This window comes from Pinus tabuliformis, chromosome 3_2 (assembly GCF_031772625.1).
Source record: "Pinus tabuliformis cultivar Carrire ecotype Pingquan chromosome 3_2, CPIR1, whole genome shotgun sequence".
NCBI classification, from domain to species: Eukaryota; Viridiplantae; Streptophyta; class Pinopsida; order Pinales; family Pinaceae; genus Pinus; species Pinus tabuliformis.
Window position 1 is genome coordinate 1,288,483,758 of NC_142302.1, and position 72,089 is coordinate 1,288,555,846.

The 72,089-nt window shown below is 38.0% G+C and overlaps 7 pseudogenes; all 7 read right to left on the reverse strand.

Annotated features, from left to right (window-relative positions):
* Positions 1 to 10,910: 10,910 nt before the first annotated feature.
* LOC149185451 (alpha-mannosidase At3g26720 pseudogene) lies at positions 10,911 to 12,133 on the reverse strand (annotated as a pseudogene).
* Positions 12,134 to 12,624: 491 nt separating this feature from the next.
* Positions 12,625 to 13,895, reverse strand: LOC149185452 (putative E3 ubiquitin-protein ligase ARI2 pseudogene; annotated as a pseudogene).
* A 3,362-nt stretch (positions 13,896 to 17,257) lies between these two features.
* LOC149185453 (alpha-mannosidase At3g26720 pseudogene) lies at positions 17,258 to 18,901 on the reverse strand (annotated as a pseudogene).
* Positions 18,902 to 18,957: 56 nt separating this feature from the next.
* Positions 18,958 to 19,995, reverse strand: LOC149185454 (putative E3 ubiquitin-protein ligase ARI1 pseudogene; annotated as a pseudogene).
* A 51-nt stretch (positions 19,996 to 20,046) lies between these two features.
* Positions 20,047 to 20,957, reverse strand: LOC149185455 (putative E3 ubiquitin-protein ligase ARI1 pseudogene; annotated as a pseudogene).
* Positions 20,958 to 24,017: 3,060 nt separating this feature from the next.
* Positions 24,018 to 42,348, reverse strand: LOC149185456 (alpha-mannosidase At3g26720 pseudogene; annotated as a pseudogene).
* A 460-nt stretch (positions 42,349 to 42,808) lies between these two features.
* On the reverse strand, positions 42,809 to 44,459 carry LOC149185457 (putative E3 ubiquitin-protein ligase ARI1 pseudogene; annotated as a pseudogene).
* Between the last annotated feature and the right edge of the window lie 27,630 nt (positions 44,460 to 72,089).

The window sequence follows — 72,089 nt, forward strand, 5'->3', positions numbered from 1 at the left end:
GTCGTCCTTTGGTTTAGATCTGTCGCAAGTGTCGATTTTGATCATAGGAGAAAGTTTATTTGTTGTTGATGGTCGATTATGCTTTTACTATTGCCTTTGGTTTGAATTTGTGACTTTCTAGTGTCAAAACGAGTATTTATTTCAAAATCATAAAGTGTCATAATCATCTCTACCTTTTGATTTCGAAAAGAAGCTTGTTTGTGTTTGTCGCTTGAAAGCAAATTCAGATTTGTACATCAACTTTCTTTTTAGCATCAATACTAAGAAAGTGAAAAACAAATACATGCATGTGCATTTGCATATAGACAGCCTGTTTGGCTTGATTTAGGAAAGTGCATTTACAGTGTGCTCTTTGCTCTTTGTGAAAAGATTGTGTCTTTCTTTTCCCCTAGTAGCTACGATTTTCATTGCCGAAAAGAGATAAAAGTTTGTTTATCATCTCTAGATTGCATTTTAGGAATTACATCTACATCTCGTGGTGAACCCAAAAGGCAAACTTCATAAGAAAGATCAACTTAAAATAAATTCAATGAATCTAACAACGCTTTGGAACTTAACGCACAACATTTAGAGGTCTAGGCTAGAGATGTATTCCGGCGTCGTAAAGCTTGGTAACTGTTGTCCTCACTGATGGTTGGGTGATTCCTCCACTTTGAGACGATAAGTGCCAGTACGGACTTGTGCTCCCACGTATCGTCGAGTATATTTTGGGAGACCCCTATAGGCTTGAATCCTTTATCCATAGGAAGCCGTGTCAGCCGCCCTACTGATCACAATGCACTGAACACAGCATTCGGGAAGATTGACTGCCGTACCGTAAAAAGTATTCTGCAGTTTTGCGATTGGTTTGGTACTCCCTCTACCTAGACCTCCAGAGCAGTCCCTTTCGTTCCTTTTCAGACTCTTTAATGGAAAAGGTCCATCTGAGCACTTGTCACTTCAGGCTCATTAAAAATCGAAGGAGACTAGAGTCATCTTTTGTTTTTTCTCGACTCTTAAAAACTGAAAAAACAAGTTGTGTCAAAGCGTATAAAAATTTATTTTAAACGAAATATTCATACCCCTTTCCTATGTTGATCTTGGGTTGAGAAAATGGAGTCTACCAACCAAGGAATTCCCCTTGGTGGAAATCCTAGTCCCTTCTCCTCTTGGGGAGATGTTGGTGCACCCCATATGGCCACATTGTCGCTTCCAGGGCTGACAATTGGTTTGCCAGTATGGCTCTTCTCAACCTCTGTCGTTCAGAACACCACTATTCCTGAACAATCGAATCAGCAATTAGACGAGTCCATAGTTGCCCACCAGCCTTCTACTTCCTCTAATTCTTCCTCTCCTCCTTCCTCTTCGCTTGATGGGGCTGGTAAAGCCAAAAGTCAAGTTCCTAAGGAGAAGAAGGAAAAGAAGAAGAAAGAGAAGAAGAAGAAGAAGAAGGAGCCTAAGGCGAATGGGGGAAAACGAGTGTCGTCTAACGAAAATCCACACACTGCACCGACCAGGCCTAAATCGCCATGTGTCATTTGCAAAGGAGACCACTTTCACAGAGATTGTCCTTGCATCCCTTGGATATTAAGGGACTGGTCTCCTCGTTTGCACAACCCGGTGTCGTCAACCTCTGATGATCATGTTGAAAGCACACCGTCAACTAGTGAAAGTGAAGCCCCAGGACAAAAAGGGAAATGTAGATTTCCTTGTAAACTGTGCGAAGGCAATCATGCCGTCCACCATTGTCCCTTCTTAGACGAAGATAAAAGAGTTTTGGATGATCGTCCGGTTTCACCGTTACGACTTCCTCCTGGATATAAAAAACTCTTGCCGAGTCCGTCATTAGTTGAAAATCTGGCTGGCCCGCTCAGGTGGTCGGTTGAAGCACCTATCATTGAAGATAAACCATCTGGATCCATACCAGATGAAAGTCAAAAGGTCGAGGCGGCTGTTGACCCGGTCTTGCCTTCAGAGGTTTCATCTTCAGATGATACAGTCACTGAAGAGAACAAGGATGACACCATCCAAATTCTCTTCATAAACACAGACTCCAACGAGCATGGGGGAAATTTACCCGTTCCTTTACCTCAGGAAGGAAGTTCGTCAGAGCCATACCCAGCCATCTATTCGGTCCCACCTCCAAGCAACCTAGTTGTCTCCTTCGATTGGAATCAACTAGGCAGACCCTGTTTACCAGCTAGCGTACCATTCCGAATTATCGTTCAAATATATAGAATGGTTATGGTTGGTACCATCATAGATGAGGGGGCTTTTGTGAGTATCCTTTCCTCAACTACTTGGAAAGCGCTTGGTTTGCCATCGCTTTTGCCTGAGATGAGAAATCTGACAGGCTTTGATAAAGGAACCAGTCGACCTTTAGGGATCCTTCCCGATGTGCCCATAACATTGAGAAGGAAGACAGTTCGCATGAACGTAATGGTAGTTCAAGGACCCCTAGATTACAATCTACTCCTTGGACGAGACTATATTTATTGCATGGGAGCAATTGTCTCCTCACTCTTTAGAGTAATGTGTTTTCCGCACGAAGGAAGAGTGGTCAAGCTCGTGGACCAGCTTTCATTTCCCGGATCATACAGAGCAAATAGTCATATACCATCCCTAAATGGTCTTTTCACGCAAGAAATGTCTCAATCTCTAGCCCTTCCTCCCGATGAGCGCGAGTAATTCGGAGGGATATGACTGAAACCCAGGGGGCATGCATCCTGGTCTGTTTCGGCAGGAAAACTTTGGGTATAGAGTAGGTTTCCACGGGAGAATATGACTAGTCTATACCCCCATCTGTGATTGGAAGAGGGGGTTATTCTGGAACAAGATTCTCTTGTCAAAGTTATATGAGTTGGCGGGCATCGTCGCTCACCTTTGTTTATCTCGATAGACATCGCCGAAGAAGTGTTTTGTTTGCGCTGTGAATACAACAATCTTTGCGTAACCTGTAAGAGGTAGGCCTCTCTCGGTAAAACAAATGTTTTGACGGAAAGAAGTAGAGGTAACCTTGAAACTCTGTTTTATACCTGGGGGCATGCAAACCTTTTGGAGTGCAAGCAAAGAGCGATTATTTATCTGTTTTTTAGATTAGTCGTTGCCTAACTTGCATAAAGAAAGGATGTGGGGTAAAACTCTAAAAATTGCCATTTTTATATGAGACATTCTTATCATATGACTGGATTAATCGAGCAGTGTTACCGCAAGGTTCAAGCTCGTTAAAAAATAAACCCGCACCGAGCAAATGTTTCCACCTGCATTTAAGCTCGTTAAAAAATGAACTATCCCCTGGTAAATAACCACCGTGAATGTAGTACTTCAGCCATTAAAGCCTTGGTCATGTTTGCACCGTCACCTCCACTTTTTCATTGGCCGATCATTCACCTCCATTTGATTGTTTACCCATTTTTAGGAACAGCTGCGAAGAGTGATTTCACTAGCCATCCTTGTGACACTGCCGTGATTGGAAAATTCCAAAGCTTACCTGGAATCAGCTGCACCCCATTTTATCACTCGTTCCTCAAAAGACGAGTCTTCTTTAAGCTCTTTTCAACTGACTCGTAAAATATGAAAAGATTGCTGAGTTCTTGGCCTTCCAGCTCGTTAAAGGGACAGGAAGTGCTATCCCTCCTCTAGATTTTAATCTTTTTGGACCTGAGGGATTATTGCACAAAAAGATCGAGCGCTTGTTTTGTTCGGCTCGTTAAAGCTATCAAAAATTCATCCCTTCTGTATTGTTTTATACTTTTTCAGACTTAAGGGATTAGATGACGAAAAAGGAATTTTGGAGTTACCTTTACGTACCTTTTTAGACTCTCTAAAAATGAAAATGACCGAGTTATCTTTGTCGTTAAACTCGTTAAAAAGATTAATAGCGACAAACTTGTCTTTAGATGAGAACGAGTTTGACTATCGCTAGGCTCGTTAAAACATAGCGATGGGTTTGCCCGAAGGGAAAATTATAGAACAAGCATATGTTATCCTCCTCAAGCTTGACAAAAATAAAGAGGTACTAGTCAGCAATGACCGGAGAAAAATTGGGAAGAAAACTCAAAGAATCTTTATTGGTAGCAAGTCGCTCTTGAACATGACACTTCCACTCCGTGCCCGAGTCGGGTTGGGTTGTTTCATTCACCGGTTGCATCACCATGGTCACACCATACCATCCACATTTGGGGTTAATGCTGCCAATCCATCACATCAGTGTCGCCGACATGTTCAAGAGAAGTCATCCAGAAAGGCCACCTGTGTCCCACCGCCTACCATACATTATACTCCATTCTTTCATGACCGCCACCCTGAACCATATATCATCAGATCGTTTTCACCTCCATCAAAATCATTTGCTCCGTTCCATGTCATTGATGTGGGATTCATTAAGGCCCTCCTATGATGGATCACTTCTTGTTGACATCAGCTCATTATCCAAGAAGTTGGTCTAGGAACACCCCATTCAGTACTTTGAAGCTTGCATGCCTCAATGGCAAGTTTCTCACTTCCGGTGATAGGTTTACATCAATGACCTTCAACCAAAAGATTTTGCGTGGTGTTCGACGCCAAGTCCTTTATTCACACCACGTGAATTGTACTGCAGTACCTTCAGGATCATTATCATTATCGGTGATTCCTCTCGCGCTTGTTAACAGCTTACATCATTGATTGGTAATCAAGCGATGTCTTTCCATGTTTGACTTCAAAACATTTCTCACATGGATCGACTTGTACTTCGAGTGAAGATCAGACGAGATTGAAGACCCTGGATCTAGTTTCATCCATCCGGGCTGCGATATATATTCAGACATTCAAATGTACAGCATTGCAGCACAGATAATCATCCTACCAAAAAGATGATGGCTCTATCAGAATCATCAGTCTACCATCAGACGATTGTCTGTCCTATGTACATGAAAATGAATTTATAAAGCTGAGCATGGGAATGCCCGCCTCAGCTAGATCATGAAAACAGTATGAAGATAATGGATTGTATTGTATCTTATTACAGGTCTCCTCCCAACATTGAAAGAACTTCGGATCCTCATAATAAAGCATTTCACCCGATAAACGGCCTCATACTTTAGGGGGCAACTATTATAGACATTTTTGTGCCTTACAGCTCCAAGCATGAAATGTCCATAAACCAAGGGATCCTTAGTCCCTAAAATTGTTGTTCTAACCCCTAAAGGAATAAGGTCAACAAATTACAGCTTCTCCCAGAAGTTCTCCACCAGAAACTGCTCAGAATAAGTCAAAACAGGATCATTTCAGCTGCTCCACTAGCTAAGTGCGTTGCATAGCACCTAAATCCACTGGCTAGGTGCATTGCAATGCACCTAAATGCACTATCAGGGTGCGTTGAGCGGGAAATGACAAATGGCAGTGTCATTCCGCGAGGTGGAGAGACAATGGAAGCTTCCAGAATCTTCTCCTATGACACTTGCCTCACTGAATTCGACCAAGGATGAGTAAGAGGCCTTCAGTCTCCAAGTGGAAGCAAGAACTGACAGAGAGAAGCCACTAATCAAATCACTAGCTGACTCATCCTCCTTACATACATCTATATATGGATCCCTCATCCCAGAGATCCAGAGGCTGGAATTTTGCACATTGTAAGGAATTGCTGTTGGTTTTGAGACACATATCAGAGAATTGGGTGATCTATGCTTTGTTGGAGGTGAAGAGGGGCTTCTTTGCTGGGAGGTTGATGCTGGGTCAGGAATCATCGGTTGTAACTCCTCCTGGATCTTCTTGTATATCAATAAAAACTATTTGAGTTTCTCCTCCATGCTTTTGTTTGTTACATTTGTATGGTTAACTTAAATCTGATCCTAAGTTATTTATGAATATAAATCCATGTCTTTGTATAGTTTTCTTCTTCTGTGATCTTACAGGTACTTGGTGAAGCTAGGAAAGTAAGAGAGCAGGTAGCTGGAAGCTGTCAAAGAGGAGAGGGATTGGATCAAGGGATTAGCGCAAGACACAGGTTGGTTCTTCCTATTCCTTTTTATTTATAGTTCATAAAGGAAATACAAAAGTAGTTTTCTCCGTTTGTTTCTAAGGCAGCTGTCACACCTTAGTGGGATAGAGCAGTTCTAAATAGACACTTTTCCCAGTAACAAAATGGCGACTCCGCTGGGGATGATTGTCTAATTAGTTTGTTTGTGTATCTCTTGTTGTTTGTTTCATAAACTTATAAGCAGCATTCGAACTGCATTTGCCATAACAAATGCAAAGTAGACATCTGCTGCTTCAATCCATTCACTGGGTCTGTTTATGATTTGAATAGTTGATTCATAGACTATCTAATTGCCCTTGTGATAGCTCTTAGACCCTCCTTAGATATGCCTCTGATTGTGCATTACTGATTGCTTTTACTCGGCCAAAAACCAAAGACTAAACTGCAAACTGTGACCCAGAACCCGGATAGAATTCTCGTTTCTGCCCCAGCGCAGGTACTGTGAAGAGATCCTGCATTTCAATGCACTTCTCGAAAGGACAACCTACGCTGCAATGCAGTTTCTCTGTGTAACAGGTGCGCTGATCAGCCTAGCCCTGTGCAGCTGAGGTTCTTGTGCTTCATTCTTTCCAGTTTTGTCTCTGAATTTTGCAGCCTATGATCAGTATATGACTGTTTCAAACCCCTTTTCCTTACTGATATTCCGCCTCATTTGTACAAAAGAACTGTAGATGTTTTTGTGTGTTTGTTGAGTCATTTATAGTTTTCCATTGCAAAAGTATAATAATCGTACTGTCGTCCTTTGGTTTAGATCTGTCGCAAGTGTCGATTTTGATCATAGGAGAAAGTTTATTTGCTGTTGATGGTCGATTATGCTTTTACTATTGCCTTTGGTTTGAATTTGTGACTTTCTAGTGTCATGCCACCTTAACTTACCCCCATCACTCCCGCCAACGTTCATGCTCCATTCTTCCACCAATCCTCAGCTACCACGTCTGAGACCATTGCAACCTCCATAGATTCCCTATCCGTTTTCCCACACCATTACAATAGTTAATGCCAGGTAAAATACTATAATCAAACAGTTAAGTCCAATTTGCAGCTGATAAATATGAAATTTTCCTCTATGATTACACCTTTTCTTCCTTTCTAATTCATATTTCTCCCACCCCTCTATGCTCGGATCTTACACTAGCATTTCAGTGGCTTGTCTCTAAGTGAATTCACACAGGTCTCCCACTATCACTTCTCACCAATTATTGAATACATTGCCCATTCCTTTTGTTTCACCCTTCCTCTGTTCAATATGCAACTATCATGACCCCTAAATTCACCCCAATAGTTAGTTTGATGCTCACTCTCCCTATTGACTTAGACCATACCCCACCCATAGAGAGAGATTACAAAATCGCCAAAACACAGTGTGAATTTGACCTTTTCGAATTATGATGTTGGTTTCGGGATAATTTCCTTGAACAATATGATGAGATAGACCTCTGGCAATCCAAACTTCCACTGTTTTTTGTTTCCCAATCCTATCATTTCCCATAATTCTTTCTAAAATTCCAAGCCTCTTACCTTGCAAGAGGGAAATTATCTCCCCAAATGGTGAAATTCTCTTCACCTTCACAAATGACAACATAAATAAAATGTTGTAGGTTCCCCACTGTGATTCCCTCTCCCCTTTCTCTGTTGAAGCTCTAAGAGAAATTTACCAGAATTTAACCTTCCCCCAGAGAGCTAACATTTTTTAAATCTTCCTCACTGAAGACTCTCAACTCCCTAAGAAAAATACCCCATATCTCTCTTCTATGTTCCCTTAAAAGACAAGACATATTATCTTTGTCTTGTCATCCATTCTTGGTTACTATTCAGATGAGTGAGTGGATGAGCCTATTCTAGGCTTTCTATCCACCCTTTCTTTAGAAGAAGGACCATCAGTCACCTTTGATTATGGTCACTTCTTATCAAATGTAATTCGTGAAAAATTCCTTCAGTTTTTAACTGAATGAATGTTCATATATTCATCAATTCTTATGTATATGTGTATATTTTTCCAAATAGACAAATTTCCATTCTCAATTCAGAAACTTGATCAACAAGGAGAGCATCATTCTATTGTTTTCTGGACTTCCTTAGTCATAAAACAATCACGGGAATATAGCTTCTCAGAGTTCATAGACCACTTTGTGTATCCATCCACTTGTTTGTTAAGTGGCGAGTCGGTTCTGAGGATTAGCGAACACATTCAGAAGGTTCTATAGCTCAGTGAAAAGGTCAAAATAGGGGATTGGTACCTTTACCAATCATTTACAGAGATTAGATTGTATGGTTCAGAGCTTCCACCATACAAAATTCCCGAATACTTGCCAATGAGGATATTTTCTTTGGAATACATTAGACAAATAATTCATTCTGATAACATCCATTTTGTGGCAGCTAAGAAGAAATCTCACTTCTGCATCAAAACATAGGTGGGACCCTTTATCTACAATAGTAGAGCAACAGGAGATGAAGTAGACCTCCTACTAAAACATATGAACTTCCCTCTCAATTTTACTTGTTCTTATGACCCCTTTGGGGTAATTTCCAAGTTGAGAGTGGAACAAAACGATACACCATATCTGCACACTCAAAGGCCTAAAATAAAAAAAATATATGAACCAGCACACTTGGGTGGAAAATAAATTGAAGGAGGCCGAGGACCAGGTACTTTCCAGGACAACTTTAGAGACTCCCATACCCAAAGAGAAAGCATATAAGAAAGCAAGAGAGGATTATTCTCCCTCATTCACTGAAGTCTCAGCCAAGGAATTCAAAATATATACTAAGCTTAAAGCAGACTTAGGTTCTAAAATAGAATTTCCATCACTAGAGGACACACAAGGCACTATTGCTCTCTCATGTTTGAAGACTTTCAAGTTAGACATCGGTACCACAGAGTCCCCATATTCCTCTGTTACTAAAGAGATTCCAGCTACTGTCCCTCAGACACTAGAAACATCTAGCACAGAGTCATCTAAGCATATGATACAGAGAAGGGAAGGATGCATGAGGCATACTTTCAGGCCCAGGTCCCTCAATCGAAGTAAGCTATAGATTTCAAGCAAACCAATTTTGAATTTGAGGCAAAGGATGTCCATCCTTAAGATCAAATAGGTGTGCACAAACAGGTAGGAGAGATGGATTATTCTACCTTCACATAGATTTCCATTATTGCCTCTAAGATATATTGTTATGAGTGTTTGACATCATCACATCTATTTGCACTTCATAGATTGTACTGGAAGTATACTGAGAGCCATTGTCATTATTGATGGTTTCTTTCAAACTTGTTAATGGTTCACATCATTGATTGGTAATCAAGTGATGTCTACCATGTTTGATTATGAAACATTTACTCACATGACTAGATTCGTACTACGAATCGAGAGATGGTGATCCAAGATGATCTTGTTAGTCCAGTGTATCCAAGGAGTTTAGGTCATCTCCAGCTTCATTAGCTCACCAGTATGGTCTTCAGTTTTATTCACGCTGGATGTGGTCCAAATTCTTGATATGTTTTTTTCTAATAATTGTCATAATGTGACGATTGTTAGCACTCAGAATGAACCTCAAGGCTAAGAAGAGGCAATTCTGAGGTAACCATAGATGAAGCTTTCGATTTGGCATCTAGACATGCCAGACTAGAGAGGGCTCTCTCTTTGCCAACAAGATGTGGCTATAATAAATGAAATTTTAGGCTAGCTATGAAGTGCGGTGATTTTGTTTGAAATTTTTTGGGTCAAAAACAGTGAGAGAGAGAGGACCATTTGGGCTATGGAGTCGATGTCAGTTTCTGCTAGCAGACATGGGGCAAACTAAGTGTAATATTTAGCTAGATAAAGATTGCGAATATGAGAAGAATAGGGGAGAAAGCCTGCTGCCCTGCAGGCATCAAACAAGGGATGGATCTGCATAAGCAACTTTAGATGAAAGAGAAGCATAGGGTTACTCAACGGAGCATCTATCAGGGGATGGATTCTAAAAGGATAACCACACATTTAACAACATAATAATTATGAAAGGAGCATCATGGCATTGATGGATTCTAAACATTTCACTTAGAGAATGATGCAACACAAAATAGTAGAAAAGACATAATGTATAAATGAATTTATGAGAAAAACATACTAGACATTTAAGCACCGTGATGGATCCCAGGCCTAAAGGGCAAAAACTTCTTTATTATGATATTCAATAAAACTTTACATAGTCCAAATGCCTCTTCCTATTGCAAAAATTGAACCTCTATCTTTTAAAAGTAATCCTATATATACTAAATTACAAATCTATTTTGATTTCCTCAACACAGGAAATGGGAAATAATAAAAAATAAAAAATAAAATAAACTTAATAATAAAATCCTATCATAAAACATTATTATAAACTAATTTGCAACTAAATCTCCAGACTATCTCGAGAACCATGAGAAATAGTTTTTTAAAACCCAAATTAAGTGAAGGTTTGCCAAGTGGATTAACATCACTATATCTACTCCTTTAAGGGTGGAACCATATTCCACAAAATCTTCCTCTTTAGTGCTATTTCACCCTTTGACTGCTGATATTAAGCCCTAAAGTCTGAGATTTTCCTCAACCACTGCTGGATTTTTGCCTGGCAACTTTGACACTTCAGTTTTCACCACTAATTTTCCTCTTTTACTCCATTTCCTCAAATCTGGGACTTAATTATTCGATGGTTTTATTCATAAAATATCTCCAGAACTTCACACCTTTCATTTCACTCTTGATAATCCTATTGATAGTGTTAGAAATGCCCCTCCTATGACCTTAGTTTTTGCCTCGTTATTTTTTACAGGTGGAGGAAAATCCTCTAATGGGGAAACTACATGTTTTGAAATCTCAAGAATTTTGAAACCATTAGCCCCTTCCTGTGAATTGTTATCTGTAGAATTTCCTAGAGGTACAAGCTATGACTCTATTATCTTTCCATTAGAATCTTTGACAACTAGTGATTCACTGTTTACTGCCACTCTTATAGTCTCTTTGCTCTTCCAACTGAGAGGATTGTATGCGACTACAGCCATGCTCTTCCCAAGTGGAAGGTCTACTTCTGTTGGTGGGAAAAAACTGATGTTTAGGTTACCACACTGTTCAAACTTTGTCGATGTATTCCGGCATCCATAAGATTTTGAACTCGTCAAGCAGGAAAGAGCTGAATTCACTACCTCTTCTGCCTGAGAAGCTCTGATTGCAAGGCGTTTAGCATAGTCACTAGCTGTATGGCTCTTCTCAGTGCCAGTAACAACATCATGATGCTGTGCAATAGCCAAAGCATCACCTAGAAGGTCTGTTGTTGGGGCCAGAATCTCTTCTCCCAACTAGGAACTCAAATTGTCGTGCAGCAACATAGTAACCACTCAGGAAGCGAACATATCCCTTCAGAGCTAGCCTACTTGTGAAATATCCTGTCCAATAAGAATGTTCACCGTCTACATACCTTATTCACATAGTGGGTTAAGTTGTCCATTTGGCTGAACCGAGAATCTGCATGTAGATATTCAAATTCATTTCCTATTGTCCACATAATATGATTTGTACGGGTAACATTAGCCTAAGTTATTGCTGCTTCGACAAAATCATCAACACGTTGTTTAACATTGTTGTCAAAAAGTAGAGCATCACCCTGAATTGGAGGAGAATTATCATCCCCATAAAAAATTTCATATCGAAAACGATCCGGAGGATTATAGTGAACAGGAAATGCATCAGTAAATATCTGAGTAGAGGGACCAAATGTCTTGGAACCCTACCATACAACCTCCAAGGTCTTCTGATTTATTTGGTTTTCTCTGTCCTGGTAGTCAATCCGTGTGAAAAGAGAGAGTCGAACCCAAGCTCTGCACCTAGCAAATACGCTTGAACTACGGAATGCCCAAAAGGATCAATCTGCCATCTAATACGCAGGGTTTTATTAAATTGCTGCTTGATAAAATAGTGTCCAAGTGTTGTCTGATCAATCATGTCTATATAATTGTGTTGCTGCTTCATCATGCATACACCAGCCACCATTTACGAATTCCAGCTGGCCTGAATCAACTAGTTTCTTGACTTGTCCCTGCTTCTCCTCTTGTGATAGTCTTAGACAAACACAAAGTAACCTGCAACAAGTAACAAACAATGCGACTGACATTTTACTCTCTACAGAAAAACAACATTTCACAACCATAGTTGTTTTCGAGTCCCTTTTTAGTACACAGGCTCTATGCGTAGTGCCATTTCTTCTTGCATTATAGCTCAACTTCATAATCCTTGTCCCGAATCATTTTTTTACCATATGAGTCATCATCCCTATATCTATCAAATTCCTTCTCTAACAGTCTAATTAAAAGTTTTCTTCATCTATCAAGAATCCCCACAAGGATACTTCATAACCCAAGGTTTGGCATGCACCAACAAGCAAGCATATTGAACGCACCGAGCTTTCAGCTTTTAGACTTGGCACTACGATCAGGATGGTAAAACTAACTATTTGTTTAATCATGCTTGGTATGAGTTGATGTCCTAAATGCTCATAGGATCTAGCACCTACATAATGGATAACTTGATAGCTAACAAGTCACTCCAAACTGTACCTCATGAATTTAAGCCTACAAATCATATGCTGACTCCAAAGCACCATCTTTATCCATCACTTCTAGCTGGCATATTTGAATCAAATGGAATGTCTCCTGAGTTCTCTTCCCTAGAATGCTTTCTTGTTGAGCATGAAATTTGAAAGGTCTCTCGTTTCATAACATGGTCTTTGTATAAAGTATCAAGCATAACTTCTGCACAATTTCCACTAGATCCTGAGTTACAAGGTTCAAGTGCCACATCAGCATCTACATTAGTCTTAGTACTTGACGAACTTCGATCAAACTCCCTAAGGTCTTTAAGCTCGGATGCCCTCCCAACGCCCTTGGAGTTATATGGAGCAATATTATGTGTTGTTAACTAAAGAGAACATAATAACTCATTTTCTATACAATCATACATTGTTCTACACAAGGTATCAATCAGGACACTAAGATTAATGACTTGCATTCAGATATCCATAACACGTCTTTCACTCTACTCAAGAGGTCCATCAATAAACTTTTAAAGGCTTTCTAATTTCCTTTTCACTAAGTGTCATTTCATCCTTGAATAAGTCATCTCCAAACATGTGAAATGCAAAAGGATAAGAGTAGAAAGGGGCATGCCTTGCTCTAAATAGTCTGCAGTCCATTTGTTAGCCAACTGTAATCCCTGACACTAGATTCCTTCCTTTCTAAATTTTAAATTGTTCCCTCTAATGCTTCCCTCTGCTTCGATTCAAGTTTCAAAGAATCCACATGTGCTTTCCAACGTGACTGATAATGTATGTATCTTTTCAAATCACATTTTTCCTTCTCAAAATCCTTATCTCTAACTTCTTTATATCGACCACAACTATGCCCTTCAATGCTTGTCCAGGTATGCTCACGGCTAGTAGCACTGCCACATAACCAACAGAAATCTTGGTCACAGATGCAGCTCACCAAATTGCAACCACCATTTTTTCTACTGGTTTATGACACTTGGGACAGGCCTTTGTATTAACTGTAAGCCAATTAACTGTCTCTGACTCATCCTTACACTTTTTTGTCCCAGAGTTCCCACATCAAGCAGGAACAAGGAGAGTGTGCTACAGCCAAACAATTGAAGCAAAATTGTTTTCCACAAGTGCATTCAATCTCATAGTATGCATCTCCATCAACCCGTATGGCATTTCCATAGTTTGGAACACTAGGACACCATTTCACTTTGTTGTTATCATCAATGTAAGATTCCAGTAGGAAACGCTCAAAATGCTCAGCTGCTTCAGGATCTTTTGTACTAACAAGCTTTCTAACAATGTCTTCATCACAGATGGCATTACATTTGTGGGCCATACATCTAATACGCTTGCTCTATACCTCATTTATCTTAACAATAAAGTATTATGTCCAACAATCATTTCAGTAATAGTGACCACAATCCATCATAGTCACATCCTCTCGCAATTTTTCTTTAATACAAATATTGCAAGTAACAACAGAAGGAAAGGATCTATTTCGTGAGTCAACTGCATCCAAAAGTGTAACACCCGCTTGTGAAAAAAGTCAATCCTTTTCTTTGTCTACAAGTACAGCAAGTAATCTTTCAACATCCCAGTGATGATGAATTAAGAGTGTCTGAGCACGTTGCTCCTCTAATCCAAACATTTCCATCACTTTATGCAAATCATCTCTCTATGCAACCAATAGTGATGCCTTTGTGATGACCTGCAAATGCCGAAGTTTGAGTAGCATACTCTGAAGCAGATAATGGTTCAACTGATAATTTTTCCAACAAGTGCAGCTAACCAAAAGGAACATATGCAGGTAAATTGGGCACTTTGTACCATTGTATATATTATTCTTTTCCTGATTCCTTGTTTTCATTTGATTTCTTCTAGACAACCTCAGAGGAAATTTTATCTACATCGGGAGATGGTCTAAAGGTTACTCCATCTGCCCCTTCATGGTTTTCAAGAGCTTGTAGCGATGATGTTTCTTTTAAAGTCAAATCAGAATCATCCTCTTTCAAAGAAGTATTTGCATCTTCCCTTCTTCATCTGAACCAATCAAGCTATTTCTGGATACCTAAGAGGGGCACCAATCTAGAGAGTCTGTGAAAAGAGTTTTGAATAGGACCTAGACCCAGCACCAATTGTCCACCTTCATTTGGCATTTCCTTTTTCAACCTTGATCATCTTCTTTGCACAGAAAGCCCTTCTATATACAGTTTCAAAAGCATTTCTAGGTGAGATATCATATCTGCAGACAAGTACTTTGTTTCTACCCAATTTAAAGAACAGCGGGTTGGGAATGTAGTCGTCCCATCAAACGAGCATCAATCTTCATTTGACCATATCTTCTGATCTGGGAGCCAGTTTTCGGAGTGTGATATACCATTGAAAAGCTCTTTCCGAGCTGCTTCTGATGGACACACTTGTGACATGTTTTGTGCTAAAGATCATGTGCAAAACATATAACCAAACCAAACCTAGTAAGAGGCCCATTTTGATCACTATAGGAAGGCCAAAGGACTGACTCTAACAGTGGCGCCATTGGGGATGGCAGCTCCTTGGAGGTGCCAAGAACCTTAGATCTATGGCAACCTATAGATTAGTGCCTCATCCATTGCAGAATAGGGTCAAACACTGCAATCCCAAAACAACTCATACCAATTCAAAATCATATACATATTGCAACCTATACATTTGGAAACTAAAAGCCAAAAACTGAAATGCTGCTTTAGGTAGCTTATTTATGCACAAACCTATCCCACACTACTTTGCAGCAAATCCAATAAATTAAGTATAATTCTGGACCAACCAATCAAGCAACTGTGACAATGATGTGGTTGTTTGATGGTGTTTGAAACAAAACATAATTTGAAATTCTACCAGCAATCTATACACATAGTACCTCTGGCTCTGTAAAAGGAAATCTGGTTTTTCATTCAAAATGAAAAAATTGTCCATGTACGTTGTAATAGGATCAAAGAAACTAGATTCTAACTGCTACCCCAACTCATTAACATATGCACTTAGCTGGAGATTGTCACAACCTTGTTGTAACTCATAACATCCTTCAATCAAACCATCCAAGGGCAGCCTTACCTCCTCTTCTTTGAGAGGAGGAAGAGTTTCCAAGAATTTTTTAGGATCTTGGAAATCATATGATTCAATTTGAACATCCAATAGTTCAATTTCATTTTCTAATCTTTCAACAACTAAGCTAAGAAAACAATATTTACTTTCAGGTGTGAGTCGGCTGGATTTCAAGCTAAGAGACAATGATGTTGAAAAACTCTGATCAACCTAAAATTTTGCTAACTTATGCCTTAAAATCAATAACATTTCACTAGATAATAGATTTTCCACATACCTTTTCATCCGTGATTACCATCAACGTTCTGAAATCTAAATTTTTGGTAGTGAAGTCGAAGCTCAGGATCTTAAACAATGGAGTCATCAAGTAGATGATTTCAGCCTTCATATATGTCTGATTATTTTCCACCATCAGCAATCAGATATGCAACTTGAACGATTTTTCCTGGAGAAGATCTGTCACCTCGTCCCCGGCAATGGCACCAATATGCTAGTACTCATAATGACCCTCAAGGCTTAGAAGAGGCAATTCCGAGATAACCGCAGACCAAGCTTTCGATCTAGCATCTAGCCCTGCCAAACCAGAGAAGGATCTCTCTTTGCCAACAAGATGTGGCTTCAATAAATGAAGTTTTAGGCTAGCTACGGAGTGCAAGGATTTTGTTTGAAAGTTTTTGGGTCGAAAACAGCAAGAGAAAGAACCATTCGGCCTATGGAGATGATGCTAGTTTCTTCTGACAAACTTAGGGCAAAGTGCAATGTTCAGCCAGATAAAGATTGTGAATGTGAGAAGAATAGTGGAGAAAGCCCGCTGCCCTTCAGGCATCAAACAAGGGATGGATCTGCAACAACTTTAGACGAAAGAGAAGCACAGGGTTACTCAACAGAGCATCTATTAGGGAATGGATTCTGAAAAGATAACCACACATTTAACAACATAATCATTATGAAAGGAGCATCATGGCATTGATGAATTGCAAACATTTCATTTAGAGAATGCTGCAACACAAAATAGCAGAAAAGACATAATCTATAAATGAATTTATGAGAAAAACATACTGGACATTTCAGCACCGCGATGGATCTTAGGCCTAAGGGGCAAAAACTGCTTTATTATGATATTCAATAAAACTTTACATAGTCCAAATGCCTCTTCCTGTTGCAAAAATCGAAGCTCTATCTTTTAAAAATAATGCTATATATACTAAATTACAAATCTATTTTGATTTCCTCAACATAGGAAATAGGAAATAATAAAAAAATAAAAAATAAAATAAACTTAATAATAAAATCCTATCATAAAACAATATTATAAACTAATTTGCAACTAAATCTCCAGACTATCTCGAGAACCATGAGAAATAGTTTTTTAAAACCCAAATTAAGTGAAGGTTTTCCAAGTGGATTAACATCACTGTATCTACTTCTTTAAGTGTGGAACCATATTCCACCAAATCTGCCTTTTTACTGCTATTTCACCCTTTGACTGCTAATATTAAGCCCTAAAATATGAGATTTTCCTCAACCACTACTAAATTTGTGCCTGGCAACTCTGACACTTCAATTTTCACCACTAATTTTCCTCTTTTACTCCATTGCCTCGAATTTGGGACTTAATTATTCGATGGTTTTATTCATAAAATATCTCCAAAACTTCACACCTTGCATTTCTCTCTCGATCATCCTATTGACAGCGTTAGAAATGCCCCCACCAACTCCTATGACCTTAATTTTTTCCTCATTATTTTTGACAGGTGGAGGAAAATCCTCTAATGGGGAAAGTACATGTTTTGCAATCTCAGGAATTTTGAAACCATTAGCCCCTTCCTGTGATTTGATATCTGTAGAATTTCCTAGAGGTACAAGCTGTGACTCTATTATCTTTCCATCAGAATCTTTGACAACTAGTGATTCACTGTTTACTGGCACTCTTATAGTCTCTTTGCGCTTCCAACCGAGAGGATTGTATGCGACTACAACCATGCTCTTCCCAAGTGGAAGGTTTGCTTCTATTGGTGGGAAAAAACTGATGTTTAGGTTACCACATTGTTCAAACTTTGTCGATGCATTCCGGCATCCATAAGATTTTGAACTCGTCAAGCAGGAAAGAGCTAAATTCACTACCTCTTCTGCCTGAGAAGCTCCAATTACAAGGCATTTAGCATAGTCACTAGCTGTATGGCTCTTCTCAGTGCCAGTAATAGCATCATGATGCTGTGCAATAGCCAAAGCATCACCTAGAAGGTCTATTGCTGGGGCCAGCATCTCTTCTCCCAACTAGGAACTCGAATTGTCATGCAGCAACATAGTAACCACTCAGGAAGCCAACATATCCCTTCCGAGCTGACCTACTTGTGAAATATCCTATCCAATAAGAATTTTCACCATCTTTATACCTTATTCACATAGTGGATTAACTTGTTGATATGGCTGAACCAAGAATACGCATATAGATATTCAAAGTCATTTCCCATTGTCCACATAATATGATTTGTACAGCTAACATTAGCCTGATTTATTGCTGCTTCGACAAAATAATCAACACATTGTTTAACATTATTTTCAAAAAGCAGAGCATCACCCTGAATCAGAGGAGAATTGTCATCCCCATAAAAAATTTCATATCGAAAACGATCCGGAGGATTATAGTGAACAGGGAATGCATCAATAAATAACTGAGAAGAGGGACCAAATGTCTTCGAACCCTGCCATACAACCTCGAAGGTCTTCTAATTTATTTGGTTTGCTCTATCCAGGTAGTCGATCCATGTGAAAAGAGAGAGTCGAACCCAAGCTCTGCACCTAGAAAATACGCTTGAACTACGGAATGCCCAAAAGGATCAATCTCCCATCCAATACGCAAGGTTTTATTAAATTATTCCTTGATAAAACTGTTTCCAAGTGTTGCCTGATTGATCACGTCTATATAATTTTGTTTTTGCTTCATCATGCATAACCAGCCACCATTTATGAATTCCAGCTTGCCTGAATCAACTAGTTTCTTGACTTGTCCCTGCTTCTCCTATTGCGATAGTCTTAGACAAACACAAAGTAACCTGCAACAAGTAACAAACAATGCGACTGACATTTTACTCTCTGCAGCAAAACAACATTTCACAACCATAGTTGTTTTTGAGTCCCTTTTCGGTACATAGGCTCTACGCGCAGTGCCAAAGGGCTACGCACAACGCCATTTCTTCTTGCATTGTAGCTCAACTTCATAATCCTTGTCCCGAATCATTTTTTTACCATATCAGTCATCATCCCTGTATCTGTCAAATTCCCTCTCTAACAGTCTGATTAAAAGTTTTCTTCATCTATCAAGAATCCCCACAAGGATACTTCATAACCCAAGGTTTGGCATGCACCAACAAGCAAGCATATTGAACGCACCGAGCTTTCAAATTTTAGACTTGGCACTACGATCAGGACGGTAAAACTAACTATTTGTTCAATCATGCTTGGTATGAGTTGATGTCCTAAATGCTCATAGGATCTAGCACCTACATAATGGATAACTTGACAGCTGACAAGTCACTCGAAACTGTACATCATGAATCTAAGCCTACAAATCATATGGTGACTCAAAAGCACCATATTTATCCATCACTTCCAGCTAGCATATTTAAATCAAATGGAATGCGTCCTAAGTTTTCTTCCCTAGAACGCTTTCTTGTTGAGCATGAAATTTGAAAGGTCTCTCGTTTCATAACTTGGTCTTTGTATAAAGTATCATGCATAACTTCTGAACAATTTCCACTAGATCCTGAGTTACATGGTTCAAGTGCCACATCAGCATCTACATTAGTCTTTGTACTTGACGAACTTGGATCAGGCACCCTAAGGTCTTTAAGCTCCAATGCCCTCTCAACGCCCTTGGAGTTATATGGAGCAATATGATGTGTTGTTAACTGAAGAGAATCTAATAACTCATTTTCTATACAATCATACATTTTTCTACACAAATTATTAGTCAGGACACTAAGATTAATGACTTGCATTGGGATATCCATAACACATCTTTCACATTGCTCAAGAGGTCCCTCAATAAACCTTGAAAGGCTTTCTACTTTCCTCTCTAATTGTTGTTGTTGATCTTCAATAAGGTGTTGTTTCATTTCCTTTTCACTAGGTGTCATTTCATCCTTGAATAAGTCATCTCCAAACATGTGAAATGCAAAAGGATAAGAGTAGAAAGGGGCACACCTTGCTCTAAATAGTCTTTGCAGTCCATTTTTTAGCCAACTGTAATCCATGACATTGGATTCCTTCCTTTCTAACTCTGAAATTGTTGCCACTAATGTTTCCCTCTGCTTCGATTCAAGTTTCAAAGAATCCATATGTGCTTTCCAACGTGACTGATAATGTATGTATCTTTTCAAATCATGTTTTTCCTTCTCAGAATCCTATCTATCTTCTTTATATCGACCGCAACTGTGCCCTTCAATGCTTGTCCAGGTATGCTCATGGCCAGTAGCACCACCACATAACGAACAGAAAGCTTGGCCACAGATGCAACTCACCAAATTTCAACCACCATTTTCTCTACTAGCTTAAGACACTTGGGACAGGTCTTTGTATTAACTGTAAGCCAATTAACTATCACCAAATTGCAACCACCATTTTTTCTACTAGCTTAAGACACTTGGGAGAGGCCTTTGTATTAACTGTAAGCCAATTAACTATCTCTGACTCATCCTTACACTTTTTTGTCCCAGAGTTCCCACATTAAGCGGGAACAAGGAGAGTGTGCTTGAGCCAAACAATTGAAGCAAAATTGTTTTCCACAAGTGCATTCAATCTCACAGTATGCATCTCCGTCAACTCGTATGGCATTTCCGTAGTTTGGAACACTAGGACACCATTTCACTTTGTTGTTATCATCAATGTAAGATTGCAGTAGGAAACGCTCAAAACGCTCAGCTGCTTTGGGATCTTTTGTACTAACAAGCTTTCTAACAATGTCTTCATCACAGATGGCATTAGATTTGTGGGCCATACATCTAATACGCTTCCTCTATCCCTCGTTTATCTTAACAATAAAGTATTATGTCCAGCTATCATTTCAGTAATAGTGACGACAATCCATCATAGTCACATCCTCCCGCAATTTTTCTTAAATACAAATATTGCGGGTAACAATAGGAGGAAAGGATGTAGGGCGTGAATCAACTGCATCCAAAAGTGTAACACCCGCTTGTGAAAATAGCGAATCCTTTCCTTTTTCTACAATTACAGCAAGTAATCTTTCAACATCCCAGCGATGATGAATTAAGAGTGTCCGAGCATGTTGCTCCTTTAATCGAAACATTTCCATCACTTTATGCAAATCCTCTCTCTATGCAACCAATAGTGATGCCTTTGTAATGACCTGCAAATGCCAAAGTTCGAGTTGCATACTCTAAAGGAGATAATGTTTCAACTGATAATTTTTCCAACAAGTGCAGCTGACCAAAAGGAACATATGCAGGTAAATTGGGCACTTTGTACCATTGTATATATTCTGCTTTTCTTGATTCCTTGTTTTCATTTGATTTCTTCTTGATAACCTCAGAGGAGATTTTATCTACATCGGGAGATGGTCTGAAGGTTACTCCATCTGCCCCTTCATGGATTTCAAGAGCTTGTAGCGATGATGTTTCTTTTAAAGTCAAATCAGAATCATCCTCTTTCAAAGAAGTATTTGCATCTTCCCTTCTTCATCTGAACCAATCAAGCTATTTCTAGATACCTTAGAGGGGCACCAATCTAGAGAGTCTCTGAAAAGAGTTTTGAACAGGACCTAGACCCAGTACCAATTGTTCACCTTCATTTCGCATTGCCTTTTGCAACCTTGATCATCTTCTTTGCATCGCAAGCCCTTCTATATACAGTTTCAAAAGCATTTCTAGGCGAGATGTTATCTCTACAGACAAGTACTTTGTTGCTGCCCAATTTAAACAACAGCTGGTTGGGAAAGTAGTCGTCCCATCAAACGAGCATCAATCTTCATTTGACCATATCTTCTGATCCGAGAGCTAGTTTTCGGAGTGTGATATACTGTTGAAAAGCTCTTTCCGATATGCTTCTGATGGACACACTTGTGACATGTTTCATGCTAAAGATCATGTGCAAAACATCTAACAAAACCAAACCTAGTAAGAGGCCCATTTTGATCACTATAGGAAGGCCAAAGGACTGACTCTAACAGTGGCGCCATCGGGGATGGTAGCTCCTTGGAGGTGCCAAGAACCTCAGATCTCTAGCAACTTGTAGATTAGTGCCTCATCCATTGGGAAATACGGTCAAACACTGCAAAACCAAACAACTCATACCAATCCAAAATCATATACATACTACAACCTATACATTTGGAAACTAAAAGAAATGTCGAAAACCGAAATGCTGCTTTAGGTAGCTTATTCACGCACAAAGCTATCCTACCCTACTTTGTAGCAAAATCAATAAATCAAGTAATGTTGTAATGCCAGACCAAGCAATCAAGCAACTGTGACAATGATGTGGTTGTTTGATGGTGTTTGAAACAAAACATAATTGGAAATTCTACCAACAATATATACACATAGTACCTCTGGCTCTGTAAAAGGAAATCTGGTTTGTCATTTGAAATGAAATTTTTTTCCATGTACATTGCAATAGGATCAAAGAAACTAGATTCTAATTGCTGCCCCAACTCATTAACATATTCACTTGGCTAGAGATTGTCACAACCTTGTTGTAAATCATAACGTTGTTCAATCCAACCATCCAAGTGCAGCCTTACCTTTTCTTCTTTGAGAGGAGGAAGAGTTTCCAAGAACTGTTTGGGATCCTGGAAATCATATGTTTCAAATTCAACATCCAATAGTTCAATTTCATTTTCTAAGCTTTCAACAACTATGCGAAGAAAACAATATTTACTTTCAGGTGTGAGTTGATTGGATTTCAAGCTAAGAAACAATGATGTTGAAAAACTCTGATCAATCTAAAATTTTGCTAACTCATGCCTTAAAATCAATAACATTTCACTGCATAATGGATTTGCCACATACCCTGTCATCGGTGATTACCATCAACGTTGTGAAATCTAGATTTTTGGTAGTGAAGTCGAAGCTCAGGATCTTGAACAATGGAGTCATCAGGTAGATGATTTCAGCCTTCATATATGTCTGACTGTTGTCCATTATCAACAATTAGATCTACAATTCGAACGATCTTTCCTGGAGAAGATTTGTCACCTCATCCCCGGCAACGGTGCCAATATGTTAGTACTCAAAATGAACCTCAAGGCTGAGAAGAGGAAATTCTGAGATAACCACAAAACAAGCTTTTGATCTGGAATTTAGCCCTGCCAAACCAGAAAGAGCTCTCTCTTTTCCAACAAGATGTGGCTGCAATAAATGAATTTTCAGGCTAGCTATGGAGTGCGAGGATTTTGTTTGAAATTTTTTGGGTCAAAAACAGGAAGAGAAAGGACCATTTGGGCTATGGAGACGATGCCAATTTCTGCCGGCAAACTTGGGGCAAAGTAAGTGCAATGTTCAACCAGATAAAGATTGCAAATGTGAGAAGAATAGGGGAGAAATCCCGCTGCCCTGCAGGCATCAAACAAGGGATGGATCTGCAACAACAACTTTAGACGAAAGAGAAGCACAGGGTTACTCAACAGAGCATCTATCAGGGGATGGATTCTGAAAAGATAACCACACATTTAACAACATAATCATTATGAAAGGAGCATCATGGCATTGATGGATTCCAAACATTTCACTTAGAGAATGCTGCAACACAAAATAGCAGAAAAGACATAATGTATAAATGAATTTATGAGAAAAACATACTGGACATTTAAGCACCATGATGGATCCCAGGCCTAAAGGGAAAAAACTGCTTTATTATGATATTCAATAAAACTTTACACAGTCCAAATGCCTCTTCCTGTTGCAAAAATCAAACCTCTATCTTTTAAAAATAATCCTATATATACTAAATTACAAATCTATTTTGATTTCCTCAACATAGGAAATAGGAAATAATAAAAAATAAAAAATAAAATAAACTTAATAATAAAATCCTATCATAAAACAATATTATAAATTAATTTGCAACTAAATCTCCAGACTATCTCGAGAACCATGAGAAATGGTTTTTTAAAACCCAACTTAAGTGAAGGTTTGCCAAGTGGATTAACATCACTGTATTTTCTCCTTTAAGTGTGGAACCATATTCCACAAAATCTGTCATTTTACTACAATGTCACCCTTTGACTACTAATATTAAGCCCTAAAATCTCATATTTTCCTCAACCACTGCTGGATTTGTGCCTAGCAAGTCTGACACTTCAGTTTTCACCACTAATTTTCCTCTTTTACTCCATTTCCTCGAATTTGGGACTTAATTATTCGATGGTTTTATTCATAAAATATCTCCAAAACTTCACACCTTTCATTTCACTCTCGATCATCCTATTGATAGCATTAGAAACGCCCGCACCAACTCCTATGACCTTAATTTTTGCCTCGTTATTTTTGACAGGTGGAGGAAAATCCTCTAAAGGGGAAAGTACATGTTTTCCAATCTCATGAATTTTGAAACCATTAGCCCCTTCCTGTGATTTGATATCTATAGAATTTCCTAGAGGTAGAAGTTGTGACTCTATTATCTTTCCATCAGAATCTTTGACAACTAGTGATTCACTGTTTGCTGGCACTCTTATAGCCTCTTTGCGCTTCCAACCAAGAGGATTGTATGCAACTACAACCACACTCTTCCCAAGTGGAAGGTATGCTTCTGTTGGTGGGAAAAAAATGATGTTTAGGTTACCACACTGTTCAAACTTTTTCGATTCATTCTAGCATCCATAAGATTTTGAACTCGTCAAGCAGGAAAGAGCTGAATTCACTACCCCTTCTACGTGAGAATCTCCAATTGCAAGGCATTAAGCATAGTCACTAGCTGTATGGCTCTTCTCAGTCCCAGTAACAACATCATGATGTTGTATAGTAGCCAAAGCATCACCTAGAAGGTCTGTTGTTCGGGCCAGAATCTCTTCTCCCAACTAGGAGCTCAAATTGTCATGCAGCAACATAGTAACCACTTAGGAAGCAAACATATCCCTTCAGAGCTAGCCTACTTGTGAAATATCCTATCCAATAAGAATGTTCACCATCTGCATACCTTATTCACATAGTGGATTAACTTGTCCATTTGGTTGAACCAAGAATCCGCATATAGATATTCAAAGTCATTTCCCATTGTCCACATAATATGATTTGTACGGCTAACATTAGCCTGAGTTATTGTTGCTTCGACAAAATAATCAACACGTTGTTTAACATTGTTGTCAAAAAGCAGAGCATCACCCTGAATTGGAGTAGAATTATCATCCTGTTGATGCCTCGAAAATCGTTGCAACAACATTGGGGGATAACCACCCAGTCCGGACCTTAGTACAGCTCCTTTTCCGTTTGGAATGGTGGCTCCGACTGGGGATAATGGGACCAGTTTCCCAGCAATGAATAAACGAGATGAATGGATAATTGATTGACTAATCTAATGATAGGCGAATAGCTAAATCTATCAGCAAAAATAAAAGAGTTATTACTTATCCCGGGAACTATTGTACTTTGAAGTGTAGCACTTGATGATCTGTGTCTATGGACAGGCATATAGATGACTCCATCTAACAGACATAGACATTAATGCATTCAAGGATTACTTTGCTTAAATAGTTAAGCAAAAGCGATTAAAGCAATATTACTACACTTGTCATTTATATCATCGACACATATATGATTAAAAGAAAAGCACGCCATAAACATCCAATAGTGGAAGGAATACAGAATTGTTGTTAACGCACATACATATATTCGATAATAGCGAAGATAATCAAATAACAATTCATACGAAAAGAATGAATTCAGACATAGATAAAAGTACCATATGAGCTGCTAGACACTCCCAATATCAATTGCTACTTGAGATTCTTCCTTCAACGCAGAAACACTTTCAAACAAAGACAATAGTGCACAATTGCATAAAAGCTTCCTTGTCAAATTTAGAATAACTGGTCCAGTTTCATAAAAGAATATGGCTGAAGCACAATAGTGCAACTTCAGTCTTTAAGTCAAGTACAAAACTTTACGACCCTTTCCAAAACAATGAAAGGGTCTATAAATACTTAATTAATCTAACTATCTATAAAACTGAAATCCTACTTAATTGGTATCAATTGATTTTGATCCTATTTTCTTCAGCAATCTGGCAGTCGGCGGCATGAATCATCAAGTAGGCTGTTTGCCTTTAAATCTGAGCTGACTTATCGCAAGCATCGGCTCCACTTCGGGTGGTCTGTTGAGGCGAGAGCTGAGCTAGGTGGCATAGGTGGCATCCTGAATATCGGGAATAATATACCCGATTGCATCCGTAAGGCACTTGAGGGCGGCTCTCTGTGTATGTGGTTTTACCAAGAAGAACCAATAGGTGTCCCAGGTTAAATTGGTAATCCCAGCAATTAATCTTCCCTTTTCCTCTAAATCTGGATAACATGATTGCTCCAATGTTTTCATTGTTGTCAATTTTCCTGGTGTGCATTGGGAAATCATGTTTGATAAGTAGAGAGTGTTATTGACTAATTCAACTAAATTGCTTGAAGTTGGTTTGCATCTTGAAACTGCCCTCTCTGCTTTCATTAGCTGGGACTGCCATTCTGTAAAGAGTATATCTTTATGTGACTCTAAGATCCTTGGTAAATTCGCCACTTGTCCTTGATCAGTATCTTGCCAGTCGAGAAATGCAGCTATCGTTTCTTCAGCTTGATCCAATTCAATCCTAGCCTTGTCTACTTTATTACTTATGGATGCCATTAATTCACATAGTGGCTCTGCCTGGGCGATTTGTTGACATAGAAGCTTAATTTGGGCTATCAATGCAGTATTTATTTGTAGTGCTTCTGCTCTGAATTCAGCTACTTGTGGAACGCCCTTTGTCTTTTCAATCTGTGCTGATAGTTGAGCAATTTGCTCATCTTTTGATTTCAGCATTTTCTCATTCACTACCTTCAATTGCGCCAAGGCCTCTGACAATTCTTTCTGCTTTTGGATTGCGTTGTGGTCAATCCTTTGTTTTTCTGCCTGCAATTGTTGAGTTAGTTGACTGTTTAATTGCTGTTGCGTCAACAATTGCTGCTCTGCCTGCTCCGCTTTCTGCTTTGCTTCAGTCAGCTATGCCTGTAACAAGAAAATTTCCTGATCCTTTGTTTTCAGTAAAAGACTCACCTCCGATGCCTTATCTATTGTTGCTGCCGAATAGGCTCCAGCATATTGTGACAGTTTTGTCAGGTCATCGGAGGGGTCAAATTCCTCCTTCCAAACCACATTGCCCGTGACCGTCTGTTCTGGGAAAAGGGAAGGTTGATCGGGCCTTCTTCTCTTCCTTTGTCGTTTTACTACAGCTTTATGTCTTGGGCTGTAGAAGACATCCAAGGGAGGAATCCCTTCTACCTGCAAAATGATTTGGTCGGAGGGGTCCTTTGGTATTATCTCTACCTCTTTTGAAATGGGTGGGCCGCTAGTTCCACTTAGAACTTGTGGTGAAGTGATTTCCTGTGTGTCTGTTGCCTTTGAAGTTTTAGTGTCCTTTGAACATTCCAGACCACTGATAATGGAATCAAATTGCCACCATTCCTGGAGCAATTTTGTGTCAATATGAGTATCCATGTTTACTTCAGTGGTGGTCTGTTTCTGCTCTTTCATCTGGGTCTCCTCCCGCACTTTTTCATGCTCTTTCTTCTGCTGATTTTCATGCTCTTTCTTCTGATTTTTTTCCTGTGGCTTCTCTGGTTCTATTGTTGTAACTGGAGGTTCCTTTGACTGTTGCCGTTCAGGCTCGCTTGACTATGTTGTTGGGGTTGTTGCTAATAGATCTAGAGGCAGAGTTTGCAACCTCTGTTCTCTAAGTCTGTTAAATTCAACCAACCTTTCATCTTGATATTTCATTCTGGCAAATGCCTTAACCTGCATTATTGACTCAGCGGAGGAGAACAGGTCATCAAACATATCTTCTTTATGATCAAATTTTGACAATTTGGCATGTTCTAGTGCATTATAGGCAACTTTGCTTGGATCAAATTGCCTATTAGGGAGAGTGGCTAAAGTTAATGATTTAATCTTTGTAGCTTCTTTATCTGCATGTTTGAGATCATGCAAGGTATAGACACCACATCTCAAAGGAAAAGAGGGCCAGCCCTGCTTCTTATTTTTCTTGAGAGTCTGTGTAACACTCTCAGCAATGATCTGGTAAGCGATTTCCCTTGCCAGCAGTTTATCAGGTATGTATAAAGGGAGGACATGAGGTTCGGCTTGGCTACCAAAAACTCTTATATAAGTGAACTTCTCCTCCCCGAACCATCTCGCTACTGCTGTTAAGTCAATCCCAGCTTGGTAGGAAATCTTGGGAACAGGTTTATCAAAAATAGAATAACAAATAGGCAACATAAAGCCATTGCAGACTTGGTACAAATGGTGCTTATAAGAGGATTTCCATAATTTCTGATGGTATATGTGAACAGGCATGGGGTCTTGTGGCGTCCACCTCCAGCCGAGCATGGGAAATTTAGAATTAAAACACAAGGTATCTAAAATATAGGCACTGTAATAGAATGGGGGAATTATCCTTTCAGAGATGCGGGTCTTATTCCTAAACTCAAGAACAGCCGTGGCTAGTTTATCTGAGAGGATAGTGGCCCAATCCATTATTATACTGTTGCATGCCGATTCCGTTAAGGGAACCATTTCTATAGTGAAATTAGAAGAGTCGTGCAGTCCCCACAATCTACACATCATTATTCCAGCGTAGCAATAAGGAGAAGCCAAGGAATCAACCGAGTACTTACCGGAAGATTCATGTTTGTGCTTTGCCGGATTTTGTCTCCAATCCCGGATGGGTTCGGATTCAACTTCGTTCTCGTTTCGGAATTTTTCTAGGAACGCCTTATTGTATGTCTTCTCTGGCTCAGGCAAATGATACATTTGCCTTAGATCATCAGCCTTGAATGACCCGAAAATTCTCCCGTCTCTGGTGCTGAAGGTTCTATCCACGATTGGGATTTCCTTAATTGCCCACCGCACTACATCTGTATATGGAAGAATTTGTTCCCTAGCTGCTATCCGATGAAGGAAGGAGTCAGCTGAGTCCTTTAGAGTGCCATCAGATTTCTGAGTTGAATCTGCAGTAGCTTGTATTGTTGTCACTTCAGGTTCTTCGGCTTCAATCAAGCTGTAGGTACTTTGCCAAGTAGTTTTGTCGAGACCAGAACATGTAGTATCCGAAATCAATCCTTTATTTTTGTTTGTGGGATCAGCGACAGCTTGTCCTGTGGCTGGCGCAACGGAAGCGGCTGTGGTTTTCTTAGATTTCTTCCCCATTTTTCTTGAGTTTTCTTCTTTGAATGAATTCTGCACAAAAGTGAAAGTAAACGTAACACAAAGAATTGGCAATGAAAACTCCAATATGAGATATATTGATCAATGCGTGGTGAGAGATTAACTTTTAAAATGGCCGCGGATACAATCCATGGGAAGATTTTAGGACTTACAATTACATTAAATGGCCATTTAAAACCTGCCAATCCTTAAATGCCCATTATATCATTAATCGGCCGAATGATTCGTTTAAGCGTGTTGTAGATGTTTTGGCAGTTGAGCGCAGGTGAATCATTGTTGGACAGATCAAGCTTTTAATATGAATTGATCGTAATATCCCTCCATTTTAACGGCTTTTTTGAAATCTACGCTTTATCGCAATCGGCCATCGGGAAAGCTTAACCTCTTATATTGACACCTTTTGAAACCCCGATCGCCGATAGTGATATCGCATCGCATCAGGAGTATTGACATTATATGAGACATGGATAATATATCGTCGATTGCCGGTAGCGATATCGCATCGCATCGGGGGAATGGCCTGGGGGCGCTTTAAGAATGTGCATAGAGCATTGCCGATAGCCGATAGCGATATCGCATCGGCGGAAACCAATGTGCCATTTACTTATGTTCCTTATGTCATTGCGATATGCGATCTTGCGATCGCTTTATCGCAATGATAAAAGATTGATTTATTTGCATAAATATGATCAAAATGGGTTTTTCAAAAAGGTTTCTTATAATGTTTTCATTTGATTTTCAGACCTTTTTTAAATAATACAATATTGATACCAATCAAAATCTAAAGGGACCCATTTCATATGGTAGTTTTGTGAATAATAATGATATGAAATGGGGGGTTGTTGTAGAGCACAACAATTGGCGATTCGCTGGAAGAAACAGTTATCTCTGAAAAGTATAGAAATACTTAAACTTTTTCAAAATAGAGTACTAATCAAAGGGGAAAATTCTAATATAACTAGGTATATATGCATTCCGAGTAAAATGAAACTATTTTTGCTAATTTCCTCTCTTTTTAAGAAAATAGATACATTCTAAGTTTTAAATAGGCCTCTATTAGTTTATAATGATAAGACAGAAAACCTTTCCAAATCAGCTTTTATAGTGAACTCGTCTGTCATAGGTAGAGCCTCTACTGCCAGCAAACGTTCGTAGTTTTGACAGGGATACCTTTTAACCATGTTATTGTCCATTGTCCCATCCAATTAAGAGTGTGATTAACATAATGAATTCAAAACATGTTTTCATATTTTGTGTTTCATTTCCTTTTTCTGTTATTGATAAGATAAAAAGCCATTGTCCTGGTTTGGTAGCCAGCTATTGACAATGTCATTCACTGGTAGTAATCTAACCGAACAAGCTGGCTCGTGATGAGACCTCTTGTCTTGTAATTCTTAAGCCATTACCCTATTATGGTATGCAGTATTGGTAATGTCGGTTAAACTATTTCCCTATGATCATGGTAAGCAGGCTTGTAATAAGACCTCTTATCTTTTATATCAAATTTTTGGAATTACACTCTGAGTAATCATAAACTTTGGTGAATGGGATGGACAATTTTCTCCTTAAGAGTAGATGGATGACAGGGTAAGAGTTGAAGATGTTGAAGTTGGATTAGCTTCTATCTTGATATTGATAACCTTTTGTGACCTATTTGAGAACAGAAAATTATTTACAATACTTCTAAACTTTGAGAGGAGTTCACAAAACTTGAAGTGTGGTTTCAGAATACAATGATACCTAGTTTCCTAGAAATTATCCCTTTTGGTTAAGACTTCTATTATTTTAAAAGCAAATATTATACTACTTCTGTGGATCAAGTTTTCAAACACAGCAAAGGTCAATGGAAGATACCTTACAACTTTATTTTCTAAAGATCCTACAAACTACAAAACTCTATTAAACTAAAAAGGAGAAGGGGTTACCTCCTCAATTAAATAATTTCTTCAAGATAAGGCCATTAACAGGGAGAGAATCTCTCAAACCTGATAAATCTTGCAATATGAAGGTCGAATGGCCTATCTTCTCACAGATCTGAAATGGTCCAAGCCACATCTTCTGGAACTTGGTGTGTTTTCCCTTGTCCTCATGGGCTTTGTCCCATTTCAGAACTAAATCACCGACTTGAAATTGTTTTGAACCGGATGAGACTGAATCAAAAGCTGCCTTGATGATTTGCTGATGTTTGGCATGAATAACCCTGGCTTTTTCTCTTTCCTCTTCTAATTTTAGAATTTGATCATGTCTAAGCTGAATAGAAGAAGAAGGAATTTCCTCAATGAACTGAACTAGGGCTAAAGAAGGAAGAACAAGATTTTTGGGTAGTACTGCTTCTTTTCCATACACAAGGTTGAACGGAGAAGATCCTATAGAAGCTTTCTGTGTTATCCTATCAGCCCATAATGAAAATATTAAGGATTTGTGCCAGTTTTTATGATTATGTTCGATAGTTCGCTTAATGATTTTGATCAGATTTTTATTGGTAGACTCTGCTAAACCATTACCCTGGGGATAGTAATTAGCAGAATATTTTAATTTAAATCCTCTTTTAATAGCGAAATCAAACATAGCATTGCCTGAGAAATAAGATGCATTATCAAAAACAAGAGCATTTGGGACACCAAACCTGGTAATGATGAATTGATCTATGAATTCAATGATTGCTTCAGAATTTGTTGTCTTCAAAGGAATTGCCTCAACCCACTTAGTAAAATAATCGGTAGCAGTAAGGATATACTTATGCTGTTTGGAAGAAGGTGGAGTAATTTCCCCAATGATGTCCAATCCCCATTGCTCAAATGGTTGTTCAATGTTGACTGGTTGCAGTGGGAAAGCTGGTTTTCGTTGTCTTCCACTAGAAGTTTGACAATTGCGGCATTTCCTTACATACTCGTGGGCATCTCTAAACAGAGTGGGCCAATAGTATCCAGCATGAATAATTTTGTGAGCTGTTGTGTCAGCTCCAAAATGTCCTCCTGCTGGTCCATCATGTAACTCCTGCAAAACCTTTTGTGCTTCAGGTTTCTCAAGGCATCTTAATAAGATTGAATCATAATTCTTCCTAAAAAGCACATCATCAATAATCGTAAAATTTTTCTCTTTTAACCTAATGGCCCTTTTGTTTTTGTAAGACAGGTTAGGAGGTGCATAACCATTTTTCAAATAAAAGATTAAATCTACATATTGAGACTTAGAATCAGTAACACTTATCTGGTTAACTTCTTCAGTTTGATCTGTACCACTTGATTCTGGAATGTTGGATGCTCCTACCAATAACCTGCAAAAACCTTGGCCCCTAACAATCTTTGCTGGCTTAATTTCTAAGTCATATTCTTGAAGTGCTATGACCCAGTTTGCCCTTTTTTCACCCAGTTCTCTTTGGATTAATAGTTGCCTAACTGCAGGGAAAGGAACTATAACTTTTGTGTGGGTTTTCAAAAGGAAGGGTCTATAATGTTTGACCGCTTTAAATACAGCAAAGGCTTGTTTTTCTACTTCGGAGTAATTCAATTCAGCACCCTGAAGATTTGAACTAAAAAATGAAATGGGTGCTTCCAAATTGTGATCGTTGAGCTGCGTGAGTACTGCTGCATAAGACGAGGTGGATGCGATAGTGTATAATGTAAAATGATTAGAAAAATTGGGAGTATTTAAGGCTGGGGCATTGATTATTGATTGCTTGATTAAATCAAACGCTTCTTTTTCTGCTGATCCCCACTTAAAGACTGAATTTTTCTTGATCATAGTTTGAAGTGGCAAAATAATTTGAGAAAAATCTGGAACAAATCTTTTAACAAAATTGATTTGGCCTAAAAATGACTGCATGGATTTCTTATTATGTGGGAAAGGGATTTCAGAGATTTCTTTGATCCGATCAGGATCAATATAAATGCCATTTTTAGACACAATAAAGCCTAAGAGCTTTCCTTGGTCAAGAGCAAAGAAAGATTTTTTAGGGTTAAGAGAAATACCATATCTTTTGCAGCGTTGAAAGATTTGATTTAGGTCATGCAAATGATTGGACCTCTCTTTAGAGAATACAGTAATATCATCTAGATAGACGACTACTGTTCTATTAACCAACCCTTTAAAAGCTATATCCATCGCTCTTTAGAATGTCGCTCCTGCATTAATAAGTCCGAAAGGCATTTTCTGATATGCATATGTTCCCCATTTTGTTCTGAATGTGGTTTTAAGCTGGTCATCAAGATGGACCAAAACTTGGTTATATCCTGAGAAACCGTCTAGAAAGGACATTAATTCAGAGCCTGCTACTGATTGGAGTATTTGCTCCATCGTAGGCAATGGGAAATTGTCTTTTAAGCTTGCTTTGTTCAAATTTCTGAAATCAATACAAATCCGAATGTCGCCATTTTTCTTTCTGACTGGCACCATATTGGAGACCCAGTTTGAGTGTCGGACTGGAAAAATAATCTTGGCTTTCAAGAGTTTGTTAAGTTCAGTTTTTATTTGACTCTCTAAGCTTGGATGTATTTTTCTTAACTTCTGCTGAATTGGTTTCTGATCGGGAAGCACTGGAATGGTATGCTGGATAATGGATGTATCATATGTCTTCAAATCATCATATTTCCAAGAAAAAACCTGTTTATTTTTCCTTAACAGTTTAATGAATGCCTCTTTCTCTTCCAAGGAAAGTCCTAATCCTAAGTTAATGTTTTGAGGAGTTTGCTCAGTGCCAAGATTTATCAACTCAAACCTTAGGGTAGAACTTTGGAGCTTTTTATTAGTCACAGGTTTAAACCTATCTCTAATATCATAAAGATCCTCCAGCTTTACTACAGGTTTAGGGATTGAATTTTCTTGAGGTGTTTCTCTCATTTGAAAGTCATGCTCATTTTCCTCAATAATTTGATTATCATAGGACTTTTCAGAAGTTAAGAATTGTAAAATATCCTCATCATGGTTAAATACTCTCCAATTAGTGACATTGTCAGGAATTGATGGCCTAAAAAGCAATTCTATTGAAAATCTATCTGGGTTGTAGTCTTCAGAAGGTAGGAGCTTGGAAGCTACATTGGCTAGCAGGTCGGCTGCCGAGTTTTGAGACCTAGGGATGGAGGAAATATTGAATGCCGAAAAGTGTGAGGTGAGTTCTTGTACTAGCGACTGATAATGTTTAAGATGATTTGAAAGACAATGAATTGTATTTCTTACCTGTTTGATAATAATTTCAGAATCGCCGAATACTTTTAAATATTGCACTTTAAGGCCGATTGCTTTATACAGTCCTTGGACTAAGGCTTCATACTCGGCTGTATTGTTAGTGCATTCAAATTCTAGCCTACAGGACAGCATTGTTTTTTCTCCTTGTGGATTAACCAAAATACATCCTGCTCCTGAGCCCTCACTAGACTTGGACCCATCGAAATATAACGACCAAAATAAAGAAGTATTAACAATTTTATTTACAGTTTTCTCAGTATCATTGAAACATCTAGACCTATCTGTCTGTGAAAAATTCTCAATCTAAGATGTAAAATGGTTCACTGAGAAAGGGGATGGCTGGGCAGTAATGTTGCCAAAGAATGACTCAGATGAATAATTCCCCAAAATGTTGTTATTAAATGCTACCGGTTGGTTTTCTTGTTCAAATTCAGTAACTGTATGGATCATATGTTTTTCTCGATCAATCCTTATTTGATTTGGCTTACCCTTATAGGGAAGCCACATATGTGACCAATCAGTAGAAATATATCCATGTAGTTTTTCAGACCAGTCCCTACTCAATATTAAACCGTAAAATTCAGGTATATCGGCTATTAGGATATCAATCCTTTGTACTACTCTGGGATCCGCAGATAACCTGATAGTTACAGAATTAATCTCTCCCACAACCTGTACCTTGGTCCTGTCCAACTGTACAATATGAATAGCAGACTTCTGGGGTTCAATGTTCAGTTTGGAACAAACTGAAGCTAGCATTATGTTAGAAGATGCCCCAGAGTCAATCAAACAGTTGTGCAGGTTTCTGTTGTAGATCTCATAGGTTAGAAGGAAAGGTGGAGTATGAGAGTTTTATCTATCTCTAATCAGAACCTCATCGGTAGCTTCAACCATACCGGGAGGAGGTTGCCCTGAATCATTAGTAGCTTTAGCACTGGGAAGAGGTGAAGAAGGAACAACATTCAATTCTTTGAGAAGCAATTTCTGCTGATGTTTTAATTTACTAAGTTCAAACATAGTAATGTTTGCTTTAGTTTTCTTCATGTCATCAACAATATTGTACTCCATTGAATCGGATACCACTAACGTTTTAGATGTTGAAGGAGTATTAGAAGTTGAAGGTTGGTCTTGGGGGACTGCTGCAGGTGATTTCTTTGCAGGTATTTTTTCCTTGGTTGTAGCAGCACCTGCACTCCTTTTCTTTGACGTTGCCTGAACAGGTTCGGAAGTACTTTTACTCCTAGTAGTGACCAGGAATGCCTCTTATTCATTATCAGTATCGGAGTTGGGGAGTATAAAATCCCACATTCCATGACATTCAACTACTTCTTCTTCAGCATCAGTTGGTGAGATTGTTTCATCTTCCTCTTCTTCTTGCTCTGAATCTACATTAGATATGACATTCGGTGGCTTTGATTCGGTTTTCTTATAAGTCCTAAAGGGTCTTTTGGTTGAGGTTTCGGCTACCTGTTTTTTTATTTCAACCATTTCATTTGACAAATTTTTTAGGACTTTTTGCAAACCCTCCATGTCATATGGGTATTTTGGGGTTTTCTTCCTTGAGTCATCTTTGAAAGAGACTTTTTTGGCTTTTTTGTCTTCCAGAGCAGCTTTCTTTTCTAGAGCATTGATACGTTTCTCCACAGCAAGTGCTTCTTTCATATTTTCGGTTAAGGTAGGTTTCCCAGCCCTATCTACAAAAATGGCTATATTGGCAGGTAGGGCAATTATATACCATTCGCTTCGAATTTGTTCACTTGGTTTCGAGGCCATTGGGATTTTATTCAGGAGTTTATTGAATCGAGCATTAAATTCCTTAATTGGTTTCCTATGCCGTTTATTAGCGTAGCCAAGGACCTATCATCTCCATATTTGGTAAGAAACTGCTCTTGGCAAGTGTTCCAACTGGTAATGGAACCAGAGGGTAAAGAAAAATACCAGGATCCTGCTGATCCTTGCAAGGTATAAGGGAAAAGTCTAACAACAACATCTTGTTCTGTTACTCCTTTCAAGTTGACTGCCAACATGAAATTATTAATATGTTCCTCAGCCTGGGTCCCATCATCTGGGTTAAACTTGGGTAGCCATTTTTCAGGAGCATCTGGTAATGCATGCAATGGTGCAGGCATGTTGACTGCACCAGGCCTGGTCCATGGATCTGCCATTGTAATAGCAGTAGTGGTTGATACTACTGTTGGAATTCCAAATGTCTGAGAAGGGAATAATGTTGAGGAGTGAGCAGGTTGGGATGTTAAAGCTCCTAATCCCTGATGAACAACAATATGTAATGGGGGAGTGGATGGTTGACTTTGCAGAGGGGAAGATGAAATGGAGGATGTGGATGAAAGCTCTTCACTGTCAGATCCTTCAGTATATTTCTTCGCCTTTTTCCTTTTGGGTAAAGGGAACTCAGTGGGTTCAATACCGAGCTTTTCGCTCTGAAATCTGGTGAGAGGGTGAGGTAAATTGAACTACGAAGTCGCACTGCTTTGTGATACCTCAGATTTCTGTGGTGAAATCGAGAAGCTCTGAAGTTTGTGGATAAGAGACTGGACTTCAGGGGATTCAAGACTTAATTGTTCTGGAGTATGATGGGTTTGAGCAGTGGTAGTTGATTCCTCTTCTTCTTGTTTGGATACTGGAGAACCAGCATGCAATTGGGAAGTCCGAGGGGATACGGAGGGAGAATTACTCTTAGAATGGCCTACAGATTTGGGTTTGCTTGCCATTCACAGTTGATGGCCCTCCTTCTAGCGCCAAAAATGTTGATGCCTCGAAAATCGCTGCAACAACATTGGGGGATAACCACCCGGTCTGGACCTTAGTACAGCTCCTTTTCTGTTTGGAATGGTGGCTCTGACTATGGATAATGGGAACAGTTTCCCAGCAATGAATAAACGGGATGAATGGATAATTGATTGACTAATCTAATGATAGGCGAATAGCTAAATCTATCATCAAAAATAAAAGAGTTATTACTTATCCCGGGAACTATTGTACTTTGAAGTGTAGCGCTTGATGATCTGTGTCTATGGACAGGCATATAGATGACTCCATCTAACAGACATAGACATTAATGCATTCAAGGATTACTTTGCTTAAATAGTTAAGCAAAAGTGATTAAAGCAATATTATTACACTTGTCATTTATATCATCGACACATATATGATTAAAAGAAAAGCACACCATAAACATCCAATAGTGGAAGGAATACAGAACTGCTATTAACGCACATACATATATTCGATAATAGCAAAGATAATCAAATAACAATTCATACGAAAAGAATGAATTCAGACATAGATAAAAGTACCATATGAGCTGCTAGACACTCCCAATATCAATCGCTACTTGAGATTCTTCCTTCAACGCAGAAACACTTTCAAACAAAGACAATAGTGCACAATTGCATAAAAGCTTCCTTGTCAAATTTAGAATAACTGGTCCAGTTTCATAAAAGAATATGGCTGAAGCACAATAGTGCAACTTCAGTCTTTAAGTCAAGTACAAAACTTTACGACCCTTTCCAAAACAATGAAAGGGTCTATAAATACTTAATTAATTTAACTATCTATAAAACTGAAATCTTACTTAATTGGTATCAATTGATTTTGATCCTATTTTCTTCAGCAATCTGGCAGTCGGCGGCATGAATCATCAAGTAGGCTGTTTGCCTTTAAATCTGAGCTGACTTATTGCAAGCATCGGCTCCACTTCGGGTGGTCTGTTGAGGCGAGAGCTGAGCTGGGCGACATAGGTGGCATCCTGAATATCGGGGATAATATACCCGATTGCATCCATAAGGCACTTGAGGGTGGCTCTCTGTGTATGTCGTTTTACCAAGAAGAACCAATAGGTGTCCCAGGTTAAACTGTTAATCCTAGCAATTAATCTTCCCTTTTCCTCTAAATCTGGATAACATGAGTGCTCCAATGTTTTCATTGTTGTCAATTTTCCTGGTGTGCATTGGGAAATCATGTTTGATAAGTAGAGAGTGTTATTGACTAATTCAACTAAATTGCTTGAAGTTGATTTGCATCTTGAAACTGCCCTCTCTGCTTTCATTAGCTGGGACTGCCATTCTGTAAAGAGTATATCTTTATGTGACTCTAAGATCCTTGGTAAATTCACCGCTTGTCCTTGATCAGTATCTTGCCAGTCGAGAAATGCAGCTATCGTTTCTTCAGCTTGATCCAATTCAGTCCTAGCCTTGTCTACTTTATTACTTATGGATGCCGTTAATTCACATAGTGGCTCTGCCTGGGCGATTTGTTGACATAGAAGCTTAATTTGGGCTATCAATGCAGTATTTATCTGTAGTGCTTCTGCTCTGAATTCAGCTACTTGTGGAACGCCCTTTGTCTTTTCAATCTGTGCTGATAGTTGAGCGATTTGCTCATCTTTTGATTTCAGCATTTTCTCATTCGCTGCCTTCAATTGCGCCAAGGCCTCTGACAATTCTTTCTGCTTTTGGATTGCGCTGTGATCAATCCTTTATTTTTTTGCCTGCAATTGTTGAGTTAGTTGACTGTTTAATTGTTGTTGTGTCAACAATTGCTGCTCTGCCTGCTCTGCTTTCTGCTTTGCTTCAGTCAGCTGTGCCTGTAACAAGAAAATTTCCTGATCCTTTGTTTTCAGTAAAAGACTCACCTCCGATGCCTTATCTATTGTTGCTGCCGAATAGGCTCCAGCATATTGTGACAGTTTTGTCAGGTCATCGGAGGGGTCAAATTCCTCCTTCCAAACCACATTGCCCGTGACCGTCTGTTCTGGGAAAAGGGAAGGTTGATCGGGCCTTCTTCTCTTCCTCTGTCGTTTTACTACAGCTTTATGTCTTGGGCTGTAGAAGACATCCAAGGGAGGAATCTCTTCTACCTGCAAAATGATTTGGTCGGAGGGGTCCTTTGGTATTATCTCTACCTCTTTTGAAATGGGTGGGCCGCTGGTTCCACTTAGAACCTGTGGTGAAGTGATTTCCTGTGTGTCTGTTGCCTTTGAAGTTTCAGTGTCCTTTGAACATTCCAGACCACTGATAATGGAATCAAATTGCCGCCATTCCTGGAGCAATTTTGGGTCAATATGAGTATCCATGTTTACTTCAGTGGTGGTCTGTTTCTGCTCTTTCATCTGGGTCTCCTCCCGCACTTTTTCATGCTCTTTCTTCTGATTTTTCTCCTGTGGCTTCTCCTGTTCTGTTGTTGTAACTGGAGGTTCCTTTGACTGTTGTCGTTCAGGCTCGCTTGACGATGTTGTTGGGGTTGTTGCTAATAGATCTAGAGGCAGAGTTTGCAACCTCTGTTCTCTAAGTCTGTTAAATTCAACCAACCCTTCATCTTGATATTTCATTCTGGCAAATGCCTTAACCTGCATTATTGACTCAGCGGAGGAGAACAGGTCATCAAACATATCTTCTTTATGATCAAATTTTGACAATTTGGCCTGTTCTAGTGCATTATAGGCAACTTTTCTTGGATCAAATTGCCTATTAGGGAGAGTGGCTAAAGTTAATGATTTAATCTTTGTAGCTTCTTTTTCTGCATGTTTGAGATCATGCAAGGTATAGACACTGCATCTCAAAGGAAAAGAGGGCCAGCCCTGCTTCTTATTTTTCTTGAGAGTCTGTGTAACACTCTCAGCAATGATCTGGTAAGCGATTTCCCTTGCCAGCAGTTTATCAGGTATGTATAAAGGGAGGACATGAGGTTCGGCTTGGCTACCGAAAACTCTTATATAAGTGAACTTCTCCTCCCTGAACCATCTCCCTACTGTTGTTAAGTCAATCCCAGCTTGGTAGGAAATCTTGGGAACAGGTTTATCAAAAATAGAATAATAAATAGGCAACATAAAGCCATTGCAGACTTGGTACAAATGGTGCTTATAAGAGGATTTCCATAATTTCTGATGGTATATGTGAACAGGCATGGGGTCTTGTGGCGTCCACCTCCAGCCGAGCACGGGAAATTCAGAATTAAAACACAAGGTATCTAAAATATAGGCACTGTAATAGAATGGGGGAATTATCCTTTCAGAGATGCGGGTCTTATTCCTAAACTCAAGAACAACTGTGGCTAGTTTATCTGAGAGGATAGTGGCCCAATCCATTATTATACTGTTGCATGTCGCTTCCATTAAGGGAACCATTTCTATAGTGAAATTAGAAGAGTCGTGCAGTCCCCATAATCTACACATCATTATTTCAGCGTAGCAATAAGGAGAAGCCAAGGAATCAACCGAGTACTTACCGGAAGATTCATGTTTGTGCTTTGCCGGATTTTGTCTCCAATCCCGGATGGGTTCGGATTCAACTTCGTTCTCGTTTTGGAATTTTTCCAGGAACGCCTTATTGTATGTCTTCTCTGGCTTAGGAAAATGATACATTTGCCTTAGATCATCAGCCTTGAATGACCCGAAAATTCTCCCGTCTCTGGTGCTGAAGGTTCTATCCATGATTGGGATTTCCTCAATTGCCCACCGCACTACATCTGTATATGGAAGAATTTGTTCCCTAGCTGCTATCCGATGAAGGAAGGAGTCAGCTAAGTCCTTTAGAGTGCCATCAGATTTCCGAGTTGAATCTGCAGTAGCTTGTACTGTTGTCACTTCAGGTTCTTCGGCTTCAATCAAGTTGTAGGTACTTTGCCAAGTAGTTTTGCCGAGACCAGAACATGTAGTATCCGAAATCAATCCTTTCTTTTTGTTTGTGGGATCAGCGACAGCTTGTCCTGTGGCTGGCGCAACGGAAGCGGCTGTGGTTTTCTTAGATTTCTTCCCCATTTTGCTTGAGTTTTCTTCTTTGAATGAATTCTGCACAAAAGTGAAAGTAAACGTAACACAGAGAATTGGCAATGAAAACTCCAATATGAGATATATTGATCAATGCGTGGTGAGAGATTAACTTTTAAAATGGCCGCGGATACAATCCATGGGAAGATTTTAGGACTTACAATTACATTAAATGGTTGTTTAAAACCTGCCAATCCTTAAATGCCCATTATATCATTAATCGGCCGAATGATTCGTTTAAGTGTGCTGTAGATGTTTTGGCGATTGAGCGCAGGTGAATCATTGTTGGACAGATCAAGCTTTTAATATGAATTGATTGTAATATCCCTCCATTTTAACGGCTTTTTTGTAATCTGCGCTTTATCGCAATCGACCATCGAGAAAGCTTAACCTCTTATATTGACACCTTTTGAAACCCCGATCGCCGATAGCGATATCGCATCGCATCGGGGGAATGGCCTGGGGGCGCTTTAAGAATGTGCATAGAGCATTGTCGATAGCCGATAGCGATATCGCATCGGCGGAAACCAATGTGCCATTTACTTATGTTCCTTATGTCATTGCGATATGCGATCTTGCGATCGCTTTATTGCAATGATAAAAGATTGATTTATTTGCATAAATATGATCAAAATGGGTTTTTCAAAAAGGTTTCTTATAATGTTTTCATTTGATTTTCGGACCTTTTTTAAATAATACAATATTGATACCAATCAAAATCTAAAGGGACCCATTTCATATGGTAGTTTTGTGAATAATAATGATATGAAATGGGGGGTTGTTGTAGAGCACAACACATCCCCATCAAAATTTTCGTTTCGGAAACGATCCGGAGGATTGTAGTGAATAGGAAATGCATCAGTAAATATCTCAGCAGAGGGACCAAATGTCTTGGAACCCTGCCATACAACCTCCAAAGTCTTCTGATTTATTCAGTTTGCTCTGTCCTGGTAGTTGATCTGTGCGAAAAGAGAGAGTTGAACCCAAGCTTTGCACCTAGCAAATATGATTGAACTGCAGAATGCCCAAAAGGATCAATCTTCCACCCAATACACGGGTTTTTATTAAATTGTTGCTTGATAAAATGGTGTCCAAGTGTTGTCTGATCGATCATGTCTATATAATTGTGCTGTTGCCTCATCATGCATACACCAACCACCATTTACGAATTCCAGCTAGCCTATATCAACTAGTTTCTTGACTTGTCCCTGCTTCTCCTCTTCTGATAGTCTTAGACAAACACAAACTAACCTCCAAAAAGTAACAAATAATGTGACTGACATTTTACTCTCTGCAGCAAAACAACATTTCACAACCATAGCTGTTTTCGAGTCCCTTCTTGGTACACAAGCTCTACACACAACAGCAAAGTGCTACGCGCAACACCATTTCTTCTTGCATTGTAGCTCAACTTCATAATCCTTGTCCCGAATCTTTTTTTTACCGTATCAGTCATCATCATTGTATCTGTAAAATTCCCTCTCTAATAGTCTGATTAAAAGTTTTCTTCACCCTAGGATACTTCATAACCCAAGGTTTGGCATGCACCAACAAGCAAGCATATTGAATGGACCAAGCTTTCAAATTTTAGACTTGGCACTATGATCAGGATGGTAAAACTAACTTTTTGTTCAATCATGCTTGGTATGAGTTGATGTCCTAAATTCTCATAGGATCTAGCACCTGCATAATGGATAACTTGACAACTGACAAGTCACTCAAAATTGTACATCATGAATCTAAGCCTACATATCATATGGTGACTCAAAAGCACCATCTTTATCCATTACTTCCAGCTGGCATATTTAAATCAAATGGAATGCATCCTGAGTTCTCTTCCCTAGAATTCTTTCTTGTTGAGCATGAAATTTGAAAGGTCTCTCGTTTCATAACTTTGTCTTTGTATAAAGTATCAAGCATAACTTCTGCATAATTTCCACTAGATCCTGAGTTACATGGTTCAAATGCCACATCAACATCTACATTATCCTTAGTACTTGAAAAATTAGATCAGGCTCCCTAAGGTCTTTAAGCTCCGATGCCCTCTGAACACCCTTGGAGTTATATGGAGCAATATCATGTGTTGTTAACTGAAGATAACCTAATAACTCATTTTCTATACAATCACACATTTTTCTACACAAAGTATCAGTCAGAACACTAAGATTAATGACTTGCATTCGGATATCCATAACACGTCTTTCACTCTACTCAAGAGGTCCCTCAATAAACTTTTAAAGGCTTTCTACTTTCCTCTCTAATTGTTGTTGTTGATCTTCAAAAAGGTGTTGTTTCATTTCCTTTTCACTAGGTGTCATTTCATCCTTGAATAAGTCATCTCCAAACATGTGAAATGCAAAAGGATAAGAGTAGAAAGGGGCATGCCTTGCTCTAAATAGTCTTTGCAATCCATTTTTTAGCCAACTGTAATCCCTGACACCAGATTCCTTCCTTTCTAAATCTAAAATTGTTGCCTCTAATGTTTCCCTCTACTTCGATTCAAGTTTCAAAGAATCCATATGTGCTTTCCAACGTGACTGATAATGTATGTATCTTTTCAAATCACATTTTGCCTTCTCAGACTCCTTCTCTCTATCTTCTTTATATCGACCGAAACTGTACCCTTCAATGCTTGTCCAGGTATGCTCTCGACCAATAGCACCGCCACATAACCAACAGAAAGCTTGGCCATAGATGCAGCTCACCAAATTGAAACCATTATTTTTTCTACTGGCTTACGACACTTGGGATAGGCCTTTGTATTAACTGTAATCCAATCAACTGTCTCTAACCCGTCCTTACACTTTTTTTCCCAGAGTTCCCACATCAAGTAGGAACAAGGAGAGTGTGCTACGGCCAAACAATTGAAGCAAAATTGTTTTCTGCAAGTTCATTCAATCTCACAGTATGCATCTCCATCAACCCGTATGGCATTTCCACAATTTGGAACACTAGGAGATGATTTGACTTTGTTGTTATCATCAATGTAAGATTCAAGTAGGAAACACTCAAAACACTCAACTGCTTCAGGATCTTTTGTACCAATAAGATTTCTAACAATGTCTTCATGACAGATGGCATTACATTTGTGGGCCATACATCTAATATGCTTGATATGTCCCTCATTTATCTTAACAATAAAGTATTATGTCCAGCAATCACTTCAGTAATAGTGACCACAATACATCATAGTCACCTCCTCCCGCAATTTTTCTTCAATACAAATATTACAGGTAACAACAGAAGGAAAGGATGTAGGGTGTGAATCAACTGCATCCAAAAGTTTAACACCCGCTTGTGAAAACAACCAATCCTTTCCTTTGTCTACAAGTATAGCAAGTAATCTTTCAACATCCTAGGGATGATGAATTAAGAGTGTCCGAGCATGTTTCTCCTTTAATCCAAACATTTCCATCGCTTTATGCAAATCCTCTCTCTATGCAACCAATTGTGATACCTTTGTGATGACCTGTAAATGCCAAAGTTCGAGTAGCATACTCTGAAGCAGATAATGGTGCAACTGATAATTTTTCCAACAAGTGTAGCTGACCAAAAGGAACATATGTAGGTAAATTGGGCACTTTGTACCATTGTATATATTCTTCTTTTCTTTATTCCTTGTTTTCATTTAATTTCTTCTGGATAACATCAGAGGAGATTTTATCTACATAGGGAGATGGTCTGAAGGTTACTCCATCTGCCCCTTCATGGTTTTCAAGAGCGTGTAGCAATGATGTTTCTTTTAAAGTCAAATCAGAATCATGCTCTTTTGAAGAAGTATTTGCATCTTCCCTTCTTTGTCTGAACCAATCAAGCTATTTCTGGATACCTTAAAGGGGCACCAATCTAGAGAGTCTATGAAAAGAGTTTTGAACATGACCTAGACCCAATACCAATTGTTCACCTTCATTTGGCATTTCCTTTTGCAACCTTGGTCAGCTTCTTTGCACCACAAGCCCTTCTATGTATAGTTTCAAAAGCATTTCTAGGCGAGATATTATCTCTGCAGACAAGTACTTTGTTGCTGCCCAATTTACATAACAGTTGGTTGGGAAAGCAGTCATCCCATCAAATGAGCTTCAATCTTCATTTGACTATATCTTTTGATCCGGGAGATAGTTTTCGAAGTGTGATATACCGTTGAAAAGCTCTTTCTGAGCTGCTTTTGATGGACACACTTGTGACATGTTTTTTTTTTTTTTTTTTTTTTTTTGCTGAAGATCATGTGCAAAACATCTAACCAAACCAAACCTAGTAAGAGGCCCATTTTGATCATTGTAGGAAGGCCAAAGGACTAACTCTAACAACGATATCGATTGTAATGGTTCTTTTTTAATAAGGTGATGTAACAAGGTTGAAATCCTAAGCTAAGATCTAAAAACCTAAGCTTGTAAACCTATACTAAATAATGCAAAACCAACTTTCGGACCATATATTAAAAAATGCAATCCAAAACACAGCTAAACTGTGTGGGAAGAAGACTGCAGTGAAACGGGCCATGTGAACAGGTGAAAGACTGCAACTGCATAGGTAAAGGAAGACCGTCACAGTTTTGGAAGTCACCAGGGGTAACAACACAGTGGAGGTTTACAGTGAATATGTGAATGGGTTGTAAACCGTGTCAGAACCACCAAGGGAAAGCCACAATAGTTAACCAGAACTACTAGTGGTAAGCCACCAAGTGGAGCTACAACCATCGCAGGCCTGTGTTGTCATATGCACCATCACCGTCAGGCAATTCGAACTATTGGGGATAAGCCACCTGGGTGGAAGCCTACAGTTAGATCACGATAGTCACATGTTGGCCATTTAACTTCTCCACAAATTTTCCTGTCCCCTAGTGGAATATCACTTATCCAAAGTTCATTTTGGGTTTTTATTGTTGATTTTTTTCTAAAGTAATGCAACCACCATGTAACCCTGTCCTAAGGTGTCCTCTTGTAACAAGTCCGAGACGTTCAACCTTTAATGCAATCCATACATGCCAAGATTTGCCATTAGGGCCTCGAATGAACCTAAGGAGTTATAAATTCAACCTTTTGTTCATGAACAAGGGAGGGGAGTAATTTTGAGACTTGTATGCAGATGCTGAGTGAGAGAGAAAGTTGTTGTTTTCAGCGCATCTTGGTCATCCAGAGGCGAAATTGGGAATCGAGATAGATGTTGGAAAGCTAGGAGAGAGAGCTTTCTATTGGAAGAGACCAGAAGTGCTTGTGTGCACATTTAATCTAGTGTTTTTTCTGTGTAAAAGACATATTTTGATCAATCCTAATAAAGCAGATGCCCATCTAAAACTTAGACCCGGAGACGTAATCCATTAGGGACCAACTCTATAATCAATGTTTGTTGTCTTCTATCTTTGTTTTTCCTGAAAATCATGATTAATTATGTTTCTTAAGTTCTTGATTAAGTCTTGAATCAACTGCTTTCCTTCACTCTTCCACATTCAACATATAAGGTTAATGATCAATTCACTATTGGAAAATAATCAATTCTACTTTAGTTTAGTTTATGATCAATATCAGATCATATAATTTGGTATCAGAGTAGGTTGTGTTTTGTATAATTTTTGCCAGTGAATGTTAACTAGTTCTAAGTCGTGATGTGGAGAAGGAAAAATTGAGGAGTTTGATCGAGATATTGGAAAGTGAAAAGTCACTTATAAATTGACAATGACAGGATCTGATGCAGGTGAAACTACTAAAGAGAAGATGAGCAAGGAACAGTTTCAGAAAGTGTTTTTGAGCATGCAACAGATGTTGGGAGAACTCTAAGAAGATAAGAAGGCGAGAGATGCAGCGTCTTCTTTAAAGACATCAAATAAGGACAAGGGAAAGGCAAGGATGATAAACCTCCTCATCCTCCATCATCTCCATCATCATCTCCTTCTTCTTCTTCTTCCAGTTCAGATTCTAAAACAGAAAAGAAACCTAAGAAATCATCTATTTTGAAACTTGATGTAAAATTTGAGCTACCTATTTATGATGGAAAAATGAATCCTGAAAAGTTAGATAACTTGATTAAGTAGTTAGAAGTGTATTGTCGTATTTAGAACATTTCTAATGAAAAGACAAAAATTTAGTTAGCTACACTTAGAATAGGGAGAACAACTTTAATCTGGTGGGAAAGTAAAATTCAAATAGATGTAAAGCAGAAAGGTAAAGTCATCTCTTCATGGTCTAAGTTTTTAAAAGCTCTTAGGAAACAATTCTATCCTTTGGGATACATGCAGCAAGCTATTATTGTTTGGCAACATTGGAGGCAAGGTAAGGTGCAGAATTTTCAAGAGTTTACTCAGGAGTTCAGGAAGAAATTTTTGGCACTTGGTATTCCATTGGATACATGTGAAACTTTATTAAAGTACATTGGCAATTTACATTCATATTTACAGCATACATTATTGATGTTTAATCCTGATGACTTTGATGAAGTGTGTGTTCAAGCCATACATATTGAATCAGGTGGCAGATCGTTCAAGTTTTCACAGAAACCATCCAGATAGTTGGAAATCAAGGATTCCAAAGACAGCAAGAGGAACAAAAATTTGAAGGGAAAGAGATCAGCAACAACTCAAAAGGAAAGTGAAAGACCTACGTGTACTCATTACCAGAGGACCATACATGATGAATCCAAATGTTGGAAACTTCACCTAGAACTTAGACCAAAGAAGTTCCAGAAGGATAATGCAGCAACCCAACAAGATTTGGGTTCCGACTTAGGTGATGAAGGTAAAATAACCGCAATGGTTTCGACAGGTAAAACTTATGACACTGGTTCAAGTTCTAGTAGTTCTTCGCCTTCTTCAAACATAAATCCTCTGAATGAGGATAAAAGGGTTGAATTATTTCATATAAGGATAAATTCTAAGCACAAGAAACTAGATACATTATTTGATAGTGGATCACAGGAAAATTTAATATTTGAAGATTTAGTTAAGAAATTGGGTTTGGAGATACAAAATCATCCAAGACCATACTCGTTAGGTTGGCTAAAAAAAGAAACTTAGATTAATGTCACAAAGCAATGTCGGTTAAAATTTTCCATTACAACTAATTACATTGATGAAGTGGATTTAGATGTGATTCCAACAAACATATGTGGAGTAGTGCTAGGAAGTCCTTATCTCTATGATCATGATGCAGTGTTTCATAGGAAAGAGCATAAATATCACCTTAAGAAAGATGGGATTGAATATATTGGCAACACACATAAACACAAATCACACTTGGATTTAGTTTCAATTAATCAAATGAAGCGATTAATAAGTTCAAGTAAGAAATATGTACTCATGGTTGTAAAAGAACAACATAAGGATCAACAGAATGCTTTTTCACATTGTGAGTCTCATTTTAAAGATAATTTGGTTAAAGTGGTAGAATCTTTTCCAAGTCTATTTAAAGAACCAAAACATATTCCTCATAAGTGAGAAATACAACATGAGATACAATTGATGTCTAATGCCCCACTTCCTAATATTTGAATATATCAAATGTCAGTTATAGAGAACAAAGAAATAAAGAAACAAATACAGGAATTGATTGAAAAACGTTTTATTCAACCCAGTTCATCTCCATGTGGCTCACCCATAATTTTAGTTCCTAAGAAAGACAAGACATGGAGAATGTGTATCAACTTTAGTGCCTTAAACAAAATCAAAATCAAAAATAGGTATCCTCTTCCCAGGATAGATGATTTACTTGATCAACTGAAAAATGTTGTTTATTTCACTAAGTTAGATCTAAGAAGTGGGTATCATCAAATTTGCATTGCAGAAAATGACATCTAGAAAAATACATTCAAAACTAGGTAGGGACTATTTGAATGGCTAGTAATTCCTTTTGGTTTGTGTAATGCACCAACAACTTTCATGTGGGTTATGAATGATGTAATTTGCCCATACATTGATAAATTTGTCATAATCTACTTAGCTGATATTCTAATTTTCAGTTCAAGTATGGAAGAGCATGTTAGGCATGTTAAGGAGGTGTTTGAAGTGTTGCATAGGGGAAAATTGTACCTTAAACTTTCCAAATGTGAGTTTGGGAAAACTTCACTAAATTATCTTGGTTACATAGTTGGAGGTAGAAGTTTGGAAATAGATCTAGCTAAAAGCGATGTGATTGTTAAGTGGACAAGACGACAAAATGTGACTGAAGTTATAAGTTTCATAGGTGCAATTCAGTATTGGAGGAATTTATTGCTGAGTTTTCTTTGATGGCATCACCCTTACATGCTGTCATAGGTTCTAAAGTTCCCTTCCAGCGGGGACGAAAACAACAAAAATATTTTGATACACTTGAGCATAAAAATTGTCACAACACCAATCTTAGCTTTATCAGATCTTCAACAACCATTCAAAAATGAAACAAATGTTAGTGGTTATGCAATGGGTGTAGTATTACTTAAAAAATGGAAACCAATTTGTTTTCATTCTGAAACGTTTTCTAAGGCAGTAATGAATTATCTGACATATGATAAAAAATTGTTTTCTTTAGTTGAAAGTGTTAAGAAATGAAAATATTATTTAATGGGTAAAGAAACATTGATTCACATAGATCATCAGTCGCTTTAATGCCTTTAGTCTCAAACTAAGTTGAAACAATCTTGTCATTACAAATGCATGGGGTTTCTTTAGAAATTTCACTTAGTAATTAAGTACAAGAAAGGTGTCACAAACAAAGTAGTTGATATGTTGTTTAGACCATATTTGAATGTTTGAGTAGTGCTATAGAATAGTCCTTTAAAACATGAGAGTTATATAGAACAATATAGTACATATGTTGATTTCAAAGATATTTATGAATCACTAACTCATGGTGCTTAGGTGGTTTTATCATAGGTTGTTATATCATCTGGGTAAGTTGTGCATACCACAGATAGAAAGAGTACATGTTATTTGGGATGCACATTCTTCTCGCATTTCAAGACATTTTGGAGTAATAAAAACAATGGAACAAAGTCAAAGGTATTGTTACTAGCCTCGCATGTATGAAACGGTTGTTAATAACATTAAAGGATGTGTGATGTGTTTGACCAACAAGCCAAGCAATCAAAAGATCAGTTTGTACATGCCACTTCCAGTTCCTTTGTGACCATGGGACAACATTTTCATGGATTTTATTGGAGGACTTCATATGTCCAAGAGAGGGCATGATTACATGTATGTTGTGGTCGATATATTCAGCAAGATGTGCATTCTTGTTCCATGAAAAAGCAAGTGACAAATAAAAAGACTACAAAGATGTTCCTCGAACAGGTATGGGTCATTTTGGGTTACCTACTTACATTATTTTTTATCAAGACACTCGTTTTGTAGCATAGTTTTGGTCCACTTTGTGGGGACTCATGGACACAAAGTTGAAGAAGAGCACAAATTTTCATCCACAAACCAATGGACAGAAAGAAGTGGTGAACAGGACAGTCATACATATTCTATGAGGTTATTGCAGTAGACATCCTAAGTTGTGGGATGAATCTTTACCGTATGTGCAACATGATTACAATCAAGCCTTACATTCTTCAAGTAATCGATTGCCATACAAAACATGTTTTGGGTATCTAATAAAGTCACTGATGGATTTCATGATTGGTGAAGAGGATAAAGTGGGTGAACATGATGATGCAAACAAAGCAGCTAAGTTCACTCAACAGATACAACAAATACATGAAGCAGTACATGATCATTTAGAGAAGAGTCAGACCAAGTACAAAATGTGCCATGACAAGCATCGCGTCGATCATCATTTTCAAGTCGACGATCAGGTATGGTTGTACATCAGTAAAGACAGGTTGAAAGGTGAAGGTAAGAAACTGAAACCCATCATGTATGGTCCTTTCAATATTGTTGAAAAGGTTGGAAATAATGCATTTCGATTAGATTTACCTCCTTACATGCGTATTTAATCAGTTCTAAATGTATAAAATATGAAGTTGTATGAACCTCTGATGATCATGGATCCTGAGGAAGATATACAGATTCTGACTATTGATGATTTGGCACCTCAGTATATGAATTATTTGTAGGAAGATACCATCTTGGACAGAAATATTAGATCTTCAAGGCATGGAAATTTTGAGTTTCTTCGACTGGGACTCAAGGGCATGAATCCAAGCAAGCCAAGGTGGATGGAGATCAAAAGAATGAGAGAGCTCTACCCTCACCTAATATTTGCTTCAATCAAACTTTTGTGGTCCAAAAGCCTTCAAGTGGAGAGGATTGATCCAGGAGGATCTTGTCATCTCCAGCTTCATCAGCTCACCATTATGGTCTTCAATTTTATTCATTATGGATGTGGTCCAAATTGTCGATATGGTGTTTGATGATAATTTCCATAATGTGAAAATATCGATTGTAATGGTTTTTTTTTAATAAGGTGATGTAACAAGGTTAAAATCCTAAGCTAAGGTCTAAAAACCTAAGCTTATAAACCTATACTACATAATATAAAGTCCTAAATCCTATCACTAAAACCTAAATGTGGACCTAAAACATACACCTAAGTCAAAAACCTAAGGCAAAACCAACTTTCAGACCATATAATAAAAAATGCAATTCAAAACACAGCTAAAGTGCACGGGAGGAAGACCGCAGCGGAACGGGCCATGTGAACAGGCAGAAGACTGCAACTGTATAGTTAAGGGAAGACCATCACATTTTTGGAAGCCACTAGGGGTAACAATGAAGCAGAGGTTTGCAGTTAATATGTGAATGGATTGCAAACCGTGTCGGAACCGCCAGGGGAAAACCACAACAGTGAACCGAAACCGTCGAGGGTAATCTGCCAGGTGAAGTCACAAGAATCAAAGGAGTGTTCTATCACATGCAATGTCACCACAAGCCAACCAGAACCACTGGGGATAAGTCGGCTGGGTGGCAGTTTGTGGTTGGACTGCGATAGTCACATGCTAGCTATTCAACTTCTCCTTACAGTTTCCTGACCACCAGCGAAAGAACACTTATCCAAAGTTCATTTTGCGTTTTTATTGTTGTTTTTGTTCTAAAGTAATGCAACCACCATGTAACCCTATCCTAAGGTGTCCTTTTGTAACAATACCAAGACATTCAACCTTTAATGCAACCCATAAATGCCAATGTTAGCCACAAGGTCCTCAAATGAGCCTAAGAAGTTATAAATTCAAACTTTTGTTCATGAAGAAGAGAGGCAGTTGTTGTTTTCAGCATATCTTGGCTGTCTGGAGGTGGAATTCAGAACCGAGAGGGGTGTTGGAAAGCTAGGAGAGAGAGATTTTTGCTGAAAGAGACCAGAAGTGCCTGTGTGCACATTCAGTCTGGTTTTTTTCCTGTGTAAATGACCTATTTTGATCAATCCTAATAAAGCAGACCTGGAGACGTAGTGCATCAGGAACGAACTACATAATGAATGTTTGCTCTCTTCTATCTCTATTTTTTATACAAATTCATATTTAAATATGTTTCTTAAGTTCTTGATTAAGTCTTGAATCAACTGCTTTCCTTCAGTCTTCCACATTCAACATATAAGGTTAATGATCAATTCACTATGGAAAATAATCAATTCTACTTCAGTTTAGTTTATGATCAATATCAGATCAAATGGAGATCAAGAACCTAGCTCTAGTTTCATCCATCTAGGTTGCATGGAGTTATTAAATAGTCATGATTAAAAATTCAGAGCCATGGATGGCTACGTCCATACTATGTCATCTATTGACATGGATCTTCAGATGTATTTCTGTACTGTTCTTTGAGACATTTATACTTGGAATATGGGAATGCCTACCTCAATGATGATATTACATATTGCACTATAACATTTGTTTGATTGCTTGAGGTATTCGACTGTAGTCTCTAACCCAAACCTTGGCATGATAAAGCACTTCAGTAATCAAATATCTCTTCTAACTTTTCACTTTAGGGGGCAATCCATTACATGTCATTTTTTCGCATTAGGAAAATGACCATCGTTTTGGATCTTTTGCTATCTGCAAACATGTCCCAGAGAATTCTCCTGAAAAGTTTAAATCCAAATTATCCCAAATAAAGTGGAATTCCTAGATCCCATGGTAAAAAACCCTATTTTTGGTCACCTGCATAGTTCTCTAGTCAATTTTTGTGCATACACAGAGAAGACCATTGGAAGTTTCACATAAGTACACACTGTCTTACACTGTGACCTACAAACATGACTTAATGCATGTAAAATAAACGATAAAGTCTAGAAGAATTGTTGGTAGCATATATCCCAAACAAGAAGCTTCGAATGGTTGCCTATTCAATCTTGATCCCTCCCATCATGGAGAAACTCCCTCTCTTTATGTAATCCCTATCCCAACAATAGTGGATCGCATCCCTTACAAAATGGATCTCAAACTTCCCACTCTTGGCCTATAAAGCTAACCTAGGCCTGAGGATTGAGGAGGGCTATTGGAAGTAGGCTTATGCTACAAGAAAATGGTTGGAGGGATATTAATTCAAGAAGAGGGTTTGATATTGTGGGAAGGGACTTGAAATATCAAGGTTACATGGTTGTAAGGCTATTCTCCATTTTATTAGTATAAAGGAAATTTTTCTTTCTAAATTACATCTTTGTGGATATAATTTGTAGGATTCCTTGATCACCTATATAGATTGTGATTGCATATTGATCGTTTTATGGTATGTGATTGGTTAATTATTCCATTAATCTCTTATGATTATATACTAGATGCTTTGATCTCTTGTTTATTTCTGTCAATGCAGATCTCATTCAGGTTGTCATGGAGAAGTGGTGGGGAGTAATGGGAGGTGTTGGAAATATTACTAAGAAGAGGGGTGAATCAGTATTATTAAATCAATAAAACTTTTTCATTTCCATACTTAGATACATATACGCTACTTCAATTAAGGGAACCCGCGTGTATACGCAACTGTGTCTGATGCAACTAGCGTATATCCAGAATACTTATGATTAAGTTAATCCATTAAACGTTGATCTTTGGTTAGTGCATCAGAACTTCATTAACCATATGTACAGTAAGCAGGTGCAATAAAACAGAACAGATCATCACACACAAGAAGAACACATGAACACCATGATATAAGGTGGAAACCCAATGTGGGTGAAAACCACCTGCTGCGAGTCATCTCTATCTTATTTTAATAAGAAACTTCATTTTACAATAGTTTTGTACTGGTGTAGTCTTATACCAGTAATCAGGCTTCTACCTACAGAAGGCTACAACCTTCTCTCATTCTCCAGACTCTCCTGGAAGGGAGCTACAACCCCCTTAGCCCCGATCCATTTACTAGTACGTAGGTGCCAGCCTACTGAAATGCTCCAACCTTTACTCGTTCTCCAGCTGGTACTGGGAAGGTGCTACCACCCCCTTTTCTCTTGTACTAGCTGATGTACTAGTACGTAGGCGTCGGCCTACAATCTCCTTTCATCCTCCAGGGACCACATTTCATACATTTTCAGATTGGATACTCCTGAAGCACAACACTATAATCTGAAGGCCACGTTTCATCCAATTTTCACACTGAACCCATCAATATCATTGAAGCACAAAACAATCAATACTAGCATCATTAATCTCTGAATCACCCAATACTAAATCACTGAGACCCCGTCAACAAAATGCAGTCACCAGAACACACAGAGCTGAACACTGAACTCTACAACAATATTCAGAACCAATTGTATCATCAAAGTGCATATGCTACTTGGAAGTGCTGAACCAGCGTGTATACGCAATTTCACCAAAGTAAACCAGTGTATATATCATCAATTACTTACTTATAACTTGATGCACTTCCTGACTTCAGACATATCCAGATTATTAAATATACAAGAATAATATGTATGTTAGCAACCAGATCTAGTCCATCAGATCACATAAATATGAGTCATTATGATCTTGATCCATTATTAGATCTCATCCATCAACACTGAGGCTAAACACAATCAACCAAACTGAATATGCAGAGTACTGACACCATTAAACAGTCATCAGAACTCATCAACAACCAGAACCACCTGTAACTTCAAACATCATAGATCAACTGGTATACGCTACTACAATGAACCAAACCTGCATACATACGCGCTTTCACCAAAGCCAACCCACGTACATATCTATAAATATTCAATCATGACTTGCAGCTATATTATACCCAGTTCAGAACATTACATGCGTCAGAATACAGATCTAGAATAAGCATAATCAACCATATAGAGATAGTTCATTTCGAACCATTTGATCCTGATTTATGTTTAGATCTTGTTCTCCATCAACTGATGAAATCCCTCCTTAGTTCAGATCAAGCAATGCATCATAAATCCATATCCTGCATACTAGATCCCATCCTTCATCAGATATTCAAGACTTTTTCGATGCTCTTGCCTAATGATCTTCTTCTCCTTTTATAGTCTTAGGCCTTGCTCAATACCATGGTCCAAAACCATAACAAACCACTACCATGGACCCAATACTTGGGATCAACACATTTGACGAGATACTATGGTCCAAAACCATAGGTTCAAATACCAAGGACTAACTACCATGGACCAAAACCCAATGTACGCACCTTCAATTGCATGAAAGTGCGTGTATACGCATACGCGCCTTTTGATCGATGGTCCCGCGTGTATACGCGTCTCTGTCACAATGAACCCACGTATATATATTTTCTCTTCGTTCTTGTAGTCTGATCATCCAATCCTTGATGTACTATGATCTGTCATCTGTGTGATTTGCCATCAAGGACAAAACTTGTCTCATAATGCCAACAATCTCCCCCTTTGGACTTGATGGCAAAGCTAACTTGCCATACTAAGAACTGTAATCTAACTTCTTTGAGCTATCCATGCATTCAGTCACATCTAATATCTCTTCTGTAGATTCATCTAGTTATAAATAAGTGAGATGTTCTTTTATGAGTGGGTTGCCATCAAGTACAACACATGCATCATAATGCCAACAATCTCCCCCTTTGGACTTGATGGCAACAACACCAAATCACTCTCCCCCTTTGACATCAAGGGCAAAGGGCGGACCAAGATATTCACTTTCCTTGATAAACATCCCGCTGACCATACTCCCCCTGAGTACCTGCTGAAATTTCTGAATGATCTCCCCCTTTGTATATGCCAAGGTGTACTAATCTGTCCATGCTCCCTTTGAGTACATGCTGAAGTCTCTGCTCTTGCTGAATTGTGTTGTTCATGCTTCCCCTGTCTGTAAGCAAGGTCTGCAAAAAGATGTTATACAAGAACATGACTCTATACATCATAAGTGACCTTCCTAGCACCAAAAACTCATACATACATCCATCTCCCAACCTAGTGGGGATATATCAATATTGACTCATCCACCCAACCAAGTGGGGATACAAGAGTATAACATCATTCATCCTAGGAATAGTGGGGAAACCAACATAGGCCATTACATTACCTTGATATGACTGAAATATTTCATCATCCTTCTTATGCATAAAGGGGTTACAAATTACATCATCTGACCAAAAGAGATTTTATCAAATGACTAAAATATATAGAGACACACTATTTCATCATGAGTCTTGATATGACCTTTACATGAGACCAAAAATCTAAATAAGATCATGATAGTCATTAGCAACTAGCATCTGTCACCAACATCTAGACCAGCAATCATGTTCTCCCTCTGTACCTGTTCCATCTATGCCAAATGGTTTCTGTCAGGCCCACATCAAACTCTTTTCATTCTGAGTTTGGCCCACTGATTAACATATACGCGACTGTATCCATAGAAACAGGCGTATATACACAGATAATCCTTATGAAACTCGCGTACAACCATTTCTAGATCAGTAACCTATAAATGTCCTATGACAGGGTATGTCTACATATAGATATCAGCTCATCATCATAAAGTCATTCACATTATATCATATGTGTAAAACACCACAGCCATCTTATCAACAAGATCATCCATGTATCATCACTTGGGAATATCTGCATCAATCAACATATGTAAGTATCAACCTATCAACATGTAGGTAAGAACTCATCATCATCATGTCTCCAACAATGCAACTTTGAGTAATCATTCATGTATCCAGTGCTATGTATCTTGAGCTCAAGATCTTTTGTCAAGCCTTATTTATATCATCAACTTCAACAATCCTCATCCACATGAGCACCAACAACTATAGGAATCTTGCATCATAACTCTATTGTATGATATTTATGCATATGACGACAGCAGCATATGAGTGACTCATAATCAAGTAATGAAGTTGTGTATTCAAGCTTTGTACTTCTCCTTATCCTTATGAAGATCACCATGTAAGCATCATATATGCACCATATAAGAATCAATCCACAAATATGACCTGAACATCAACTATGTAACCCCAAGAACCATATGAGATTTTATCATAGACAACTCATAATCACATCATAGCAAGATATATCATTTAGCCATATAAGCATCATCACCAAGGACTATTAACCATAATGCCAACAATGCATTATTAAAGGCATATGCTCCCCCTCAACTTGTGTCATCTGTTTACTGTTAGATATGATCATGCATATATCAGCAATAAGCATCAAGTTAGGATCAAAACACTTCTAAACATCTTACAAGTATCAAGACATTTCCACACATCCTCAGCAGACTGTAACTATTAACCAATAGAGCAAATAATGGACTGAATCATATCAGACCCTTTTTCTGAGCTTGTCCCCACTGCTTTTCCTCAGACTAACATATACGCAACTTTGCAGTGTATATCTAGCGGATATATGCGACTTCCCTTTATGAAACTTGCGTATGGGGTTTAGGACGTTGAAGTTTTACACTTTTAGCTCCCCCTGAGTCTGTGATGTCTGTGTTGTGCTGTGTCTGTGCGTTGCCACATCTTTCTGACGGAACTTCCTTCTTTTTCCATATCTTCAAGCGTGATGATGTTTTCTCCTTTTGGTATGGTGCACATACTTTGTTCTTGCATTCCTTTGCTATATGTCCAAGATTGTTACAGGCATGACATCTTTCCTGTTTCATATTCCTTCTGTAGCAATCAACAGCTTTGTGACCAAACATATTGCAAGAGAAACAATATCCCTTAAAGTACCTAGACCATGATGATCTTTCTGTGTGATGGTCTTGAACCATTCTTCTTCTGCATCTGGCTGCAATATGTCCAAGATTATGACATACATAACATTCAACACTATTCATTAGAGGAGTAAAAGAATTTATTTGAAGAATTTCTTTCCTTGGTTGTTGATGGGGTTGACCTTTCATCTCCTTGTTGAGCATTTCAGATTTTGCATAAGAGTTCCTTGTCTTATTTCCTGAACTAGATTCACCTTCAATAGATTCATGAAAAGCAAGACTAGTTTTGATAGCAGGAGACCTTTGACTACTAAGAATATCATCCAAGATCTTAGTACTATCTTGAAATCGTAAGAGCTTATCCTTTTCTTCTAATTTATCATTTAGAATATTTACCTCAACCTGAAGTTGCTCTTCCCTTTCAAGATGCTGCTTCTTTATGTTTTCTTAAACTTTTCTTTCTTCTTCCAACTGATGTCTTAGTCCAAGAACTACGTTTTCTTGTTTTTCAAGAGCTTAGAGTAGTTCTTTATTCTGCTTTTTTGATTCTTCAAGATCTTCCTTTAGCAAGAGGATCGTAGCTTCAAGTCTTTCATAGTATTTGGATCTATCTCTGAGTTTCTTGATAGTTGTGCTTCTTTCATTTACTTCATTTCTTAATGATGTCACTTCATCCTGCAACTTTTGACATTGATTTTCCTTGTCCTTGAGTAACTTCCTTACCTTGTTTCCTTCCTCTAGTTGAGCTTTTACTTTGGTAACTTCTTCTATGAAATCACATTCCCTTTTGTTCAATAGATCTTGTTGTTCTCTAATTTTGTCTGTAAGCCTTCTAAATACTGCCTCTATTTGATATCTTTCTTGCTCACCCATAAGAGCAAATTCAGTTGCTTCGCTATCACTTTCATCATCTTCGCATGGATGGAAACCAGAGGATAAAAAATTCATACCTGATAGATCTTTTCCATCTTCATTCTGAAGTGATTCTGAACCTGAAGTGCTTCTTCCACATAATCCCCAATCAATGCTCCCACTGTCATAGACTTTCTGAGATGTCTTCTTCTTCTTAGGTGCTTTCTTCTTAAGCTTCTTCCCCATTGTTCCACGGATCTCCTTCAAGCGATCAAGCTTCTACCAAAGGACCTGCTCTAATACCAATTGTTGGAAATAATACTGAGAGGGGGGGTGAATCAGTGTTATTAAATCAATGAAACTTTTTCATTTCCATACGTTGATACATATACGCTGCTTCAATTAAGGGAACCCGCGTGTATACGCAACTGTGTCTGATGCAACTAGCGTATATCCAGAATACTTATGATTCAGTTAATCCATTAAATGTTGATCTTTGGTTAGTGCATCAGAACTTCATTAACCATATGTACATTAAGCAGGTGCAGTAAAATAGAATAGATCATCACACACAAGAACCACACATGAACACCATGATATAAGGTGGAAACCCAATGTGGGTGAAAACCACCTGCTGCAGGTCATCTCTATCTTCTTCTAATAAGAAACTTCATTTTACAATAGTTCTGTACTGGTGCAGTCTTATATCAGTACTCAGGCTTCTACCTGCAGAAGGCTACAACCTTCTCTCGTTCTCCAGACTCTCCTGGAAGGGAGCTACAACCCCCTTAGCTCTTGTACTAGCCGATCCATTTACTAGTACGTAGGTGCCGGCCTACTGAAATGCTCCAACCTTTACTCGTTCTCCAGCTAGTACTGGAAAGGTGCTACCACCCCCTTTTCTCTTGTACTAGCTGATGTACTAGTACGTAGGCGCCAGCCTACAATCTCCTTTCATCCTCCAGGGACCACATTTCATACATTTTTAGACTGGATACTCCTAAAGCACAACACTATAATCTGAAGGCCACGTTTCATCCAATTTTCACACTGGACCCATCAATATCATTGAAGCACAAAACAATCAATACTAGCATCATCAATCTCTGAATCACCCAATACTGAATCACTGAGACCCTGTCAACAAAATGCAGTCACTAGAACACACAGAGCAGAACACTGAACTCTACAACAATATTCAGAACCAACTGTATCATCAAAATCATGCATCAAAGTGCATACGCTACTTGGAAGTGTTGAACCAGCGTGTATACGCAATTTCAACAAGTAAACCAGCGTATATATCATCAATTACTTACTTATAACTTGATGCATTTCCTGACTTCAGACATATCCAGATTATTACATATACAAGGATAATATGTGTGTTAGCAACCAGATCTAGTCCATCAGATCACATAAATATGAGTCATTATGATCCTGATCCATTATTAGATCTCATCCATCAACACTGAGGCTAAACACAATCAACCAAACTGAATATGCAGAATACTGACACCATTAAATAGTCATCAGAACTCATCAACAACCAGAACCACCTGTAACTTCAAACATCATAGCTCAGCTGGTATACGCTACTACAATGAACCAAACTTGCATACATACGCGCTTTCGCCATAGCCAACCCGCATACAGATCTATAAATATTCAGTTATGACTTGCAGCTATTTCAAACTTAAATTATACCCACTTCAGAACATTACATGCATCAGAATACAGATCTATAATAAGCATAATCAACCATATAGAGAAAGTTCATTTAAAACCATTTGATCCGGATCTCTGCTTAGATCTTGTTCTCCATCAATCGATGAAATCCCTCCTTAGTTCAGATCAAGCAATGCATCATAAACCCATATCCTGCATACTGGATCTCATCCTTCATCAGATATTCAAGACTTTTTTGATGCTCTTGCCTAATGATCTTCTTCTCCTTTTATAGTCTTAGGCCTTTCTCAATACCATGGACCCAATACTTGGGATCAACACATTTGACGAGATATTATGGTCCAAAACCATAGGTTCAAATACCAAGGACTAACTACCATGGACCAAAACCCAATGTATGCGCCTTCTCTTGCATGAAAGTGCATGTATAGGCATACGCACCTTTTGATAGATGATCCCGTGTGTATACGCGTCTCTGTCATGATGAACCCACTTATATATATTTTCTCTTCATTCTTGTAGTCTGATCATCAAATCCTTGCTGGTTACTTGTTGTACTATGATCTATCATCTGTGTGATTTGCCATCAAGGACAACACTTGTCTCATAATGCCAACAATCTCCCCCTTTGGACTTGATGGCAAAGCTAACTTGCCATACTGAGAACTGTCATCTAATTTCTTTGAGCTGTCCATGCATTCAGTCACATCTGATATCTCTTCTGTAGATTCATCTAGTTATAAATAAGTGAGATGTTCTTTTATGAGTGGGTTGCCATCAAGTACAACACATGCATCATAATGCCAACAATCTCCCCCTTTGGACTTTATGGCAACAACACCAAATCACTCTCCACCTTTGACATCAAGGGCAAAGGGTAGACCAAGATATTCACTTTCCTTGATAAACATCCCGCTGACCATACTGCCCCTGAGTACCTGTTGAAATTTCTGAATGAGCTCCCACTTTGTATATGCCAAGGTGTACCAATCTGTCCATGCTCCCTTTGAGTACATGCTGAAGTCTCTGCTCCTGCTAAATTGTGTTGTTCATGCTTCCCTTGTTTGTAAGCAAGGTCTGCAAAAAGATGTTATACAAGAATATGACTCTATACATCATAAGTGACCTTCCTAGCAACAAAAACTCATACATACATCCATCTCCCAACCTATTGGGGATATATCAATATTGACTCATCCACCCAACCAAGTGGGGATACAAGAGTATAACATCATTCATCCCATGCATAGTTGGGAAACCAACATAGGCCGTTACATGACCTTGATATGACTGAAATATTTCATCATCCTTCTTATGCATAAAGGGGTTACAAATTACATCATGTGACCAGAGGAGATTTTATCAAATGACTAAAATAGATAGAGACACACTATTTCATTATGAGTCTTGATATGACCTTTACATGAGACCAAACATCTAAATAAGATCATGATATTCATTAGCAACTAGCATCTGTCACCAACATCTAGACCAACAATCATGTTCTCCCTCTGTACCTATTCCATCTGTGCCAGATGGTTTCTTTCAGGCCCATATAAGACTCTTCTCATTCTGAGTTTGGCCCACTGATTAACATATACGCAACTATATCCATAGAAACAGGCGTATATATGTGGATAATCCTTATGAAACTCGCGTACAACCATTTCCAGATCAACAACCATTAAATGTCCTATGACAGGGTATGTCTGCATATAGATATCAGCTCATCATCATAAAATCATTCACATTATATCATATGTGTAAAACACCATAGCCATCTTATCAACAAGATCATCCATGTATCACCAATTGGGAATATTTGCATCAATTAACATATGTAAGTATCAACCTATCAACATGTAGGTAAGAACTCATCATCATCATGTCTCCAACAATGCAACTTTGAGTAATCATTCATGTATCCAGTGCTATGTATCTTGAGCTCAAGATCTTTTGTCAAGGCTTCTTTATATCATCCACTTCAACAATCCTCATCCACATGAGCACCAAGAACTATAGGAATCTTGCATCATTACGGTATTGTATGATCTTTATGCATATGACGATAGCAGCATATGAGTGACTCATCATCAAGTAATGAAGTTGTGTATTAAAGCTTTGTACTTCTCCTTATCCTTATGAAGATCACCATGTAAGCATCATAAATGCACCATCTAAAAATCAATCCACAAATATGATCTGAACATCAGCTATGTAACCCCAAGAAACATATGAGATTTTATCATGGACAACTCATAGCCACATCATAGCAAGATATATCATTTGGCCATGTAAGCATCATCACCAAGGACTATTAACCATAATGCCAACAATGCATTATTAAAGGCATATGCTCCCCCTCAACCTCTGTCATCTGTTTACTGTTAGATCTGACCATGCATATATCAGCAATAATCATCAAGTTAGGATCAAAACACTTCTAAACATCTTACAAGTATCAAGACATTTCCACACATCCTCAGCAGATTGTAACTATTAACCAATAGAGCAAATAATGAACTGAATCATATCAGACCCTTTTTCTGAGCCTGTCCCCACTGCTTTTCCTCAGACTGACATATATGCGACTTTTCAGTGTATATCTCGCGTATATACGCGACTTCCCTTTATGAAACTTGCGTATGGTATTTAGGACATTGAAGTTTTACACTTTCAGCTCCCCCTGAGTCTGTGATGTCTGTGTTGTGCTGTGTCTGTGCGGTGCCACATCTTTCTGACGGAACTTCCTTCTTTTTCCATATCTTCAAGCGTGATGATGTTTTCTCCTTTTGGTATGGTTCACGTACTTTGTTCTTGCATTCCTTTGCTATATGTCCAAGCTTGTTACAGGCATGACATCTTACCTGTTTCATATTCCTTCTATAGCAATCAACAGCTTTGTGACCAAACATATTGCAAGAGAAACAATATCCCTTAAAGTACCTGGACCGTGATGATCTTTCTGTGTGATGGTCTTGAACCATTCTTCTTCTGCATCTGGCTGCAACATGTCCAAGATTATGACATACATAACATTCAACATTATTCATTGGAGGAGTAAAAGATTTTCTTTGAAGAATTTCTTTCCTTGGTTGTTGATGGGGTCGACCTTTCATCTCCTTGTTGAGCATTTCAGATTTTGCATTAGAGTTCCTTGTCTTATTTCCTAAACTAGATTCACCTTCAATAGATTCATGAAAACCAAGACCAGTTTTGATAGCAGGAGACCTTTGACTACTAAGAATATCATCCAAGATCTTAGTACTATCTTGAAATCATAAGAGCTTATCCTTTTCTTCTAATTTATCATTTAGAATATTTACCTCAACCTGATGTTGCTCTTCCCTTTCAAGATGCTGCTTCTTTATGTTTTCTTCAACTTTTCTTTCTTATTCCAACTGATGTCTTAGTCCAAGAACTACGTTTTCTTGTTTTTCAAGAGCTTGGAGTAGTTCGTTATTCCGCTTCTTTGATTCTTCAAGATCTTCCTTAAGCAAGAGGATCGTAGCTTCAAGTCTTTCATAGTAACTGGATCTATCTCTGAGTTTCTTGATAGTTGTGCTTCTTTCATTTGCTTCATTTCTTAATGATGTCACTTCATCCTGCAACTTTTGACATTGATTTTCCTTGTCCTTGATTAACTTCCTTACCTTATTTCCTCCCTCTATTTGAGCTTTTACTTTGGTAACTTCTTCTTTGAAAGCACATTCCCTTTTGTTCAATAGATCTTGTTGTTCTCTAATTTTGTCTGTAAGCCTTCTAAATAATGCCTCTATTTGATATCTTTCTTGCTCACCCATAAGAGAAAATTCAGTTGCTTCGCTATCACTTTCATCATCTTCGCATCGATGGAAACCAGAGGATAAAAAATTCATACCTAATAGATCTTGTTCATCTTCATTCTAAAGTGATTCTGAACCTGAAGTGCTTCTTCCACATAATCCCCAATCGATGCTCCCACTATCATAGACTTTCTGAGATGTCTTCTTCTTCTTAGGTGCTTTCTTCTTAAGCTTCTTTCCCATTGTTCCACGGATCTCCTTCAAGTGATCGAGCTTATACCAAAGGACCTGCTCTGATACCAATTGTTGGAAATAATACTTAGAGGGGGGGTGAATTAGTATTATTAAATCAATAAAACTTTTTCATTTCCATACTTAGATACATATACGCTACTTCAATTAAGGGAACCCGTGTGTATACGCAACTGTGTCTGATGCAACTAGCGTATATCCAGAATACTTATGATTCAGTTAATCCATTAAATGTTGATCTTTGGTTAGTGCATCAGAACTTCATTAACCATATGTACAGTAAGCAGGTGCAGTAAAACAGAACAGATCATCACACAAAAGAACCACACATGAACACCATGATATAAGGTGGAAACCCAATGTGGGTGAAAACCACCTGCTGCAAGTCATCTCTATCTTCTTTAAATAAGAAACTTCATTTTACAATAGTTTTGTACTGGTGCAGTCTTATACCAGTACTCAGGCTTCTACCTGTAGAAGGCTACAAGCTTCTCTCGTTCTCCAGACTCTCCTGCAAGGGAGCTACAACCCCCTCATCTCTTGTACTAGCCGATCCATTTACTAGTACGTAGGTGCCGTCCTACTGAAATGCTCCAACCTTTACTCGTTCTCCAGCTGGTACTGGAAAGGTGCTACCACCCCCTTTTCTCTTGTACTAGCTGATGTACTAGTACGTAGGCGCCGGCCTACAATCTCCTTTCATCCTCCAGGGACCACATTTCATACTTTTTTAGACTGGATACTCGTGAAGAACAACACTATAATGTGAAGGCCACGTTTCATCCAATTTTCACACTAGACCCATCAATATCATTGAAGCACAAAACAATCAATACTAGCATCATCAATCTCTGAATCACCCAATATTGAATCACTGAGACCCCGTCAACAAAATGGAGTCACCAGAACACACAGAGCAGAACAATGAACTCTGCAACAATATTCAGAACAAACTATATCATCAAAATCATGCATCAAAGTGCATACGCTACTTGGAAGTGTTGAACCAGCGTGTATACGCAATTTCACCAAAGTAAACCAGCGTATATGTCATCAATTACTTACTTATAACTTGATGCACTTCCCGACTTTAGACATATCCAGATTATTACATATACAAGAATAATATGTGTGTTAGCAACCAGATCTAGTCCATCAGATCACATAAATATGAGTCATTATGATCTTGATCCATTATTAGATCTCATCCATCAACGATGAGGCTAAACACAATCAACCAAATCGAATATGCAGAATACTGACACCATTAAATAGTCATCAGAACTCATCAAGAACCAGAACCACCTATAACTTCAAACATCGTAGCTCAACTGGTATACACTACTATAATGAACCAAACCCGTGTACATACGCGCTTTCACCAAAGTTAACCTGCATACAGATATATAAATATTCAATCATGACTTGCAGCTATTTCAAACTTAAATTATACCTAGTTTAGAACATTACATGCGTCAGAATACAGATCTAGAATAAGCATATTGTTGTAGCTCTGATACCAATTGTTGTAGATCTAACCCGGAAATACTATAGATCTGATATAAAAATATAAGATAATGCAAGTAAACCCAAAGATAATATGAAATGATTCTTTATAGATCAAACCCTTAAGGTAGGGCAACACCATACATTCACTCCTTAAGGAAGGAGAGCACTCCACAAGCCATATGCCTGTTCATACAAGAATACTTCTCTTCATTTCCTCTCCCTCCATGTGGAGTCTCTAGCCTCTATATAGGCCTCATACATACAATACCATGCATCATTACCATGGTTCCCTCATACCATCAACTAATACCATGGGCCCATTACATTATTATTAACTACTTGTGGTCCCTTACATGACATGGGTTAACCACCTTATTTATTACTATGGCCCATCCCATTATTACATTATTACCTTGGGTACCTCCCTTGGTACCCCATATTATCCCCCCTAGGTATATAACATTCCACTCCCCTAAGCATGTTTCGTCCCCGAAACATGGGAAGAACACAAATAAGATCTACTCAAAAGAGTAGTCCACTGATACCATGCACGTGCATCTAGCCATCCAAGAGAAAGGTGAACCCTCGATCTCGTTGGTGTCTCGCTCGCTTGAGATAAAAGTTGACCATGGCAGTTCTTCTGTGTTGATGTGTAGTAGGTGGATCGTCTCTCCTTTCTATCCATCATGTGACTACTTGGTTTCCATCTTGATGGTTGTCTTGCGGGGTGATGTGGGTGATGATATGTTGAAGTTTTAACCCACGATGGCTTTTGCTTGACTTCACCCTGCTGTGGTGCCTGTTGTGGTGTCTTCTTTTTCAATATGACTTCAACCACTAAGCCCTCCTCTGATGTATCATCACCTGTAACCTTTTCTTCTGCAGCCTCTGTTTTTGTTTGATTGTCGATCATCAAAGGCTCATCATCTGATATGTCAGTCCCTTGAACATCTTCTGCTTCAGCCTCCATGTGCTCTACCTGTTTATGGATGGAAATATCCTGTAATGTAATTTTCTTCTTTTTATACCATAGCTTCAGGAATTTCTTCTGCACATTAATATTGATAGTACCCACGGATTCCATCCAAGGATATCCCAAAACAACATCCATATTATCCATCTCTGAAGCATAAAAATCACCATGAAACACATATTTATCCATAGAAATCTTCAAATCCTTGTACACTTGAACATCCTCATTATCAACCTCTGTATGTTCAATTTGTTTTGCTGGGACTTGCAATTTTTTTGCCAAATTAACACTGATAAAATTATGTTTACAACTAGGATTGATAGAAACAATGATCTTCTCCTTTTGAATAAATCCATGAACCTGCAATAAGGAGACTCCCGTAGCAATTAACCCTTTATGTGACTCATTCTCCTTTTTTCTAGCACGAGACCATTTGTCTAAAAGGACTTTTTCAAATTCTGCATCTGAGAGTTTGGTCAACTGTTTGTCATCAAGTGAGAGATACCATTTGTAAGCCTCATCTTTGAAACCCAACCGCAATGAATCCCTCCAAAGGTTTTTCCATACCCACTTCTGTTGTTTTATGTATTCTTCAATAGTAGGACCATCATCTTTCCCTGTAAAATATAGCATCTCCATGAAGAGGGTTTGAGAAAAATTCCTCACTTGGTGAAAATTTAAAGTGGCCACAGTTTCATCAATATGACTCTGAATATCTATTATAACCTGTTTTTAGAAATGGAACAATCATTCTACATCTGCCCATGTGGTAGAAATCTTGATCCAGGCACTTGGAATTTCATATCTGCGCTGCTACTCTCTCGTCGTCACCCAAAATTTCTGAAAAAAGAGCTGATTTTAAATCAGCGATATCTCCCTCATCCGGACTCCGATTCGACTGATTTTTTTTTTGAAGTTAGGTATTTTTTCCCAAAGAATCCAGATCTGCAATTAGATTTTGTAGATCTTGTACCAGGACGTCTAGATCGGCGCCGCAAAATCGCTGTCCTGAAAATTGGCTACAACCCCACTGATTTTTAAATCAGTGATATCTCCTTCATCCGGACTCTGATTCGACCGATTTTTTTTTTGAAATCAGGTATTTTTTCACATAGAATCAAAATATGCAATTATAATTTACAGATATTGCACCAAAACTTACAGATCTGATCTGCAAACTCGCCGCCCCCGAAACCTTGCAAAAAAAAATAAAATAAAATAAAAAAATTTCTCCACAGTTTGCCCAAGAAAGTGCTCTGATACCACTTGTTGTAGCTCTAATACCAATTGTTGTAGCTCTGATACCAATTGTTGTGGATCTAACTCAGAAATATTATAGATCTGATATAAGAATATAAAATAATGCAAGTAAACCCAAAGATAATATGAAATGATTCTTTATAGATCAAACCCTTAAGGTAGGGCAACACCATACATTCACTCCTTAAGGAAGGAGAGCACTCCACAAGCCATATGCCTGTTCATACAAGAATACTTCTCTTCATTTCCTCTCCCTCCATGTGGAGTCTCTAGCCTCTATATAGGCCTCATACATACAATACCATGCATCATTACCATGGTTCCCTCATACCATCAACTAATACCATGGGCCCATTACATTATTATTAACTACTTGTGGTCCCTTACATGACATGGGTTAACCACCTTATTTATTACTATGGCCCATCCCATTATTACATTATTACCTTGGGTACCTCCCTTGGTACCCCATATTATCCCCCCTAGGTATATAACATTATGTATAATATGGGGTACCAAGGGAGGTACCCAAGGGAGGTACTCCACAAGCCTTTTGATTGATGATCCCGCGTGTATACGTGTCTCTGTCATGATGAACCCGCGTATATATATTTTTTCTTCATTCTTGTAGTCTGATCATCAAATCCTTGCTGCTGACTTGTTGTACTATGATTTGTCATCTGTGTGATTTGCCATCAAGGACAACACTTGTCTCATAATGCCAACAGGAGGATCTCTAAATCATCAAGGATCAGATGAACAAAATATTTGAAGGAGACTTCATGAATAATTTGGTTCAAATGGTAAGTGGCCTCTATCATCATATTGGTTTCAATCAATCATACTCTAGAGAAAGGTAGCAATTCTTGGTTGTTTGTTACAAGGCTTCTTTGAAGTCTACAGAGATCACTCTTGTCCGCAAGAGGGATAAGTCCACATAACAATCTTTTTTGTGAGATTGGTTATTCTTCTCTTTTGTTAGTTGAACATTAATAACATATGTATGCATTCACCTACTAGATCTATAATTTTCTAGTTCAATAGATTGTTGTTTGCTACATTTGTAAGAAAAATAACATGGTATCAGACCAATAAACTCTAAGAACTGATCTTAAGGTGTCATGTTTGTACATGATTATGAGGGCTAGATGTAGTTGCATTTGTATGGAGAATTGTTTTTTTTAAGGGGGGCAATATTGCAAGGTGTACAATTTACATCACAATTAGTTGAAAAATAAGATGGATGAATTCCAATTTAAATTTTGGTGAAATTTTTAAAGAAAAATAAAAAACGGAAGAGCTAACAACCCTCACTAGGTTGTTAGACCCATGATCTAAAAACATCAGAGTTAGGCCAACAAGCAACTAGAAATAGTATACATTGGCTAATTGTTCGAGTGAGGTGAAGGTGGTAACTCAATAACAATATTGGTCAAGACATGGTATGAGCTAAATAAGTCAAGGAATGATAATTAAGAAATTGATGATGGCTACAGAGCATGGGAAGAAAGTATTAGATGCAGTAGAGTGAGGGATGATAGGGGACCACGTGATAAACAACTAACCAACTACTAATAGGGGTAGAGGCTAATAGCCAGGAGTTAGAACATGTTATAGGCTACTAGAGCTTAGACCATATGACTAATATGTGATGGGCCAAGTTACCAGCCAAAATAGATGATAAGAAGTTGAGATCATGAGTAGAAAGGGGACAAAGAAGTAGGTTGAATTTTCTTGCAAACCTATATGAAATTTCATCACTAAAATATTCAAAACCTGCTCATCCTAGGATAATGGCCTAACAAAAGAAATACATGTACAACATTTAATCTAATCTATTATATTAATGCATCCTTGTAAAATAATGTTCTCCTTGGTTTCTTCCAAACTCATAACCATTTTTTATCCATATTCATAATCATGTCCTTATTAGAGTAGAAATTGTTGAGGGTTTTTAGATGGTCATTGACGTTATAGAGAGTTTCAGTCCTGAGATCAATATATTGAACATAAGGAAGAAGGATAATGGCTATAAAGGTGAGGGTATGTAAATACAACTATATTCTTCCAACTAACACTCAATCTTAGAAATGGAAGTGCCAGAGAGAGTAGGAAACATGGGTTAACCTTGCTTGACTCCTATATTAAAACTAATTTTTTTATTAGACTTCATAAACATGGAAATGATATTTTAGTATAGCCTTATAGGAACATCTCTTAACTAGGAAATTTTTATAATGTAATCTATTCCAAAGGTTACGCACAATGCCAAAAGAATTTTTAAAATCAATGAACAATAAAGGATATTGGCTTTATTATTCCATGCTCTTCCATAATGATGCTTAACATAACAAGATGGTCCATAGACATATGATACTCTCTAAGATGAGCTTATGATGCTCTATAGCTATCTATGTGAGAGATATTGATGATTATCATAGCCATATAAATTAAATGGATGATAAACATTTACAGGAATCAATTTATAATAAGCATCAAAATACTTACTTTGCCACACTTCTTAGGTTGTTAAAATTAAAAAAAATATAAAAGTTAACTAAATTTTAAATTTATCATCATCGTTATCATCATATCTTTATTACTATTAAAAAGAATTAATATAAGTTAAACATATATACATTTAAAAAAACATACAATAAGATTCGTAACCATGGACATTTACCCCCACTTTACCATGGAGATTCTTAATTAGTAAATATTATTTTTTAAAATAACATGCCTTATCAATACCACATGCACAAAACACGATAACTCACTTCATATGACACTTGTTCATATGGCATGTTTTGTAATTAATAAAATTAATTTAAAATGTCAAAAATGACATAACTAGTTTATAGATAAAATCACAATCTTTCATTTGTGCATACCACTAAGAATGTTATAGAATATTATATTGACATTAAATCACTACCAACCCTCTAATAATTATTGATAATAAAATTGAAATTTTGGAAACCCTATTTTAAATGTAGTCTAACTAATAGACTAAATGATTATTTTTATGTAAATCTGGAAATACCGTTGCAAGCAAGATTGTGATTCCCATTTAAAATATGATTTGGAATGCATATATGGATTTATCAACCCAAAAAATCCCAAAGGCACTAGATATTTGTAGATTAAATGACTTATAATTATGGTTTTTAAAAAACTATACTAGATTATGGGAAAATTAGACCAAAAAATTTCACATAAAAGGGTCATTTCATTTATTAGTTAGACTACCCGATTCCAAAATAGACACACCTATTGACTTAATGAACAAACATAATATAAAGTTATAATAAATAAAAATAAAAAATAAAAAATTAACCAAAGAAAAAAAAACTATATACATATTTATGCCATCTTAAAAAAATGAACTAACCTAAACTTATTTTAATTTTGAGAGAGATCAAATTCACTAATGTGTAATTTATTAAGAAATAATTGATACAAACATAAAATTAAATGATTAAAAATAATATACATTAAGAATTTTGATCCCCAAGTGTATTTGATAATTTTATTTTTAAGACATATTTAACGTAAATTTATTCTAATTTTTATAGCCCCAACCCAAGTTTTCCTCATGAAAATGCAATGTAATGTGTTGGGTGATTTAATTGTGAGTTAAATCCCTATCATTAATTGTCAACCCAGGGTTCATAGACTA